The 72,089-nt window shown below is 36.7% G+C and overlaps 3 protein-coding genes and 3 non-coding genes across 6 annotated transcripts in view; 4 read left to right on the top strand and 2 right to left on the bottom strand.

The window, feature by feature from the left end:
* The first annotated feature begins 5,373 nt into the window (after positions 1 to 5,373).
* TRNAK-CUU (transfer RNA lysine (anticodon CUU)) lies at positions 5,374 to 5,446 on the top strand. Its single transcript has one exon. It is a non-coding gene; the product is annotated as a tRNA-Lys (tRNA).
* An 8,496-nt stretch (positions 5,447 to 13,942) lies between these two features.
* TRNAF-GAA (transfer RNA phenylalanine (anticodon GAA)) lies at positions 13,943 to 14,015 on the top strand. The gene has a single exon. It is a non-coding gene; the product is annotated as a tRNA-Phe (tRNA).
* Positions 14,016 to 15,416: 1,401 nt separating this feature from the next.
* TRNAG-GCC (transfer RNA glycine (anticodon GCC)) lies at positions 15,417 to 15,487 on the bottom strand. Its single transcript has one exon. It is a non-coding gene; the product is annotated as a tRNA-Gly (tRNA).
* An 11,328-nt stretch (positions 15,488 to 26,815) lies between these two features.
* On the top strand, positions 26,816 to 55,512 carry LOC141437513 (beta-glucuronidase). Its single transcript, XM_074100945.1, has 13 exons — positions 26,816 to 27,147; positions 43,029 to 43,295; positions 43,527 to 43,709; positions 46,455 to 46,621; positions 46,761 to 46,903; positions 47,815 to 48,008; positions 48,088 to 48,234; positions 48,645 to 48,817; positions 49,565 to 49,708; positions 51,388 to 51,472; positions 51,747 to 51,923; positions 52,272 to 52,410; positions 53,204 to 55,512. The coding sequence occupies exons 2-13, from the start codon at positions 43,032 to 43,034 to the stop codon at positions 53,365 to 53,367; spliced, it is 1,980 nt and encodes a 659-aa protein (XP_073957046.1). The 5' UTR covers positions 26,816 to 27,147; positions 43,029 to 43,031; the 3' UTR covers positions 53,368 to 55,512.
* A 5,394-nt stretch (positions 55,513 to 60,906) lies between these two features.
* LOC141436793 (zinc finger HIT domain-containing protein 3) lies at positions 60,907 to 62,701 on the top strand. The gene is made up of 3 exons (XM_074099845.1): positions 60,907 to 61,186; positions 61,478 to 61,623; positions 62,456 to 62,701. Exons 1-3 carry the CDS (start codon positions 61,125 to 61,127, stop codon positions 62,638 to 62,640), a joined length of 393 nt encoding a protein of 130 aa, XP_073955946.1. The 5' UTR covers positions 60,907 to 61,124; the 3' UTR covers positions 62,641 to 62,701.
* A 642-nt stretch (positions 62,702 to 63,343) lies between these two features.
* Positions 63,344 to 72,089, bottom strand: part of xmas (RRM_XMAS2 and SAC3_GANP domain-containing protein xmas) — an 8,869-nt gene continuing 123 nt past the window's right edge. Inside the window, exons 1-10 of the mRNA XM_074099844.1 lie at positions 71,892 to 72,089; positions 71,107 to 71,316; positions 70,311 to 70,420; positions 69,937 to 70,042; positions 69,529 to 69,678; positions 69,152 to 69,269; positions 68,459 to 68,641; positions 68,140 to 68,227; positions 67,664 to 67,899; positions 63,344 to 67,189 (exon numbers count right to left, since the gene is read on the bottom strand). The exon at positions 71,892 to 72,089 is cut by the window's right edge and continues 123 nt beyond it. Coding sequence (XP_073955945.1) covers positions 63,431 to 67,189; positions 67,664 to 67,899; positions 68,140 to 68,227; positions 68,459 to 68,641; positions 69,152 to 69,269; positions 69,529 to 69,678; positions 69,937 to 70,042; positions 70,311 to 70,420; positions 71,107 to 71,316; positions 71,892 to 71,962 — 5,031 coding nt within the window. The 5' untranslated portion in view covers positions 71,963 to 72,089 and the 3' untranslated portion in view covers positions 63,344 to 63,430. The remainder of the gene's footprint in view (positions 67,190 to 67,663; positions 67,900 to 68,139; positions 68,228 to 68,458; positions 68,642 to 69,151; positions 69,270 to 69,528; positions 69,679 to 69,936; positions 70,043 to 70,310; positions 70,421 to 71,106; positions 71,317 to 71,891) is intronic.

Raw genomic sequence — 72,089 nt, forward strand, 5'->3', positions numbered from 1 at the left:
GGTTATCGCCCGAGTACAATACCCTCTATGAGAAATGTTTAAATTAGTCTGAATTATTTTATGAAGCAGTTCATTAAACTTATCTCTGTTGAAAACTACGAGAAAATACAGCATAAATAAAGAAATAAGTAGGTAAGTTCATCATTGTTTTTGTTTTAATTTCATCGTTGCTAGTTTTCACTCTTTAGAATTCGCAATGCGAAGAGATGTAGGTAGTTAAAATTAAAGGACGATACTGAGATCCAGTTATCTGAGCATAGTACAAAAACATCATGTATCGTTGGTATTTTCAGAGTTTATTTCTTTAGTATTATTGCTATGATAATAACCAAGTATAATGCAAACAATATTTTTGAAAACACCTCTTATTACAATGCTGTAGAAGTTTTCGCACGGAGTGAATATTTTTGTAAGGCAACTCGGAAAGTGAGAGCAGCGTCAGTTACTTTATCTACGTATGTCTTCCGATGCAAGAATTCGCTCTTTAGTGTTCACGTGCTTTGTCATACTTATCATCACTTACGTCACGTAAACATTTAGGGAATCCGGTGGGAATCTGCTTGTTACGGCGGCACGCCCGTCTCCTTCTAGTCTTTTCGTGACCAACAGGCTGTTGCACTCAGTAGCGTGCAGTGAGGGTAAGCAGCGCCAGTACTTAGCTGCACCCACATGCGCCCACCAGCACCAGCAACAGATATGGCGTTCATTGAGTACGCAGGGTTATAGTGTTGTGTTGCCGATCGATAATCCACTATCGAAAGTGTTTCGATAGACTATCGATAGTTTGAGCAAAAGCGATAGTAATCGATAGTACCTATAGATATTTTTGATGTCTGATAATGCAAAACTATCGATACTACCGATACTTCAATAGAACAGATAATTACGAAATACTATCGATACTATCGATAGCAGGTATCGATACTATCGATAGTTTTAAACAATCGATTGTTACCGTTATTTCAATAGTATCGGTTGCATCTACACGGAGAGGTTGGCAGAACAGAAGTTGCAGCAACTGAATCTTCTAAGTCCTAAGAGTAAGTTGGTTCAGTTTGGTAGATTATTAGCAAAATCACCGCGCACCACCAAGCAACATTAAACCCTAGCGCTGCGCGCGAAGGTCGTTATTATTCAGCACCAACGTTTTGGTTTAGGATAGGGTTGTAAATCAATAAAAAATATTACTCACATATAACTTAAGAGTAAATTCGGTAAAAATACTTAGTTTTCTAGCATTTTTAAATTGACGCGCCTACGATCTCCGACGGTCACAAAATTGATAATTGCACAAGGTCGCGTGCCTGTGAGCGTCCATGCCGGGCCGGCGTGGGGTGTTTTGATACTTACAGAATCGCACCTAAGTATATCGCGGAGTGCGCCGCGCCTGCTATAGTATCGATGGTATCGACACTATCGTTTTCGTAATTTTCTGTTCAGTACTATCGATAGTATCGATAGTTTTGTATTATTAGACAGCAATAATATCGATACTATCGATAGTATTGCACGAAAAGAGATATCAATACTATCGATACTATCAATAGGCCTATCGATTAAAACTATCGATTGCAAACTATCGATTGTTCGGCAACACTACAGGGTAAGCACTTAAGCAGCGCTAGTGCTGGTGGCGCTCTGCTGCGGCGCAAGCTAGCAACTGCCTACCCTGGAATCGACCCAATGCACGCCAATGCAACAGGGTAGGCATAGCAACATTGGCATAAGGGTAGGCAGCGCGTGTTGCTGGTACTGGCGGATGCGTGCGGCTGCAGCTGTGAGACCTACACATATCACACTTTAGATAGATCAAAGCGTATCAACCGACGTAAAATTTTTGGGGGATCTAAATTGCAATGGTGAATTATTTTGAGTTCATACGGTTCGACCTTTCGGCGTAGGAGTGCAAAAGTTTCTTATTAGCAGAAGAATAATGAGTGTTAGGTGATAAGCTTAAGCAGTGTTGTGGCTTGTGGGGCCGGAGTAACTGTCGCGCGGCCGCTTCCTGCGCGCGCCGCCCGCTGCATACTGATCGCGGCCAGCGGCGCCTGCGTCTGTGAAGTAAACCATGTTCCCGCGGTTCTTTACTTTATTTAGTGTATTCTACTAACATAATATGGGTTCTGTTTCAGTCTGAAATAAATGCATTATCATCTCTCATTCTGTCATTTAGCTATCAAAAAAAAAACAAATAAACGTTTTTATCTCAATATCTATCTATCATAAGTACTGAGAAAGCGAGGCAAATCATAGTTAGTTATTCTGTTTTTATTACTAAGTTATTGTCATATTATAAATACAATTTTGGATGTCTGTTAAATTTTGTTATTAAATTATTTGAGTTTTCTCTGCACTTGAAAAAAGAAGTTACTTACTTAGTAAAAAATGCTCGTTAAATGACAAGGGTTATACGTACACGCACACACAGCCTATACTGACAGAATACAGGCTAATTCTTTGGTACAATATATTAAAACTATACTTACTTTTTGGGGTTCCGTAGTCAAAATGACAAAAACGGAACCCTTATAGTTTCGTCCCGTTCGTCTGTCCGTCCAACCGCATGTTAAAGGCATTTTACTCAGAAATTACTAGACGCAGATTGATGAAATTATTTTCCTTGTAGTCAAAATGTAAAGCAGAGTGCTTACCTCGGGTAAAACATCTATTTCACACCCGAATTTTACATTGGCACCCTCGCAATGCTCGGGTAGGTACCAAAATATCTCATGTGGCATTTTTTTACCCACTTTGATATTGGGTTTTGACTTATTCGACACTATGACCGATACGAAGTCCCTAAGTTAAGTGGTATAAAGCCCAACACACACTGACGACGGGTGCGGGTTGTGTGCCGGCCCGAGAAAGGGCGTATTTAGTTAGATGGCGGTATATGAATGAACGCCATCACACCGACGGCGGGCGCGGGTCGGGCGTTCATATACCCCCATCTAAAACGCCCGTCGCGGGCCCGCGCACGACCCGCACCCGTGGTCTGTGTGTTTTCGGCTTAACTGGCAAGTGCGGTGTAGTACTTAGTAACTATAGTGAGTGACAAATACCACAATGCTTCAGTGAAAAATGGTTGACGAGGAAATGCATATTAATCTGTTAAATATGTTATAACAAAAGTAGCTGCTATCCGCGAATTAGTTTGCAAAACATTATAGCACATAGAATTTTAGAACCATACAATTTTCAGGGATAAAACTACCATAATGCCCTTCTCAGGGTCTCAAACTATCTCCATTGGTACCAAATTTCATTTATATGGGTGAAGCGGTATACAGTAGAGCACCCACGTCCCCCAATTAGTTCGGATAATCGGTATTTTCGGATAATCGAACTACCTATATGTATACAGCGTGTATTTTTGATACTACCTCAAACTTTAAGGGTAGTTACTGAAGGCCCTAATAATCACATTTTATCATGTTTTAGTAAAAAAATACTACTTACTAAAAAAATACTAGACTTATTATTTTCCTTATAAAATTAATTAGCACGCAATGTATCACTGCGTGATACTTCTTTGTTTTTATTCAAAACGTCGCACTTGTTGACGTGACAGTTGTCACAGTGCCTCTAGTGTGCCGTTTTCACAAAACATTCGTTAACTATTCGAAGACGTAAATCGAGCGTTCGATCGTCGATACGTAGCCGCCACATGTCCACGGTGCGGCGTCGTCACCCGTTTTCGTTACGATACGCGGACGAAATAGTTTACGTAGCAAACCTACACTCACAAAAGTTGTTGTGCAAACTTTCCGCTAGAGGCGCTGTCCGTGTTTCCATAAAAATTGAGATTTTAACTCGAACGCGATCGAGACGTAGTTTGTGAACGGGAAAATACACTAAGCGTACTGAACGCTTCTCTCTCGTATCAAATTATTGTACGCATTACATTGCTGCTTGAAAATATTTAAAAAAATAATTACGCTCTAATAGTTAATTTTAAATTATCAATTTGTTTTGGTATCGGTTCACAGCACTTAAATCTTCGTCTGGTTACAGTTTGAGGTAGTATCAAAAATACATGCTGTATTGTGTATTTGATTCTGCCATCCATATTTACGTATAGGTAAATGAAAACCACATTAGTTTATCGACTAGCGGTTACTTGGAAGTGACATACGACTACAATTAACAAGTCGCGAAATGCGCGAGCATTGTAGCGCGGGAGGCGGGAGGCGGGAGGCGGGAGAGGCACGGGCGGGTCGAGCGAGCGGGCGTAGTAGTTCGGATAAGCGGTCGTTCGGTTGAGCTGAGCGACGTTCGGATAATCGACGCTCCACTGTATAATATGCGTGAAATAGTTCTAGACAGGAAGAAGAGCAACTTGCGTAGGTATTTTTAATATCTATTAAGTAAGTACTGATTCGCATTATTAGATAGATATACCTTATGATTGTTACAATGCCCTTATGGCTTTTTACCAGTATAATTATTATGATTGTTGTTTAATATTGTATAACTAAGTACACTCTGTATAATTATAATACAAAAACCATCATCAGGTAGGTACTTACACTTACATACCATAATGTAGGTACCTATTTAGCTATTTTCTAACATATTGTCACGTAAAATAAAACCATTTTTCAGCCAGCACATGCGAACACAACATTTCGGTCGTATCGTATTGCGGTATTGTTACAACCGTGGTACGACTAGACCACAGAAGGCCGTTGCACTACGAATCTACGATCCCCAAAGTTTCGTCGATCCTACCCGAACGCTTGTAGGTAGGTAGGTAAAGTAACTATTACTTATTTTATGCCGAAGTATTGTCTATACCTACGACCAAAGTGGTATTATTTTATGTAGAACATCCAAAATAATCTGAGCCCAATAACACTAAATTTTGTTACGACAAAAATTTAAACAACTGCATGCAGGGTTACTACGAAACTCGAAACTCTAATTTCGTGTCGTACCTCTGACACTTACACTATTTAATACGAAAGCGAGAGGGACGGTACGATACGAACTTCGAGTTTCGAGTTTCGTAGTAGCCCTACTGCTACTGTTTCAACAGTTGTTTTACACCATGTCATGTCATTTCTTACTAAAAGAAACTGTAATTTTAGGGGCTGTTTCACCGTCCATTGATTAGTGTTAACTGACGGTTAAATGTGATGCCGTCTTTATTTGATTTGTTCGAAATAGTTCGAATAGACGGAGACGGCATCACATTTAACCGTCAGTTAACACTAATCAATGGATGGTGAAACAGCCCCTTATTATACATATTATAGGATTTTTTTGTGCACAAGAATCTCATTGAGAATCAGATGACAGATGAATCTATTATAGGAAATTCGTTGACGTAACGTCAACACGAAATCCCTAATTTTGCACTTTCAGGCACAAGCCCGGCTAGCTCAGTCGGTAGAGCATGAGACTCTTAATCTCAGGGTCGTGGGTTCGAGCCCCACGTTGGGCGAAATCTTTTGTTATTTTTTATGGCATTTTTTTGTAGAGGAATATACTTCTGAATTTTCTGCATCTTAAACATCGCAAATAAAATAAAAAGCCCATTTAATCAATCATAATAACAGTTTTCGAACGAACGTCCTTAGTTATTTTTTGTACCTAGACAAATCGACTTTAAATTAGTTTTTTAGCCACTTTTTTATCCCACTCGGCAAAGGCCTCCCTCTTGTCCTCCACTCCACAACTCCTGTCTTCCTTCTCTTTCTTGGTCTGCCTCGTCGAAGCTGGCCGTTTTCCGGCACCCACCAAAACTATGAGACTCCGCCTTTGTGGGTGCATGTGTCAGACGTGTCCAGCCCAATCGCATTTTAGCTCACCAGTCTTTTTCCCAAGATCGACAATGCGTATTTTTGAGAGCAGCGTGTTCCGGACCGGAATCTTTCTAACCCTAATATTCTGCGTTGCTCCTTAGCAAACCGCTTGGTGAGATTTTTGAGTAGGCATAGATAGTCAAAATGTTCATCTTATTTTATTACTTACAATGCAATTTCAATCAAAGTCAAAGTCAAAGTCAAAGTCAAAATATCTTTATTCAATTTAGGCTACAACAAGCACTTATGAATGTCAAAAAAAATCTACCACCGGTTCGAAAAACTCTGCTGAGAAGAATCCGGCAAGAAACTCAACGAGGTATATATATATTTTTTAAACAGATTTACAATATTATTAAATGACATGTATACATCACAAGTATTTAACACAACTTTATTTTTAACACAGCTTTATTTTTAACACAGTAGGTTCGCTATTTGAAGGGATCGCTAATGCGGATCGGAATTATTTCCAATCATCGGAGAAAGCCAAAAAAGTAGGTACCTATATCGCAAATTTAATTTAAGCACAAACTGACTGATTTGTCATCATTGCAGCCTCGTGGAATCAATGTTCCCTTTTATGTTGATTTGAGTTATTGTAACAATCAATAAATTACTATTGCATGTGTCACAGAGCTGAGTCAGACGCTACGTCCGTCTGCCGCTTTCGTATCTGCAGGCGATATGGACTACTATCAGACCATGTTAGTAATTAGTGTTCTACCCTTAAGTTAGCTAGGTATTAGGTTGTCTAGAGCTAGCAGACATTATTATTTAATTTGCGCGTAGCCCCAGGTTGTACGAAATCATAAAAGTAAACTGTGAGTAGACAAAACTTTTTGCAGCAGGTGATTTTTAAATGTCTATTATTATAATATATTTCAAGTTTTGGTACGGGTTCCGCAGCTCAAAAAGAGAAACAGAACTTTCTACTCGTATGCGTGCGAACGTTAGTTTGTTTGACACTACACTTTTTTGAAATTATTTTTAAAATAACGAAGTTTCTAAATGTAGGTAATTAGGTATGTACCCATCGAAACCTATACCTAGTGTAATACTCGTACCTACTTCTTGATGACAGCAATTATTAAAAAACTACCCTCCTTCGGGTTGTCCAGTAAAAAGGCAACAAGACGTGAGCTGAGATCTTACGCATCGCAAGTAAAAGAGAAATCTAAAAATTTGTTTTGTAATTCAAATAAAAATAGGGGAAGATAATACGAGATGTTATCCCCTTATCTGTAAAATGAGTATTATTCAAGGTAAACCTAAAATAACTGCAATTACTACTAGTATAATTATTTAACTTGCCACCGTTATAAATTGATTGAGGCGGGTAGGTGTCCGGAGCTATGTATTGTATTACCAGTGAAATTGACCAGATGGCGTTGGTGATTTCGGCACAATCGCAAATCATCATCATCATCTTAACCCAAGGGATCAACTCGTACTACTTTCCCATGTACCTACTTTTTGTGTCAATTATTTACCATTTTTTTTTCTAAGCAATGTAGAATTGCTTAGAATCCATAGTACAAGCTTTGCTTAGTTTGGGACTAGGTCAATTGATGTCAAGTGTCCCATGATGTTTAATTTTTATAACAACGATTTGTTTTAGCCTTTGGCTGAAACTTAACTTATTATAAATTTACACGAAAACCTCAATGCGCGGCTCCGACTGTCCGGCTGGTCCGGCTGCTTTTCAACCGACTTCAAAAAAGGAGGAGGTTATCAATTCATTTGTGTTTTTTTATGTTTGTTACCTCAGAACTCCGTCATTTATGAACCAATATGAAAAAAAAAATATGCGTTCGTCTAGGAATGTTTTCAATTAGGTCCCATAAGCACCAAATCAGGATCTGATCATTGGATCTTAAGGAAATCGAGGGAACCCTTCAAATGTTGTAGGGACACCTATAGTAAATTCTATATATTTAGTAGTAACTCGTGCTTTGCTCTTGAAAATCATCATTTGGTGAAGTGGAACTGATGATGAAGACCACAGTTGACCATTGGACTTACTACTCAATTACAAGTATTTCACGGCTTGAATTTTAATTACTTTGACACAGTTGCTAAGCAACTTATGCTCCTCGTAATGCATATGGTAAAACGGGTAGTGAAGCACCAGGACTCCTCAATATGAACATCTCAGCATCGGAAAAAGCGATCTTTCATAGAAGGTGACGAGCAGTTGATATTGAACTATTGTATCTTACATTATTTACACAAAAAAGCGTGGGAAAAAATTTTTGTAACAAAAAATTGAACCGACTACAAAAAACCATGAAAATAATTTTCTACCAGTCTGAAGTCGGTGCCTCAGCACGAGCCAGCAGGAGTGATTGAAGCTCAATATATAGTATGTAGAAGAGGCACTTTAGGTCCACTCGTGCTGGCTCTTGCTGAGGCACCGACTTCAGACTGGTAGAAAATTATTTTCATGGTTTTTTGTAGTCTGTTCAATTTTTTGTTATAATTTTTTTTTTACCCTGTCTTACAATACATGAACCGTGACAGGCTCACATACCGAAATTAAACGTGATGATAAGCGTATAGATTGATTGTAATAAAGTGATGCAATGAAAATGATCATGTCATTTCCGAATTAACACATCTATTACTGTGCAAATAAGGGAGTGGCCGCAGCTATTCACAAATCCTGAAAATAGCTCGCCCAAATTATTTTATTAATTTAAAATGTTAGAAATGCTCCGTTTTACTACTGTTATAGTAATTATCTATAGGTAAAACTGGTAAAACCTAAATACTGTTTGCCGAAAATAAAATTCTTGGCCTCAAAACAGAATACATTATTAGGTAATGAAGAGGAAGAGCAACTTGTGAAGTGCTACTTTAACTCAAAGCAAGCGTGGTCCTTTATGAGTAAATGGTGTAGGTATCGGTTATTTTTCTACATAAAATTTCCTTGGAGATTTGCATAATTAAGAAGATCTACAGTGAAGGCATACAATGAACAATCCAAAACCCCACAGTCATATTACGTAGGTAACATAATGAGGAATATTCAGTTCCATGCACTCACCAACAAACTCCCAATCCCGTTGCAATAATCGTGTAAGCACGTTATTTAAATCGCGACGTACACGTCCCTTTATTAAAACAACAAACGGTCCTTTTGTTGGGCAATCATCCCGTAATCCACACCCACGGGCTGCCCTCTCATTTCGGGAATCCGATTTGTCAGTAAGCCCGACTGTTGCATACAATCGGATTTAAAGCTTTTACACACACGCCAAAGGCAGGTTGGAGGCTCTAATGAGTCCCATTTCCCATTACGTAACAGAAACACTGTAGGTACAGTCATACCATTTGTTTTCTGACCCACCTTAAAACGTAGGTACTCACGCCTTAGCGTACCTACGCTTACGTTATAATGATTTTCTTTATCAGGTAATGCGATGTCACTGACAGTTTCCGTGAAAAGGTGATGATGATTCCGTTTTTGGTTCGATGGTAAGTACCTAAATCATATCGTGCCGAAAATATTAACAAGCCACACGAAAACGAAACATGCAGCCTCATATCGAATTATTCCCAAAAAAATTTCATCTCTCTCAGGCTAGCAGTATACTACTAAAGAAATAGGTCTAAATATGCAAAAGTTTTGAATAAACCCACTTCCGTTTTTATTATTAACGAGGGTTTAGTTACTTAAAATGCTGAGATGCATATCGATGGTGGAAGTCTCAATTGGCGTAAGGGACAAAATACCGAAAATCACTTTTAAACATAGAAAATTAGAGTTTTTTTTTCTCTGTCGATTGGTAGTATTCAAGTTACGATACGCCCCTTACTTTTGCTGTTATCAGCATTTATTATTTTAAAATAAAATAGCTTAAGGGACATGAGATAAAATATTTGAGCTGAAAAATGGCGTAAATGTATTATTTTTTTAATATTTGGGTCGTAAGGGGCTGTGGCAGTCTCATATGTCCTTTACGACTCGGCTCATGTCGTTAAAAAAAAAACAACAAATATAATAAAAGGGCGTATGGGTCAATTATTGTTTCATTGCCCTTTACACCCCAACATTTTATAACGAATAAGATAAAAAAGCAAGAAGTTGTTGGCCGTAACCTTACCGCCTGTACCTATTTCTTGTACCTAACATCAAAATACTAACGCGTCTACCTACCTTCCACGCGCCGAGCGTTTGCGCATTGCACATTCGGTCAGTCGTGTCAGACACGTCAAACACGGAGGACGTATTTGATTGCCTACGTTTGTTTTTTGTCAACACGCGTATTTTTTATAAGATGCCAAAGCAAAACAAAAAAAGAAGATTAAGTTGATGGATCCCTAATGGCTTGACGTCGAGCTAACATTTCCGTAATGGAATTTCAGTCAAGGATGTTGAGGTAAATTTCTCTTAGCTACTTTGTTTATTTTAAGCTGTCCTGACAGATCCTAATAAAGGAAGCCTGTGCCCAGCAGTGGGACGTATATAGGCCGAGATGATGATGCATACGTAATAATAATTGGCCTGTATAATTAATTATGTATGGTGAGGGTTAAAAATTTTATAATCGGAACGTCGTAAGGGACATTAAAAAACAGCAATTTATAAAATAATAAATACTTTTATGGGCGTAAGGGGTATAAAAAGCAAGAGCTAGAGTAAATTGTCGGTCGTAAGGGGCAGTAGCAAACAGACATTTAAAAAAAAGGTGTAATTGGTACGTCGTAATGGGCATTAAACAACAGCAACTTATAAAATAAGGAATACTCTTATGGGCGTAAGGGACATCAAAAGCTAAAACTAGAGTAAATTGTTGGTCGTAAGGGACAGTAACAAACAGACATTTTAAAAATTGAGGTTACTTTATGGGTGTAACTTAAATTAAAATACCTAGCTTGCTTCTTTTAGTTCATTAAAATACCTTGTTAATGTTAGGTCGTAGGAGGCATCAAAACAGATGGTTTTTAGAACTTGTAGTGATTGTAACAACAACTCAAGCAAGCATACTCCCAAATGTGCAAGAAATAGTGCAAGCAAGCGTGCAAGAAAGCATGCAAGCAAGCATGCAAGCAAGCAAGCAAGCAAGCAAGCATGTAAGCAACCACCTAAGCAGGCTTGCAAGTGAGCATGTAATTTTGTCAATCAAATCAACAAACATGCAATTTTATCGGCCTGGGTTAGATGAACATCGCGGGTTACCCCGATCCCGCGATGACAGGTCTATGGTATCACCTCCAGCGCTCATGAAGCGGGCTGGCGTCCCACTCCCTCACAGCTGCAATCAGTGTGTTAGAGGAAGCATAAATAGTGCAAGCATGCATGCAAGCAAACGTGAAGCCAGAAGGCAAGCATGCATGCAAACAACAAATCAAGCAAGAATACTCCCAAATGTGCAAGAAATAGTGCAAGCAAGCATGCAATCAAACATGCAAGCAAGCATGCAAGCAAGCAAGCAAGCATGTAAGCAATAATGCAAGCAAGCAGAGTTAGTACGCCAGTGGTGGTAGTGAAAACCATTTCATCATCATCGTCATCAACAACATCATCAGTTCGTTTATCGCTACCCCCCGGAACTATGCTATTTTCCGGGATAAAAACTTATTTACTTGGCGATTTTTAACAGCTGCAATATCTTCCTTGACCCTCTCAGCTATAAACAAACAAGTCAGCCATAGCCGAGCATTCGTTGGAGTCGGGACCAAACCACTGGATTGAGCTTCACAATCCCAAAATTCTGTCCACGGAACGTCATTTCTACTCAAGAATGGTACGTGAAGCAGTTGAAATAAAAAAGCATAAAAATGTCAACCGGGACGATGGACATAAGCTTTCATCTTCGTGGAATCCTGTTATTAATAAGTGTCGACGTCGGGATGAGTGTTGTGAGTCGGTGTGATGAGGTGACAAATAAAAATCACCAATTGCGGGTAGTTCGTGATACGAGTGCTGGTACTATTAATGATCAAGTGCGGGTAGTTCGAAGGACTCGCGCTGCTAGGCAGACTTGACACCCCACACTTCAGTCCACTCGTGACCACGGCCACTGCAATGTTGCCGAAACGTCGAGGTAAATATTACTCGTGTGTGTTAGCGTGATAAGTCCCGTTGGTGGTATTTTGATTATGAGTGAGAATCACGAAAGTTTAAAACGTTATAAAATTTATTTGAGTTTTATTTAACTTTTAACTTATAATGTCCATTTAAAGAAAATGTTACAAATTACATATTTTTTAAGGGGACGTACAAAATTATGGCTTTTGCGCGTTATTTTAAATAATTAAAGTGGTTCTTTGAGTTAATTCACCATTTTTTTTTAAATTTCTACAGGAACTTACGTCCAAATATGTAGCAAATAAAATATAAAATGTCCTATAAGACCAAAAATCGGTTACTACATTATTTATTTATTTAAGGTTTATGGGTGTAAGGGGCTATGACACCCGTATGTCACGGGCGTAAGGGACAGCTATTTTTCTTATTAAGCTTTTTACGAAAATATCTATAGTTTCACGTTGAAAAGCAAGAAAATTCAAGATTTAACGTAATTATAACGTCCTGCTAAGTTAAACATTAACAATGCTGTGAGGGTTTGAAAATTACCAAAAACTTCTTTTCGCTCTCCTGAAAAGTAGCATTTTGTCCCTTACGTCAATTGAGACTTCCACCATCGATATGTAATTTGAAGATATAAATAATCGTTTATAATACCTGGAAGAACAGCGACGTCGTTTAGGATAACGTCTCTAAGATAATTATGTAATTAAATAGCAGCAAATAAATGTACGAACTCGTAAATAGATAAATATCTATGATAATAATAATATCATGGGACACTTGACACCAATTGACCTAGTCCTAAACTAAGCAAAGCTTGTACTATGGATACTAGGCAACGGATAAACATACTTATATAGATAAATACATACTTAAAATACATATTAAACGTCGGAGACCCGAGAACAAACATTCGTATTATTCATACAAATATCTGCCCCGGCCGGGAATCGAACCCGGGACCTCAAGCTTCGTAGTCAGGTTCTCTAACCACTTGGCCGGAAACTGTCTATGTTTGATTAATTTTAATTTGCTGAAATTATACATTCGTAATACCTACGTCCGACGTAAAGCTGATGTTTGTTCCACGGATCCTCAAACACCAACAACAACCAACGTGCCTGCATCCTGCTACAGGGGATTATCCCACCGTGTTTACAATGACGTTTCTATGGGTCATACTAGGTAGGTAACTAAGAATTAATTTCACATGATATTCCTCCATAGGCTCCATATTAGGGTAAATCTATTTCACAAGTTTTTTTACCTATACCTACCTACACTTGAAAGAATTATAAATCTCCCTTAAATTTATTTAAAGAACAAAATTACGAAGCCTCGTAGAATTTATTCATAAAATGCAAATATAAAATGACGAGTTCATTATGAGGATTTTAGCGCTGGCTGGCGCTTAATTATTGGCGCTAGTAGGTACCTACCTATCATGAGGTCCGGTCCGTTTAGAAAGAAAGAAAGATTTATTTTGGCTCCATTTCTAGTTTGAAATTTGTGTCGCGTTTGGAATTGGATTATAACTGAATGAACTGATCTCAAGCAAAGTTGGAATAAAAAGTAGTCTATATGTCATTTCAGACGTCCTGCGATCTATCTTCATACTTACCTAATTTCATCCAAATCGATCTATCTAGCTGTTTAGGTCTAGCGTGAAGGAGTAACAAACACACGCGTACGTATACTCACAAACTGAAACTTTCGCATTTATATTTTATTATGTATTTATTGGTGTTTGTGAACAAAATATAAGTATGGTAATTATTTATTAAGTAGACTTGTGACATACGACTAATGTGCTATCTAGCGGCGAGTAGCGAAACTTTTAAACAAAAGAACTGAATAAAAAGGTTCCTGACTTGATAACGACGTAGTTAACCACATAAACACTAGATGGCAGCATCAAGTTACATGACTACTTACAAACTTGAGAAATATTGCTAAATTGTGGTTACGTGTTTTAAAATTGAAACAAGTAATGAACAATACTTTTGATGAATTGAATACAATATTATTTTATCAACAATTTCATTGAAACTAATACTTTCTAATGTAAACAAGTATTTTACTATCATCAATATCGGCCGAAATAGCTCAGTTGGGAGAGCGTTAGACTGAAGATCTAAAGGTCCCTGGTTCAATCCCTGGTTTCGGCAGTACTTTTTGTAAGCATCAGGTATCAAATAATCCGATTATATTTAGTTTTTGCATACTTGCAGAAGCGACGTCTGGACTAATCAAGATGAAATTTGGTAAGTATGGAGTCCCGCGGAAGTACATAAAAATAGCTTTATTCTACAAAAATTGACTAATATGCTGCTGACATGCCTTTTTACCCGACTGCGACGACAGAGGGTTATTAAATGTGTTTGACCCGTATGTATATAAGTATGTCTATTCCTATAAGTCCTCTCGTAACTAGTCAACGGCTGAACCGATTTTGATAAATTATACGTTATTGGATTCGTCTTAACTTAATGACGCGAGTGACACTGGGTACATGAAATTCTTAAACAATCAAAAGGACTTTCGATCCATTGAACATTGAAAAATTGGCAAGTTCTCTTAAGATTGGTTTTTTGGAATCTTTTTGTATTTTTTATTTCAATTCCAAATTTTTACTTTTACGGTCATCCCGTAAAACCTAAATTGAAAATACAAACTGAAATATAGATGCACAGAAAAACCAGAAAAATAAGACCATCACTTGGAATCGAACCCAGGTCCGATCTGACCTGAGGACCTGGGTTCGATTCCCAGTGATGGTCTTATTTTTCTGGTTTTTCTGTGCATCTATATTTCAGTTTGTATTTTCAATTTAGGTTTTACGGGATGACCGTAAAAGTAAAAATTTGGAATTGAAATAAAAAATACAAAAAGATTCCAAAAAACCAATCTTAATTTGATTGCTTAGTAACGATATCTCTTGTCCGGGTGAGCGGTTAGTTCCAATGGAGTGCCGAAAAAAAAAAAAAAAAAGTTTCTCGATGAGGGCTACGGCATAGATGTCGCTAGCGTCACTGCTTAAGTGGCTATATAAGAAACAAACAAGCTGAGATATGAGGTGCATAGGGGAAATTCGTGTCGGTACCGTTGACCATCAGTGGTGTAGCGGTATAGCACGCGGTACGGAATACCGAGGTTCGATTCCCAGTGATGGTCTTATTTTTCTGGTTTTTCTGTGCATCTATATTTCAGTTTGTATTTTCAATTTAGGCAAGTTCTCTATCCCTTGGTCCTGCGAGTGATCGTCAAAGAATAGGTGCGTCAAAACGTCAAGGAGCTGTTTCACCACCCATTGACTAACTTTAACTGACGGATAAATGTGATGCCGTCTTCGTCTATTCGAACAAAACAAACAGATACGGCATCACATTTATCCGTCATGTAAATTAAATCAATAAGTGAAACAGGGGGGGCAAGTCTCGAATTGCAGTGCCTTACTATACTTCAATAAAATTAGACACAACTTATATTTCCGTTACTAAAATTGTGAATTGTATTAAAATAAATAAATCAAACTGATATCTATAACAAAATAACTAACAAAAAGTTACTGCATCGGCCGGGAATCGAACCCGGGCCGCCCGCGTGGCAGGCGAGCATTCTACCACTGAACCACCGATGCTTATACTACTATTTGTGAAATTTAGTTACAGGTTTGTAAAAACTAAAGCGATGCGCAAAAGATTCCATTCAATTCAAATTTAGGAGAAAGTGGCTCCATTAATTTTTTAATGATTCTGCCAGTGTCGAGGTTGACTGAGACACGGCGAGTAGGTGTCTTGTTCGAGAATCTGCCAGTTTTCGGTGGGATACCAGTTACAATGCTCCAAAGAAGAGTTATTAATTGACCAGAGGCCGTATTGCGTAACGTTTCTGACGCTCGCGATCGCAATCAAATGTCAGTTTTTGTATGCGAAATCTGTCATTTAATGAGGGCTATCGTTTTTTGTCTCACTAGATGGCGCACTGTTGCGTGAGGTTTTTAAGTATGGCTTTCAAAGTCTGTTATTACGGGCGTGAAAACAAAGTTTAGATTAAAATCATATTTAATACACCTTAAAACCGTACCATATAAATATCGAGCATGCCACAGTGTTCCATAGTCCCCGTTTTGTTCGGAAAAAAGGGAGGACAAAGGTTTCCGAAAGACAAAACTGTCTGGAAACACCGACATTCATTGCCCCGGAATGCATAATTGCCATAATTAATTTCAGATATTGTAAAATATTCACAAAATTATTCTAATTATAAATAATCCCGCGTAGCTCACCCAAAAACTATGAGATTTGACATTTCGGAGACCTCACGCTACACTAGCGCCTCTAGTGGTGAATTCATACGCGATAGCCCTCATTGCGATCGCTAGCGTCAGAAACGTTAGGCAATACAGCGGATTACGGCCTCAGTCAAAGTACCTATTTATTAGTAGGTAAGTATTTATAATTTGTTTAGCAGACGCTATTGCAAAAGATAGGTAATGTTAGGTACTTTTGATAACAAAGTTATACATTCTGTTTGATTTAGATAGGCACCATCGAGTCTGTAAATGAAATGAATTGCTAAATAAGTAGGTTTGTCGAACATTACTTACTTGATAACCCATTAGTCGCCCGACACAAACAAACCCTTTGATGCTCAGCATATGTTTTTTTACATTTTACCAGTTTTAGTTAAAAATTAGGTTAATTTAGGATATAAAAGGCTTAAAAACATGCAAAAAATGCATTATTTATGAAAATAAACATTTACTTAACAACATTTGTTCATAAAGATAAAAAAGAAACAAAAAAAAAATAGTATACCACGCGAAAATTATCTTTAGCTGATAAATTGATCAATACGGCAATGTTTGCATAAAAAATAATCGCTAGAGTAGGGTAAACCCTCCAGTGAATGAACCCCCCCCCCCCCATTGAATGAACAAAATCACGTTTTTTGCCTAAAATAAGCAATATAGCCATTTCCACCAACTGTCGTATTTTTTTTCTTACCGGCAACTCGATTTCCTATGCAATGGCAACAATCGGTAAATTTATTTTCGACCAATTTCAACATGGCAGGCGTTTGAAGTTCACGTATTTCTGCTTTTGAAGTTTTGTATGGAAAAATTAGATCCCAAGTAAGAACAGTGCATGTTTGGAGTAACATTTGAACTGCTTACTTCATGTATACCACTATAAAGTTTAGCTATTGGTTAGATTAAGAGTTAAATCTTCTATAATTGTACTCTTTAGTGGCTTATTTTGCGGTTAAGTTGATATTTTTAGGTGTTCCATTACTGGCTTATCAAATGTTCTAAAACCAGTAAATGAACAGTCTGTTCATTTACTGGTGTCGGCTCAATATAGTTTTTTTCCTAAAATTAAATGTTAACGTAATCGTATTAAGGTTGTGTTTTCAGATTCTGCATAGAAAACGATTCTGTTTCTTTGAACTAGTATTGGGACACTACGTGTTCATTCATAGGAATGAAAAATCTAGTAAATGGACTATAGAAATTTGGCTTTGTTCATTTACTAGATACCTACTAATCTTATGTATGAACAACGTAGGTAACGATGGACGTGATCGAAATGCACAATAGTTTTACTTCCTAAATTGGACTTGTTAATAATATTAGATTGTACAACAAGAGCATAAAACAAGCCATTTTACCCAAGACGTTCATATAGTCACCCGAGCCGGTACAACGAGGGTGGATAGGTAGACACGTCGAGGAGAAAATTGGGATTGCGAGGAAAGGAAATAGGAACAGTCAAAACAATTGTTCAGTTAATGTGTACCTTTTATTTGTCATGAATTACTATATAATTATATATATTTTTTGTTTTATTGGTCGATTTTTATTTTTATATAAATTAAAAATGATTAAAAAATATTGTTATTAGCCATAATCTATAATTAAAAATTGGGTTGTTAAGATTTTTTTGTCCCAAATGATGATACTTTTAACTAATTAGAGACTGATTACAGACTGATTAGAATACGAGTATCAATAGAGTTTAATGTTTGTTATTTTTTAAGTTTTATTATAAAGCTCGGATTATCGTCACTGAAAAAATCTCGTACTTATCTAAAATCAATATGTCAACAAAATTGAACCTTGATATAACGTCTATAAAGTTCACTCGGAAAAATTATCTATTTTGAGCTACGTTTTTTAAAAAAAAAGTAAATTAATCAAGATATTAAGGTGCTTAATTTGTACCTACTTTAATAGAATTATATATGTATTTTTGTAATACAGAAACATAATTGGAATACTGAAGGTGCTGTACCTACCTCAAGATTTTATATAATAATAACTGAAGAAGAAGACTTCGTTTTATGTTAAAAATGCTTTTCTAAATGTTGATTAAAACTATCTAAATAATGTTCATTCACTGGGTTTTACTCTGTTCATTCATTAACTTTTTCGTTCATTTACTAGGTTTTTGGGTACTTTTTTATAAATTCTTCCATAACTCAAAAACTATACACGTAATAAAAAATCGCAGAAATTAAATTCTTGTTTATTAAATAACGATTGATTAAATTACATAAAACCATTACAATTATTAATAAGTACAGAGTAGTGATTTTTCAAAGTAGAAAAGTTTCTTAAGTGTTCATTCACTGGAGGTTTTACCCTATTTTAAGGCTGTATTAGATGGTTTAGAATGTGAAAAGGCTTCTACTTCAGCACGGTGTTGGAATTTTGTATGTTTCTAGCTGAAACTGTAGTTCTGAAATATACTTCGTTTACCTTTCATTTTGAATGTAAGCTATGGTAGCTCTGCGTTTGAGTCTAGTTTGCTGCAATGAAGAGACAATACTGTAACAGTATCAAAGACAAAGAATGACGTTGAGGTAAAAGGGTTAAAGGGTTTGAATCTTAAAGCAGTTACGTGATGAGGGGGGTCACAAGAATGCACTGGGTATTCGAAATGTTGCAGCTTAATGTTGTGGCTGTTCATGCTCCTCATCTTAATGTTGCAGCTTAATGTTGTGGCTGTTCATGCTCCTCATCTTAATGTTGCAGCTTAATGTTGTGGCTGTTCATGCTCCTCATCTTAATGTTGCAGCTTAATGTTGTAGCTGTTCATGCTCCTCATCTTAATGTTGCAGCTTAATGTTGTGGCTGTTCATGCTCCTCACCTTAATGTTGCAGCTTAATGTTGTGGCTGTTCATGCTCCTCATCTTAATGTTGCAGCTTAATGTTGTGGCTGTTCATGCTCCTCACCTTAATGTTGCAGCTTAATGTTGTGGCTGTTCATGCTCCTCATCTTAATGTTGCAGCTTAATGTTGTGGCTGTTCATGCTCCTCATCTTAATGTTGCAGCTTAATGTTGTGGCTGTTCATGCTCCTTACCTTAATGTTGCAGCTTAATGTTGTGGCTGTTCATGCTCCTCATCTTAATGTTGCAGCTTAATGTTGTGGCTGTTCATGCTCCTCATCTTAATGTTGCAGCTTAATGTTGTGGCTGTTCATGCTCCTCACCTTAATGTTGCAGCTTAATGTTGTGGCTGTTCATGCTCCTCATCTTAATGTTGCAGCTTAATGTTGTGGCTGTTCATGCTCCTCACCTTAATGTTGCAGCTTAATGTTGTGGCTGTTCATGCTCCTCATCTTAATGTTTCAGCTTAATGTTGTGGCTGTTCATGCTCCTCATCTTAATGTTGCAGCTTAATGTTGTGGCTGTTCATGCTCCTCACCTTAATGTTGCAGCTTAATGTTGTGGCTGTTCATGCTCCTCATCTTAATGTTGCAGCTTAATGTTGTGGCTGTTCATGCTCCTCAGCTTAATGTTGTGGCTGTTCATGCTCCTCATCTTAATGTTGCAGCTTAATGTTGTGGCTGTTCATGCTCCTCATCTTAATGTTGCAGCTTAATGTTGTGGATAATTTGGTGAAGTGGAACTGATGATGAAGAATACCACATTTGACCAACGGAGTGACTACTCAATAACAAGTACTTCACGGGTTGGAACCGACTACAAAAAACCATGACAATAATTTTCTACCAGTCTGAAGTCGGTGCCTCAGCACGAGCCAGCAGGAGTGATTGAAGTTTAAATAGTACCTATGGACCTTTGGTAGACGACTATAGGTCCACTCCTGCTGGCTCGTGCACTGTGCACGAAAATATTCTCATGGTATCTTTATAGGGGTTTTCATTCTAATTTAGCCAAACACTGGGGGAATTATTCTGGATGTAGGTACTTATATTAAAATACTTTGTCCACAAGGCTTTACCATCCTAATTTATAAATAAAATAAGTTATAATTAAAAGAATTCAGTTTTTTTTTTTGAGATAAAAATCGCCAAAAAAATATTTGTTGAATAAGGCGATACTTTGCGGAGGTCCATGTCAACGAACTATAAACAAATACTTTGCTCACCCACGACCTTACGATAGAAACGTCTATGCAACAAATGTGTGTTCATACAACTCCTCCACCTTCACACTGTAAGAACAAACATGACACAAACCAAACTATCACCACCACTGTCCACTACACTACGCTGACACGTCTGAAACCAGACCAAAGATCATCATGAGAGCAACACAACCGTTCACCATGCTGATACTTTTTAATCAGTGTAAACAAACACTAAATTAATTTAAGCAATCTTACAATACAATGACTCCTTATTGTACACCAGAAATAGTAGATAAGTAGTAGTAGTAAGTAGTATGTTTGGATTTCTTAACGTTTAATTAAACGTTAAAATTGCTGCTGTATTCATGTTTGTACTGAAGTGGATGGCAAACGTCAAAATACTCACTTGTAATTAATCCCACTTACTTAAGTCAAAATTTAAGGAAAACATCAGAAGGAGCAGTCACGAAATAATCCAACCTTGTGGTTATTCACTCGCAGAGAGGTCAGTAACCTATTCAATAAATAAATAGGAGGTTCATTTTTATCGTCTTGAGTAATTAGAAATGTTAGCAGATTTTGTTTTTTGCGATATCACGTTTAAATAATTATCACGTCATGGAGTATACGACCACGACTTTGAACTGTGTATTATATTATATAGGACCATGTATAAAGTAGGTGTACAGTGCAATGTTTACTTAATTGATGATATTTTCAATCTCTTGAGAGTAAGTTAGTATAAATTATATTAATAAACAATATCTTTGAAAGATCTCTCTATCATCAGATGTTATTATAAAATGGGACCACGTAAAAAAGTCTATTTTGTTTAACCTAACTTGTATTTTTTGGAACATCATGTAAATATTTAATGTTATCGTCGACTTTTCCAGCTATCGATATGTTTAATCTCCTTCTTCTTTTTTCTTGGTGTTGTTCTTTCTTTTTAAAGAATTATATGTCAGTTTCCTCGCACAACGTTTCAGCAAAGCTATACAGCGAAGAAATAAATGCTGCCAGCATCTTTGGATCCATTGCGCGGGGGGTTCCATTTACCAATTTTTTTCTAGGTTATAGTTTAGTTAATAGTTACTTTTATTTTACTTTTAGTTATAATTTTAACTTAGTTTAGTATATATAGAAGTAGAATTATAGAAAAAGTCAAAAAATGAAAGAACATGTAAATTATAATTATTAACTTCACAACGTCGATACAATTATCATCACCTTTAAAAGTATAAATCATAACTGCATTGCTAAATTTAGATATATTAATAACTTATTAACTAGGTAAAACAGGAAAGTCATTTCATTAACTTATGTAGTTAGTCGTTCGCGGTAATTAAAAGGTTCTGTGAATATTTTTTTAAATAATAATATTTATTTCAAAACTCAAACCATCATATTAACAAAATAACAATATTTTAAATTATATAATCACAATCGAAATCAAAATAAAGTAATTACATGTCAAAGTTAGTAGAATTACTTTCCTCGAAAATATACCATTCAATAATAGTAAAATCTGCTGCTAAACTATATAGGTAGGTAGGTACTGCTAAAATTATTTGAGACTAGAGTTGTCAATTTTTTTTATTTCTCAAAACACCAACAATTTCATATTTACATGGAAAAGAAAAGAGTAGGTGATTCGAATATGTAACTAAGACTTCTTTGAAAATAGTAAAGGAAGGTACTTACGTAACTGATTTCAGTGGAATACGTGAAGATGTTGAAACAATTTTTGGCACCCTATTGCATGAATTTGAAGGACACAATAGCAGGACAGGACATTGCAACAAGATGAAACAACATGCCATACGTGGAACATAAGTTTACCGGTAATCAAAGATATGTTTCCAAACAAATTGGTTTCTCGCAGAGGTGACATCTCATGGCTTGCAAGGAGCCACAAGACCTTACAATAGGACCATACAATTTGTGTTTTTTTCCTGTGGGGATATGTAAAGAGTCGAGTTTGCCTTAATAAAGCGACGACAATAGCCCAAATAAAATAAACATTCACGATGACATAGCCGCCATCCCCCGCAGCATGTGCCAGTGAATTTACATACTTACAATATAGTCTATCGCAAGATAGATAGAACGATTAAATGGAGGCCGTCTAGTCTAGATGATACATTTTTTTTTAAATAAATTGTATGATTTCGTTGTTATATTGAATTAATGAAATATAAAATAACGTGAGTAGTTTTATTTCTATCAGTGTTACTAATGTGCAAATTTGAGATTCTCACAACAAGTTCTTTTTAGGGTTCCGTAGCCAAAATGGCAAAAACGGAACCCTAAGTTTCGCCATGTCCGTCCGCGGCTTTGCTCAGGGACTATCAATGCTAGAAAGCTGTAATTTTGCACGAATATATAATATGTAAACTAAGCCAACAAAATGGTACAATAAAAATTTTTTTAAAAAATTTTTAGAATAGCTCCCATAGGCGTAAAGTGGGGGTGATTTTTTTTTCTCATCCAATCTTGTAGTGTGGGGTATCGTTGGATAGGTCTTTTAAAACCATTAAGTATAGGGGGTTGCTAAAACGATTTTTCGATTCAGTAATTTGTTTGCAAAATATTCAACTTTAAAGTGCAAATTTTCATTAAAATCGAGCGTCCCCCCCCTCTTTAAAATCTAAACCGGTGGGTAGAAAAATTTGAAAAAATTCTGGATGATAGTAAGTATATCAAACTTACAAGTAAAACTATAACGGTTAAGTTTTATTGAGAATTATTAGTAGTTTAAGAGTAAATAGCAGCCTAAGGTATTAAATATACCTAAACTTGGAATATTCCGTACAAAATACGAAATCCTTAGAAAAATATTACTTAATCTTTTCGTTATGGCTACGGAACCCTATTTCGGGCGTGTCCGACACGTTCTTAGCCGGTTTTTTTATACATATAATTATTTATTAAAAAAATCACAATAATTTGACACACGCACAATATAGTTTCCTTTTTTTCTAATTTGTCCTCCAGAAGTGACTCGCATGTTTAAAATTTGGTTATTTACGTTACAATCCTGTTTTTGGGTCACCGTTGTCACCGAGTTACACATGTGTACCAATATTTAACTCAATCGGTTCACTAGTTTCGGAGAAAATGGCCTGTGTCAGACGCACAGACAAATATACAGACACGGGAGTGACCATAGGCCATCCGTTTTGTCCTTTTCAGATGCGGAACCCTAAAAATCGGTCCCCAGATCTGTTATTGTTAGGAGTTAGATCTGTTCTTATCGGGGAGAGTTCGATGACTTGTTGCAGTCAGTTCTGAAGGTTATTGATTAGTTCTGAAATATTCCATACGTTTAAAATATATAATAATATGTGTTTAGTATATATAGTATTGCTAAAGATTATAAAAATATTCCTAGCGTACCTACTTCCTACAGAATCCTTAGTATTGCGATAGTGTTGGTGAAGGATCTGCGCGAATTCAGTACAAATTTCAAATATCGGAACTCATGCGGGTGGAAGACTTAATTATATTTATCAAGCCCTAGTTGATGGCTGTAATTTTGACTGCATCCTGCGGGAACTACATTTTCCCTAGATAAAAAGTAGCACGTGTTACTTTATTTACGGATAGAAGGAAGGACGTACTAAGTTAGGGATAATAGGAATTCATCTGCGAATAATTCGTTAATGACCATCCAGTAGAACTGTTTCTAATTTTGCGGGGTCAAAAGTATCCTTCATCTATTTTCAGAATATATACTATTTAAACAAGACAACAGGTTGTTAGACAACAAGATGAGGTAACAAACAAACGGACTTACAAACTTTCCTAAGTATTTATAATATTAGTGGGATATTACAAATAAGGATATGATAGGATGGGATATGTGTGTAGCAAAATTTCTAAGGGACATGGGGACACGACCAAGTCACACAGGATGTTAAAATGACGAACCATTTTATCATTTTCATAGAAAAAAAATCAATCCCTGAATCTGTTTAGTGAAATGACGAAATCAACCAAAATAGGCAACTCGTTTTATCATTTTACCAGGTTTTTATCGTGGTTTGATAAAATCCCTGTAACACAGTGAATCAAACTCATTTAAGATGTCTTGCGCTACATATGTTTTTTTTTTTATTTAGACTACTACAGTCTCGAGCGATGTGGTCGTGACTTTTGAGCTGAGAGTATACAGCAAGGCTATTATGCTGGCGTGTCCGAGGTCGCGCCCATCCTTCCCGATTGTCCTACAGACCTGAATGCCACGGGTTATCCGACGGCCCTCGTACGAACAAGTGGGTTCTACTTTTGATCAGAGAATAGTTAATCAAGGACATTGATATAATCTGAGGCGTTGCCGATGTCTTAAATTACCTAGAATGTTGCGTCTGCAAGATTAATACCAGTTTTTCAAGGCAGATAACTTTTTTATCGATATTATGTAATTTTCTATAGGAATTATTCACGGTTTGGTGTCGCATCCGCACATCTGTGTTGACAAATGTTCATTGTAAGCCTAGATAGTTACTAAGAATAAAGATTTTTCAAATAAATTATTTAAGTAAGTATATCGCAATATACTAAACAATATCCGATTACCATGAAGAAGACGATGCATGAGAGAGGTGTCATGTCATGAATGAGATATGCGAACCTTACCTATTTTATTAAAGTATTCATGGAGTACTGATCAATGATCACAAATGTCACGATGTTATTAGGAATATGTATGATTTAATGATAAAATTTACTGAGTGGTAGGTAGGTAGACACAATATGAACCAACTTTAAGTACTTAGGTATGTAAACTCTTTATTGCACATAAAAATAAAATAAAAAAATAAAAACACAGAAAGGAAAGCAAAGGTGAGCTTACCCCTAAAAAGGGAGCAGGCTCTGTTGATGCTGCTCTTGCACAGAAGCTATTGTTAGTTGATTCATGATAGAACTGCATCATAATGTACTATGGACTTTCCCCGTGGCTCCGCTCGCGTTAAACATTACATCTGGCGGTTGAATTTAAATTTCGAGATTTTGCTGAATTCTCTAGCTAGCGAATTCCAAAAATCACATCGTGGTTTTCATTTGAGTTGTATGACGAATACCTGTTCAAAATATCTTCTAGACTTAGCAGTTATTCTGATATTCGGAAAGGAGGCAAATACAACAAATTAAAATCATAAAAATCAGTCCAGCCGTTCTCGAGTTATAAGTGTTCAAACAAACCCGACTTTGTTTTATACACGTGGGCCTGAGTGACCCGAAAGATTTTGACCATCGATTTTGCTGACTAATTGGAGTAAAAAAGTTGTATAACGTATAGCCCAAAATTGCTTACTTTTCGAGATATTAAAAAGTACTTCAATTAAGTTCGTGCAATTCACAAACAGAAGCATCACTTTTTACAAGTTTTTGTTTAGTTTCCCCTGTCCCGTTGGCTGTCTGTGTGTCTTTAATCAAATCTTGCAAGTTGAATTCGACCAACTTTCAGTAGTTGGATTGACTTGAAATTTGGTATACTTATGTAACTTGCGTGACAATATAATAATCTGGTAGTGACATCCTGGTAGTCCGGCCAGGATCGTCTCCGCAGAACGGAACTCTTCAACGGTTAATGGCATCGACTTGAAATTTGGTATGCAAATGTAGTTTGGGGGACAATACAAGTACAGTCAACAAAAAGTACAGTCAGCAAAAAAGCTTCTATTAAAAATGTAAGTTTTAACAAAAACTTATTCATCTGAAATGTTCACGTAGAGAATAATTGATTACGAATAGGTACCTATTAAAAAAAGTGACTCAACTATTACTTTTCCATTTTCTTATGTTTTTGCTGTAATAACGTGAAAATTGTGTTTCACTCGGCGTTTTGTGCCTTCAAATCCTCACTTCGTTCAGAAATATTCTTGTCAATCGACTTGCTTCGTTCGTGTACTAAGTTCCTACCTTCTTTTTTGTTTCCTCGGTTTTCAATACGAGCACTTGCGCCGAACCTCTGCTTTTCAGCCTTGCATTAAAAAATAGGTATTCCCTCCCACTCACAAATGTGACATTGATTTCTCTCCTCGACCCTTATGCTTAACCGGGATTTCAAAACACTAACTTATTAATTCTATAAAATTTTACAGATCTTTTTTAGGGTAACTGCGGAATTGAGGCACCCTTATAATTACGTCATATCTGCGGCTTAGCTTAAAAGACTGTTAATGCTAGAAAGCGGTACCTACCTAATTTTTTATGAGTTAATCACGCCGAAAAAGTGGATAATTCAAATAATATAATGAATTTAAAAGAAAAACTACTTATTACAACGAGTAGGTAATTGTCGATCGAAACTTGATATTGAATATTTGTCATATATTCGTACGAAACCCTACACTGCGTGTGGCCCGACAAGAACTTGGCCAGTTTTTTATCATACATTTCATGCGGGGTCTTTTTGAAAAACAAAGGAAGTGGGCTCTAACATTCTGGGCTCTGGAGCGGTATTGCAGTCACGCCTTTTGGCTAGAAAGTGAAATACTTAATAACCGTACTGTTAGTTGAAGTCGTATCACTGTTACAGATATCGCTAAAAAGAGGTGTTTATTCCATTCGGTTGGATAAAGCCGGTGCATTCCGACGGCGGATTTACGTCCAACCAGCCAGTCTGCCGACTCACGTGAGGCGGCAAACACGGTCGCGTGTTAGAAATACGAAAAGCGCGCTAGAATTAAAACAATTGACAAAATCCGTTGGTTATGAATAAAACTGTTAACTGCAAACGTAGAAATAACAACGTAATTATGTGAATAAAATCAAAGTGCTACGTACTTATTAGTTGATAAATTAATAGAGATTTTTAATTACTTACCTCAAGACTTTTACCGCATTTTCGCGGGTGAATCAATCATACGTATTTTTTGCACCCGAAGAAAGTTTTTTGTGCATTCAATGTAAGTAATTTGTTTCTTCTGCAGTCATGCTCAATTTGACTGATAATAATTTTACTAAACTTTGTGTTATCAGTTAGTTAAGCAGGACAGCAAACATTTCAAAATAGTTTACACAGTAATTCTCGAACTATTTAACTAATCTTAATACAGTTATGTAAACTTAACCGATATATCTTTACACATATTATCCTTTAACTACATAAACAGCACACAAAGTGCAAATTTACCGGATATTTTTGCTGTGCCTTTTCTAACAAAAGAATTAGGAGTATTCAAAAACTACCGTCTATGCCATGCCGTGTTTTAAGTTGCCACAGCATTGCTTCATAACTTACTGCGACAAAGAAATGTTTCCTGTCGAGATTTCACATCCTTAATTTCGCATACGTGTAGGTAGGTATATAGCAAATATATTGAATAGGTACGCCTTAAAATTTATAACAAAACATCTTATCTATGCCGTTGTCGCATATGCTTGTTAGTGTCTCCTTTTTTTGTCTAATTAGAAACGACTGCTAACCATATCAAATATTGAGTTAACAATTCATATTTACGTTGTTCTAGGTCATTGAGTATTTATAACAGGAAAATATGACCATACTAATTATAGAAGTCATCAGAATGCGAATGTTCTAATTTGTTAAATATCACGGCGTCAAAAACTATCATGCAGTAAAAATATCGGGAATATTCAGGACTAATATTCGGAAAAAGAAAGATCATTTAACTTTTAGATATAAATACTTGCACGTAAATTTAAAATGTTATCATTTTTTTTAACTTTCAATAAAGTTAATATGTTCAAGCAATTCGTAAGTAAAAATTCGCATGTGTGGGATGATAACGGAATTTCTTATATACTCGTATTTTATTTCTTATCAATCATTTGGTCAGGTCAAGTGATAGTCATTATAGGTTTTTCTGTGTTTTATTGAATGCGATGTTGTTTTCTTTTCAACAAAATCATATCATATAAATCGAGCCTGTAACCTGTCTATTGCATAGGTATACGCATAAATTAGAATATTTGTTTTGTTTAAAAGTGTAAACAGGTGTAGGAAAACCACTGAAATTTTGTCTTTAGACGCAAAATTTAGCACACAGTTCAGATTTTGAGACTTTACGTGCTTAAATCCTGATACTTCCTACATACCAAATTTTATCTAATTCCACCAAGCCGTTTCGACGTGAAAGAGTATCAACACACACACACACACACACACACACACACACACACACACACACACACACACACACGCACGTACCTACACACGAACATACCTACATACTCATAAAACTTTCGCATTTATAATATTAGTAGGTAGGATGATAAGAAAATGACATCAGCTGTTTATTGGTGATGTTTTGGAAGTGATACTTTCGTTTTAAAACATCTCTCCGGTAATTCAACCAACAACCGGCAACCTGTTAATCAATAAATTACAAAATCCATCATAAGTTGTGCTATTAAAATGTAGTAAATTAAAGGTACGAGTAGGTATGTCTTTAAACAAATGTGTTTTAGAACAAGTATACATTACGAGTACTGCACTAATAATTAGTTTTTATTACTTCAAAAGGAAGAAAAAAAGAAATCTTATATGAACACTTTCATATCCGCCTATCTGTTTGTCAATCTGTCAAGATCCTTTTTCTCAGGAACACGTAGAGGTATCAAGCTGAAATTTATATCAAATAGTTACTCGGTTCTGCGACCCTTGGAAGCAGTCTGTAGTTGTTATTGATACCATTTTCCGCTTTAATTAAATCATAAATTTTCGAGAAAGTGAATTTACTTGCATATGAAAAGTAAAATGAAGGACTTCTTGAAATAAAAGGAGGAGCTCTTAGTTTGAATAATTTCGAAAATAAGTTTATCCGAGTCTCGCCATTCCAAACTATACTTTCATATTATCACGCATAAGTATCACGAATAACTAAATAGCTTGGTTTTTATGAAAAAATAACCCTCTTTCGGGCAGTCGGGTAAAAAAGAACTGTCAGATACAGTACCTACTGGACTAAAAATGTACTGTCAATTTAAACAACCTTCCTTATATTAATTAGTATGTCTTATTCGCTCGACCCGAACAGTATAGTTACATAAGTCAAGTCCTCATGTCCTAATTGAAGAGGTCAAAGATGTACAGTCAGCTGGAGAAGTGGATCAGGGTTGTGGTGCTTAAAATGATCTACAAACTCTCTTATTACCTGGGTGGTAGAGTCGTGTGTAGATCATTTTGAGCACTAGATCTGCTTATCAACTTCTGCTGCTAATTGTACCTAAGAACTAAATCAGGACCATCTGCTCCTAAACAATCACGGCCCAATATAAATAAAACGAAATAAATTGATTGAAGAGCCCCAGAAACAATGCCACTAATATTATAAATGCGAAAGTTTCTATAAGTCTGTTTGTTTGTTTTTTGTTACTTCATCAGTCATCACGTCTATTTATTTTATTTTATTAATTTGTGTACAATAACATAATGCATGCTAACGAAATTACAAATAGTGACTTACTTTACGTAATTACAGCGCAATACATCACAATAATGATTGCACACAGCATTTAACACAAGTCTAATAAAGGAAAGGAGAAAAAGATTAAAAACAAAAATCAAAAATCAAAGAGAGAAAAAAACAATCCAAAAAGAAATTATTTGCGGCAATTCAATACAATAAGCACATTGCGTACAACAGGATTACTGGAACACAAGAAACTAAATCATAATACTTGAGCAAAATTCATTTCACAAATATGTTGTTTCAAAAGTGTTTCGATTTAAAACTTATCGTTTGAGAACTAGTCCACAAAAGGTTTCTATGCCAAACTCATTGATTTAAAAAACGACTTAAAAAAAAGGTTACTTAATAATAATTGCTACCATACGCAAACCAAGAAAAAAAAGATACAAAATTTGTATTTATAACGTTATTCATCTACCGTCATATTGCTGGCGTTATTAGTTACTTCTTTTCTGATAGCAACTCGTTTTTGTGTGAGGTCGCAGTTCTAACACAACCTACTTTACTGGTACCAGTTTATTTTTGGTGAGGTCGCAGTTCTAACCTAACCTAACCTTCTAAACTGGTACCAGTTTTTTTCTTAGGTCGCAGTTCTAACCTAACCTACGAGTACTTCACTAGTAACGACGTTACGGCGATTTTATTATAAAGTTTTTTATAAACTGAAACCAATGACAAACAAACTAGTATACCAAACGTTTGTAGGTCGTACGTTATAATATGAATAATAAATAATTTATTTGCCAAAGTATAATATACAATATTAAATGAAATTTTGTTAAGTGATTATTCGGTAAAATAAATTATTTGCAAAATCTGTAGTTGTATAAAGATAAATTTATGAAATGAAGTATTTGTCAAACTTTCGTTGCGAAATGAAAATGAAATGATAGGACACCATGATCTACACTAACAAATAATTTGGAAATCGACAGATATAGACGAAATGAAGTATAGACTTCTTTCATTATAATTCGCAGTCGTATTCACCCGGACCCGAACGCTGCTGTTGAATGGGTCAGAGTTCAGCGAGCAGCGCCTGTGTACACACAACGATAAATTAAATGATATCTGACACTTCAGTGAAGCGCAGCTGCCCTACTGGTGCTGGTGCATCACTATGCAGGGCTATCTCACGTAGTTCACCTACATCTTGCTACGTACTAGTTATCGTTATTAGCTTACATTCTCCTCGTAGCCGTAGCTAATATACGATACGCGTCATTGTATTCATGGTCAATGTCAAGATGACCCGGCGATTAAAGTTATTTCTACTTATAGGTAGGTAGGTTTACTAATGTTTCGGCGAAAATTATTTAGCAAATTATTAATTCCCAAACTATTTATCCACTATTTTTATTTAGGCGAAATATTATTTCCCAACTCAACGTTTCGCACTTATATCATTTCCCAACTAATGAGTTGATAAATTATTATTATGCAAATTATTACCTTTAATTTTTTTAAGATGTCATTTATATTTTCGTCAAATGTATTGATTAGCAAATGTATTGGATTTGACTGGCATACCTTAATTTAGCAACATATTGAATGGCATCCAACCTACTTTCCTAGCGGCAGTTATCCTGGCTGCTATAAGTAAATTACTTTGTAAATTGAAGAAACTAGATTCCGTTTATAACTTTTCAGTTTTATTTTAGTCGATTTAATTTATTAGTTAAAAAAATTGTTTTTTTTTTTGTTTAAGTTTAAGTTTTGTTTAAGTTTTTAATTTTTGTTTTAATTTTTAATAATCAAACAACCGCGGTGACTCTTGCGTTTTTTTCATTCCACGCCATGAACGTTTCAGGCCAATAATTTATAAAAAAATATACTTGAATCCCGAAAGCACAAAAAAATAAATATATCTCTATAGCTTTAAAGATTTCGTAGTAATAAACAAAAATCCGGGAGACGAGCTGTCGGTAGGCCTCCAACAAGATGGAGCGACGACTTGGTTACGCGGTGGATGCGGAAAGCACAAAACCGGTCTGAATGGAGAGCCTTGGGGGAGGCCTATGTCCAGCAGTGGACGTCTTTCGGCTGACATGATGATGATGAAACAAAAATCACTTAAAAATATATTATTACGTTTTAAAACTAAAAAGATAAATTTTAATCTCGTCAACTTTCATCGCGTAAAACGGAACTCCTATATCAATAGAGCTTGACTTTGTTTATCGATCGAATCGATTCCACAATCTTGTATAATCATTTGACTCGCATCATCTGTCAATTAGTACGAGAGCGAAGGTCCTTAAATGCGTCTTTGTATCGAGTGTTTCGTATCGTTTGATGTTTTGAACTGTTAGTTTGTTATTCAATTTTGTTATTACGGTTTTTGTTATTTTTTTTCCCGTTATTAGTTTTGATATATTGTCAAAGAAGACCGCATGGTTTGTGAGATCCCGATAGACAAGCAAAATCACTTGCTACGCGGGTGAAGCCGCAGGCAAAAACTAGTTAAAAATATAAACTATCACTAATAAAATCGATTAAACACCCTTAGCATATTTAATCGAGAATCGCAATAAATCGATTCGAATTTACATTGTCACAACCCTTTAATTGCTTAATGACATGTGTCACCGTACCCATCCTATCCGAAAATTACCTACTATAGGCACTACTATAGGTAACTTTAAAGAATTGGGACTTTAGTAAAATTCCGTAAAACCAATACACGAGCAAAGCCGCAAGTAAAAGCTTTATACAGGGTGGAACCAAATGATGATACTTTACTTAAACAGGTGATAGAGTTGCTTAAACTAAACAACTTTCTCCAAGGAACATAGGTCGAAAAAGAAAAAAAAACAGATTTCCATACAAAATGTATATATTAGCTGACCGACTTTGACTATGGATAGGCGTAAAATAAATTCGTTTTTTGACCTATGTCATGGAACAGAAAGTTATTCAGTTTAAGCAACTCTATCACCTGTTTAATTAAAGTATCATCATTAGGTTCCACCCAGTATATCAATATAAGTATTTATTTGTTGTACTTTACGCACAACTTTTACTATATTTATTAAAACGGTAATGTCTGTTTCTATCGTGTACGTGGCAAAATATCATTTTCCTCTCATAATGAAGCAGGACGTATACCTACCGGCAATTAACACGTTCCTGCCCCGAATACACAAGCCAAGCCTCACACTTGAGCCGGTCAGTTTCGTAAATCAGCTCATTTAGGTTAAGCCTACAGGCTACATGGTGGAAATATCCTGCCACTGTAATTGGGTCACACCATTTCCTTGTGGCAGAAAGCGCGTGAAAGGCCAAAGTTTAAAACAGTAATGCGTAAACACGCGTGGCAATGGCGAGCGTAAATAAACACGGCCAGGGAAAACAAAACACTAGCAAACATAGCGTATATCAAGGACTCCTTGATGGTTTCGTGTGTTTTGTTACTTAATTAGTACCAGTCATAATACTATTTCAAACTTAAGCATAGAATAGAATAGAATTGAATTGAATTTACTTGCAAATAATAGGTAGTTACATAAAATATCATTAGGTGGTGTTGAGACAATAGACAGCTTATTCTGCTATTTCTAATTTATACACACAAACATCACGCCTGTATTCCCAAATGGGTTAGGCTGAGCACACGAAATGTTACCGCTTCCGAGCCACTTTTAGCAATTTTAGGTTTTAAGCTTGACAAAAACGGTACAATAGTGACAGCATGGGCAATGGAGGGGGGGCAAGGGGGCTGCTGCACAGACGCACAGACAAAACACGGGTGATCTGACCTAAAAATCTGCAGGGCTATTACGAAATTCGAAAATCGAAGATCGTATCGTACCGTCCCGCCGACGCTTATATTATTTAATACGAGAGTGAGAGGGACGGTACGATACGACCTTCGATTTTCGAAATTTCGTAGTAGCCCTACTGACTTGCATCCCCCTAGGCCAGAAGCTGGGTACGCCCATGAGTGACAGGTTGCTAGCCTGTTACCTACGGTATACCTTAACCTATATCCTCAGTCGCCTCTTACGACTTCCACAAAAAAAATGGAGAGGTAGGATAGGTAATCATTTAATATAGCATGCAAATATATATCTTTCATATTTTGCAGCTTTGGTTTGTAATATGAAAAATGAAGCAACTATTTTAAGTACATATTAATTACCAATACAAACTCATTATATATGACCGCCTTGATATAGCACTTAGCAACGAGGTTGGTTGGTTATCTCGTTAAAACATCGTTAAATCAGGCTCGACCTATCTATAACATCTCACATTAGCAACATTTTTTCATTTAAAAATCTATTATTCTTCGTACAACAGGTGAGCTAACGGAATCATTAGGCGTAAGTAATTAAGCTCCTTGCCTTAATGAGACAATTTGAACTGGGTCACCGCAGCCGGGTCACTAAATAGATACTCTGTAGGTACCACGTAAGAGAAACTTTGCTCTAAGAAGGCTACCAATGGATTTTGACTAATTACAGTAGCCTTTAGCCGTGACTTAGCAACAATACTAAGCGCCACTTAAATAATGTTTCAATAGAGATTATTGTGCAGTTGCAAATGAACGGTGACGGTATTTGGCTTTAAGCCGATATTGTACGTACAGTCACCAGCATTAATATCTGCCACGGTGGAGCGTGCAAAAATATCTGACACGTCCTTCCGGCCATAGAAATAGAGTCGTATCACGCACGCACGCTTGTTGTATCATATATTGGCGCTGGTGACTGTACCTAAAACGTAACCAAACTTATAGGCAAGTCCACATTTTTTTATATTATCGTTTATACCGAATTACAATACCGAATTTGGTCGGTTCCTAATTAAATATCAACGCTCTCATTCAATCGAGGGTTGACTCATAGTGATCCCATAAAGTAGTTTAATGTTTGACAGTTGTGTTTGTTACTTTATTTCTTTAGATTCTAAAGTTTAGAATAAAGTGTTTGAATTTATAATATTATACTTACTTACATGCGATGTATGCAGTCAGAAAACTTGTGGTACTGCTAGTACTCTATATTTACTGTCATTAGATAAAATGTATATACCCTGGGCTAAGGCCGAGTGGTAATTCGGACTCATAATCCGGTCTACCAGGCTTATAATTTTAGCTCAGCTTACCTACAAAGAATGCCTTGGAATTTTCAGAATGAAAGTGACTAAGTAAGTGACTCAATTATATATTTTTATTCTCATTTTAAAACTTAACCCGTTTTAAAAAAAATGAATTAATCAATAAGAACTTTTTTATTCTCATTTTAAAACTTTAACCCGTTTTTTAAAATTATTTCGAATTAATCAATTAGGGAACTCTAAAGGTGATTTCACTATGGAGCTAGAGGTTTGCATTCATAGTTTGATCAATTATACCCAACTGTACTAAAACAAGCGAGGATCGGAATGCTGCAAGAGTACAATTCCCATGAAGGCATTTCTCAGAATAAGTGTAACTACCCACATTGAGTGCACTGCACACCAGATTAATTTCCAGCAAGCAGACAATTCGTCAGTTACCAGCTAAGATCCGCGATAAGCCGCTTCAAGATGCAGCGGACACTCGCCGACATTATTATTTCATTTAGCGACAATTTAACCGGGGTACGTGGAGCCATAAGTATGAGAAACCCTGGATTATAACATACGTAATTAAAAATGAGAAACTGGTCTATTTAACTAGTATTAAAAAAACCGGCCAAGATCGTGTCGGACACGCCCGAAATAGGGTTCCGTAGCCATTACGAAAAAATTAAGTAATATTTTTCTAAGGATTTTGTATTTTGTACGGGATATTCCAAGTTTAGGTAGATTTTATACCTTAGGCTGCTATTTACTCTTAAACTACTAATAATTACCAAAAAACCTTAACCGTAACAGTTTTTCTTGTAAGTTTCAGATACTTACAATTTTTAAAAAATTTCCACACACCTGTTTAGATTTTAGAGAGGGGAGGGGGGTATGTCTGTCTGTCTGTCTTTCCGTCCGTCCGCGGCTTTGCTCAGGGACTATCAATGCTAGAAAGCTGTAATTTTGTACGAATACGTATGTAAACTATGTCGACACAATGGTACAATAATTACAAAAAAAAAATTATCGTACCTCCTATAGACGTAAAGTGGGGGTGTTTTTTTTTTCTCATCCACCCTTGTAGTGTGGGGTATCGTTGGATAGGTCTTTTAAAATCATTAGGAAATTGCCAAACGATTTTTCGATTCAGTCATTTGTTTGCAAAATATTCAACTTTAAAGTGCAAATTTTCATTAAAATCGAGCGTCCCGTTCGTAAAATACGAAATCCTTAGAAAAAAAATTAGGTACATATTTTTTCGTAATGGCTACGGAACCCTATTTTGGACGTGTCCGACACGCTCTTGGCCGGTTTTTAATAATTGATTTAAATTGAAAATAACATTCCTGTACGCTTATCCCTGGTTAACCGAAACTAACCGTTTTGTTGGCGAGCGCACTCAATAGAGATTCTTGATAAAGCATTCCTGAGGGCACAATGCATCTATTCAGCTTGCTGAATATAAGGGTGGAGAATTTTAATAGGCGTGGTAAAATGTTCACAAATGATCCCCACCGTTAGATATCTTAACATCTTATCGTACTATAGAAAAGACGATGGAAACGCAAATTTAGTGAACACCATTCAAAAATAGTAGGTAGGTACTAATTTATCATCATAAATTTTAATAAGAAATTTGATGCAGTTTCTCCTATTAGTTATCCAATAAATAGTTAATTTTGCGGATGACCACGATCCTTTGCGCAACGGTGCCAAGTTAGCAGCAGTTTAATTTAAGGTTACGTCATTTAGAGGCGATGGCCTTTAAATGGCAAATCCAATTTTTTCTGTCGCTCAGCTATCTTTTAACGAATGTATGGTATCGTGTGTTTGCCTGCGGCCTGAACAGGGCGGCGATGTATCAACATTTTTTGCACGTACCTATGGCAGTAAATAAAAGCCATGACGAATCCGTATAGCATAGGGCCACCGAACGGCACGCCTGCTTAAAAAAATAGCAACGAGGTCATTGTCCCCCTCAAATAATAATTAAATAATGCGTACTTATTTTTTATAATTAACTAATTCCGTGATTTCCGTGCTAAATTTTTAAAGTGAATTGTACCGTCTTTATTGAAATAATCCTATCCGAAAGTGAAAACTATAAATTTGCAATACATCACGACAAAAAATATTATAAAAGGACGCAACTTAACTAGCACACTATAACACAATTCTTATGTTTGTAAACATAGGAAATGCACCCGTAATCGCGTGCTCTACATACAAACGCAAACACAATGATTTCTGTTTCTTGAGATTAGTATAGCGGTCAGTGATTATGAATGTGAAGCCAATATTGTAACCGGTGTAATTTATTATTTTGTTATAAAGATATATTATTCAATTTCATATGGTCATACCTAAATATCTACGAGTTACGTGGGTCTCGTGTGTACTATTGTTTAACTGCGAAGGTATAGCAGGTTGGTAAATAAATACACACACATTTAATGAATTTGTCGGGAATGTGTTGAGTTTATAATATAATTTGAATGTAATAAATTGCTAGGTGTTATATTTATATGCATCGGAAGATACTTACATAATTATATCTAACTAACACTTCTCTTATTCGTCCTTTCTGTACTATATTAAGGTATCTTTTTTGCTCCAAGCTGTCTAATGAAATGAAAATTTGACGCCACGCCACGGTGCTCACTTACATCTGTTAGAAATAGAAATAAATAGAAATCTATTTCTATTTTTCTATATCTATTTCTACATCTATTTTACTGTCTATCCCGTTATCGTTATCACATCGTGCCAAGCGGACTCCACCTTGCGTGCAAAAGTAAAGGTATTGTCACACATGCTAGATACTAGCATGAGAGCATGCTACTATTGAGCAAATGCTACCTACTAGCATGTGTGTATAGGACACGTGCTACTATTAAGCATGCTTATTTAGTGGCATACTGATACTTCAGATACTAGCATGCTTATAAGCATGCTTATTAGCATACAGTAGGTAATGAGCATGTGTAAGGCGGCCTGTACTTCAGGTACTAGCATGCTTGCATTGCATGCTTATATTTATTAGCATGCTAGTAATGAGCATGTGTAAGGCGGCCTTAATAATGACCTACATTCTACCTAGCCGCTACAGTGATTTGATTCTATTATTAATAGTACATTATGTCTTAAGGGTGGTAAATAAGGAATTACGAACGAGAGTCTATTAGAAGCCCGAAGTCAAAATCGTTTTCATCATACATCACACTTGCTCGTAAACAGTGTCTTAACATGCAGGCTACCTTGGTTGCAACCCCCCAAATAAAACCCTCGACCTTAATGTGGTTGTCATGAAGCCCGTGGTCGGTAAATGGGTCATTACCCGTACTAATTTTCTTGTCATGAAGCCCAAGGTCGGTAAATGAGTCATCGCCCGTACCTACTGATACTGCAGCACGCGCTCCTGGTGCAGGAGCGCGGCGCGCGCACTTCGGGCACATGCTGCGGAGAGGAAGGGCGGCGTGGAGCTGGCACTGCCAAGAGTGGTCAGCGGTATAGGCAATTTTTGAAAAAATATTGGTTTTTCTTTTACAAATATACAATTTTACTCGCAAATGTGTTGAAAAACAGTGTATGTCGCACGGACGGTACAAATATTACGAACATCGACTCCGGGCTTCGACTTCGGGCTTCTAATAGACTCTCGTTCGTACTTTACTTTAATTGAAAATACAAACTGAAATATGGATGCACAGAAAAACCAGAAAAATAAGACCAGCACTGGGAATTGGACAACAAGTTGTCAAGCAGTGGTGTAGCGGTATAGCACACGGCACGGAATGCCGAGGACCTGGGTTCGATTTCCAGTGCTGGTCTTATTTTTCTAGTTTTTCTGTGCATCTATATTTCAGTTTGTATTTTGAATTTAGGTTTTACGGGATGACCGTAAAAGTAAAAAATTGGAATTGAAATAAAAAATACAAAAAGATTCCAAAAAACCAATCTTAACTTTACTTTAATGTTTGTACAATCTATTTTAATTTTTAATGCACTTTTTTTTACATAACAGCATTATAAAAAGAAATAACATACATAGTTTTTATGCTTATATATCTACTTAAATTTTTTACAGACGCAGTTATCAGTCATATAATAAGTAAAATAATATCAGAACATTATTTAAAGTAATTTTGTAAAAAAAAATGTATCTACTGTTATTTTGTATTGCAAATTATTGAATAAATTATCTTATATTGTCTATCTTAAAGTCCACTACCGTAAGGTTAGTTTACTTTGGCCACTGGGATTAGTTAACTCTGTCCTAGTTTTAAAGTTTTATTGAAATTATGGCATTATGGTTGGGTTAAGCTGAACTGCCCGTTTTTGCGTTTTTTTCATAAACCCTTTCCATAATGCTGCTTTTCACATGCTTTTCGTATGGATCAAAGTACCCCGACCTTTCGGCATCATTATTGTTTAAAAAGTATATAAGCTACAAAAACACATCTATCTGCCATCTTCCATGACACACAACTATCTGCTATATCTGCCAAGACGAAACAAGAATGTTTTTAGGGTTTTGGAGCCAAAATGGCAAAAACGGAACCCATATAGTTTCGCCATGTCTGTTTGTCTGTCCGTCCGCGGCTTTGCTCAGGGACTATCAATGCAAGAAAGCTGTAATTTTGCACGGATATATAAATAAACTATGCCGACAAAATGGTACAATAAAAAAAAATCAAAAAAAATTTTTTTAGGGTACCTCCCATAGACATAAAGTGGGGGTGATTTTTTTTTCTCATCCAACCCTATAGTGTGGGGTATCGTTGGATAGGTCTTTTAATAGGAGGTTGCAAAAACGATTTTTTCGATTCAGTGATTTGTTTGCGAAATATTCAACTTTAAAGTACAAATTTTCATTAAAATCGAGCGTCCCCCCCTCTAAAATCTAAACCGGTTGGTGGAAAAATTTGAAAAAATTCAGGATGGTAGTAAGTATATCAAACTTTCAAGGAAAACTATAACGGCTAAGTTTGCTAGAGAATTATTAGTAGTTTATGAGTAAATAGCAGCCTAAAGTATAAAATATACCTAAACTTGGAAGTTTCGTATGAAATACGAAATCCTTAGAAAAATATTACTTAATTTTTTCGTAATGGCTACGGAACCCTATTTTGGGCGTGTCCGACAACCTCTTGGCCGGTTTTTTAATATGTTGTAGTACGAGTAGGTAAGTTAATTAACCACAGATCATCGCCCGTTTATAAGTCATGACGCCTATCGTCATTCTCAATTAACTTGGTAAAAGCGGAGCTCATTGCATCTTAAATGAGAACTAATTGCAGCAGCTGCGTGACAGTTGAGTCCAGACGGAGAGGCATACTAAATCAGATAGGTATAAACATGGTCAGTAGAGAGTAGCATCCGAATAATGAAAGAAAATGTAAAATTTAAAAATCAGCGTAGCAATGGCCTTTAAGCAGCTTTTATTTTCGATGGCTGCAAACTGAGTGGTTAAACTTCATATCTAAGAACGCCTGGAAAAAAAATCTAAGGGTAAGTTAGCTTTACGATATAATCCTGTTGTCAAAATCAAACCGGTTGAAACGCCGCTTAGGTAAGGTTAACGAGTATTATTTTCTCTCTTGTGGACGTGGAGGAACTCAATGATAAAATTTTGCGGGTACTCATACTAGCCGTCAACACTGTAACTATTAGATGTCGAGAGTAATGGTTAGTTCCGTGCAGCTTCCTAACATTAGTTCGCAAATAAGTCCATGTGTAAATAATACCTATAGCATCAGTATAGTGCCTGATACATAATTGATGAACTGTTATTTTATGCAAGTAAAGAGGCGTTAAATGTTTAACATTACCCGACTTTTATCTAAACCGCATACCGTGACGACAATGGTGGTACACGGCATCCGCAGAATTTTGATCAACTCACATTGTTTATGCATATGCACTAGAAAGTCAGTCACTGGTTTCGTAATGGCATTTACATTACTGCATTATTTGTAATTTTAACATAACATTATCTACGTACATGTGCAGTATTACTTACACTTTTTGTCCATTTTGTCATATAATTAGCTGACGAGTTAACATGTGCTAAGGAACTAACATTTACTTTCTTATTTAATTAAAGAGTTATCCATTATAGCCTCGACCGTTATAGAGGATTGAGTTGAGAATCCTAATACAACGTGTTGGGATACTTTACTTAAGTAAATGTCTACAAATAATAAACATCCGCGTGAATATACTTCTCAGTACCGCTGTTAAATAAGTATCTAGTAAATTTTTAATAAGCAGGGAAGCATATTAAATATAATGACCCGGATAACTCACGTCTTAAATCGAGTTTAGCTCGACATGTTTCGGGCTAATCCGTAGCCCTTCGTCTTCGGAGCAACGCGCCTCAGCAGCTGCTGCAACACGCGCACTGCGCGCCGCCGCTCTGCTCGCGCTACTACCCGACGAAACTGACACCGGCACACAACTACCCGCGTTTACATCATCATTACAACTGTCAAATGTAGGGTAGCACACAACACTAACAACATCGCTCTGTAAAGGTACGTTCACACACACCGATGACGCAGCACGAGTATTTAACACCGTTTTCCAACTCGGAGGTACCGTCCAACCACTATCCCGGTTGAAATTCGGCCGACGACTAATCTCGATGGCTTCACGCACTTTCCGCGGAATGAAAAATTTCTCTCTCGTAAGTACAGATACCTTATCAAATCTGATATAGTGCGTCGAAACCGAGTCCATTGAGTGCTCGGCCACAGCAGACCCCTTGTCGTCCTGTTTCCTCATACTGCGTATGTGCTCCGATACCGTTGTGGAAACGTTTCGTCCAGTCTCTCCAATATAGCTCTTGCCACATGCACAGGGAAACATATATACCCCGGGACCACTCAGGGGCTCCTTATCCTTCGGCGAACGTACCAACTGTCTGAGCTGTTGTATTTAAGACGTGAGTTATCCGGGTCATTATATTTAATATGAGTGAGTCTCACGGTAGTTTCATGTTCAAAAGCAGGGAAACCCTTGTAATTAAAAATGCATTTACTACTTACTTATTAGCTCTTTTGAGCTATGTATATTTGGTTACACTAGTATGAACAAATTGTTTTTATTCATCTCACGTCATTGCTTGGCAGCCTGGGCCGCCGCCCAGTCCGTCTCAGCCTCAGCACGCGTTAAACTCTTACGTGAATGCGGAGTTAATCAATTCAAGGTTAATAAACGTTACCTGTATTAAATAACATCAATTATACTGCAATCATTTTTTTTGTCTCCCCTCGTTTCTCGTTTTATTAGAACTATACTAGTGTTGGTTTATTTTTGCTCATTATATTAATATGCTTCGGAACAACCAATTAACTATTTTCGACAGTTATTATTTGAGGATTTTATAAGGCAGTTGAATACAAAACTTCAAATAGATAAAAAGAAAAACATTATAGTTTCCGTTTTTCGAGACTTCGTCTGTGATGAATCAATGAAATTTTCTGTGGTTGACACATTTATATTTAATGCCTGGGCCACTTTCGGTGAAATAATAACTTGACCCAGCATATACAAATACAATGTTTTAATAAATATTAACACTAAAAAAAAAACCATTTTATGATAACTACTAATGGCTAGGAAGCATACATGCTGTCGCGAGTTTCCAGAGATCCAGTATAATAAACAGCGTCTCATTTCTTATCAACAGGTAATGAAATGAGACGCTGCTAGGGTTTCGTAGCCATTACGAAAAAATTAAGTAATATTTTCTAAGGATTTCGTATTTTGTACGGAATATTCCAAGTTTAGCTATAATACCTTAGGCTGCTATTTACTCTTAAACTACTAATAATTCTCAAGAAAACTTAACCGTTATAGTTTTCCTTGTAAGTTTGATATACTTACTATCATACTGATTCTTTTCAAATTTTTCCACCATTTTTATGAAAATTTTCACTTTACAGTTGAATATTCTACGTTTTATAGATCTACTCCGATATTTTTGCAAATAATCAAAAAAATTAACGACAAGAAACAAGAAGAGATAAAACAAAATTCGTAAAACACTTGTCGCAATAATGCATAACTATAAAGATTATCCTATTCTCACTATATGGTTATAGATACATATGCTTCATCTATTCTTTTAGGTAGTCTGATACTATAACGTAAAGACAATGATAGTTTATAAATCTAAAGAAGGGTTTTACTTTACGTAGATCCATTACAAAAAACAGGACAAAAGTTAGTGTTAATGCCATTTTTCTGACCTATGAAAAGATGATGATTTTGCACGTGTATTTTATTTGTTACAGATAATGTGGGTGAAAAAATCAAGGTTACTGTGCGTTCTCATATCGGCGGTGGTTTCTGCCAACGCCATCGTGCCGGGTTCTGCGAGTGCCAATGAAATCAATCAATTACAAAGAAAACCGGACTTTAGAGTGGGAGGATCATTGTACCCGCAAGCGACTGAAACTAGGGATTTGAGGACACTCGATGGGATCTGGAACTTCAGAAAGTCCCCCATCGACCCGGAATATGGGTACCGGAATGAGTGGTTTAAGCAGGATCTTCAAAAGGTAAATAAATCTATATGTACCAATTAATGATGTTGACCATGTTGATATTTTTTCTCCCCACCCTTTTACTTATAAATATGTGCTGAATGTGACATACAATAACGTCTACACTATAAAGACCAATCTTACCTATACACATGACATAGATTATTCCTCATCAAATATGAGATAAACCCAACTAAAACTGTAAATTTGAATCTTAAAAGTTTATTAAAATGTATTGTCATGTAGACGGGTCCAGTGATCCCCATGCCTGTCCCTTCGTCATACAACGACGTGGGTGAAGATGTGTCTCTGCGCGACCACGTGGGACTGGTGTGGTATGATCGCCGTTTCTACGTGCCGTCGTGGTGGGCGCGGGCCGAGCAACGCGTCTGGCTAAGGTTTAGCAGCGTACACTATGCTGCGCAAGTGGTAAGCAATTCATAATATCGGATCTTGTGTACTGGATAATGGGTCAAGTGATCCCCAAGCTGGTTCCTTTTCCGAGACGTAGGATAATTCAAAATACTGCCTATAGAATGAGTTTGATGTTCAATAGCATACAGTCCTTATACACAATAATTTCTTATAAGTAGTGTAATGTTACGCCTGTTGCTGCTTAAAACTATAAATACTTACCCAAGCACTCTATTCTACACTACACTCTCCCAGCAGTGATAGTAAACACAATCACGTCTCGTAATGTGGCTTATTGTTAAGCTACATTTGCTTCACATAACTATTGCGTTTTGACTATAAATAAATGCATTACCTAAGCCATTAATGCACTATACGGGTGTGACGTGAACATAAGATGGTGTGAACGCTCGGGTTTTGTTTTCTTTTGCCACAATGTAATCGTCTCTCCCGGCCATTATGATTCTATACGATATTCGCTGGGATCTCGTAATATTGCGTGAAGAAATTTACAAAGCAATAAACATTTCGTCTTTGTATGTACTCGTATATGTTGCGAAAAGCACAAAAAAATAATCGGTGATTCTGTATGGACATTTAATTTATAATTGTATTTAATTACTTTACACAAAACACTTTGGTTACATGGGTTTTAACGTATCTCCCATCATCAGTTCCGGGACCGTTAATTTAAAACAACCTTGACTTTTCCCTTTTGTTCTGAGTAGGTTCAGTACTTTTGACTTTAATTCATGTGATTTAGGGGAACAATCAGAATACCTAAACATGAGAATAATGCCAGCAAGGTGGAACATGGTGGAACCTTGATTACATGATTATCATATAAATGTGTTTGTGGTTACATCACCTCTTGATATCCGTTTACTGCACAATATTCTTGATAAAATATTCGTACGAAAAAGTTCCGGACTTCTTCAAAGCTTTTATGGCTCTTGAGCTTTTTCTAAAACAATTATTTTTCTGATCAATGCCATTGATGATGCTAACAAACAAAAATCTCAACATGAACAACCAAAACCGGACGGAGGTGGCAACAGAAAGGGCGTCAATCCAGCTCTGGCTAGACTTCCATTCAGCTGTCACATCGGTCGCTAGGCAATTGCTTGATTGTAATTGGGCAATTGTGCGGCGACACCGGTCGGGCAATACACACCCAGTGACCTAACTGAGATTTAAGATGGGCTCGCTAATCTATCTAGGTAGGTACATAATTAAACAAAAGCGCCTCTAGTCGTGTAAGACGAAAAGTATTCTCTTACACATATTTACTTTGACTTTCTGCTAAACAAACTTTGACAGGTGAATTAATACTAAGCGGTCATTTGTTTGGCATATTAATTTTCATTGTTAAACATTAAAAACCTAATCTAATCGTATCCATCTATGTATTACGTAAAGTATCTTAACCTCATCAGAGGGAAGACGTCCACTGCTGAACAAAGGCCTTCCCCTTAAAACGCATTAATATCGACACCTCGCCACTTGCATCCACTATTTGCCCGCAACTCTCACGATGTCGTCAATCCACCGAGTAGTAGGGCTCCCAACGCTGGTAAATTTCAATTAAATATCGTTAAAAAAATAAACGTAACTTTGTTAGAAAAACGCGGAACCCACAGTCACACACATTCCTATGACTGGCTAAAGTCGGGTGTCATTTGTAAGACAAATTGCTCTAGAGGGCAAGAAGCACTGACCTCGCTTAACCGACAACTTACTCAATCAACTTCCTACAGACGCGCCTAACGCGGCTTTCGGCGTACGAAATGTAGTACCCACACCTCAACAAATCACGTCGATTCAATCTACGGGACCGATCTAGTCAATATTGGCGACAGTTTTATTAGGTGACCTCGTTAAACTTCTGCGGTAAACATTTTATGTCCCATTAGATTAACTGAGACCTAAATTGCGTCATACCTACCTACTTACAAAGAGATAAGTACGTAAATGTGAAAGCCTTGCGCACTAGATTAGTAATTTATAGCAACAGCAGTGTCTGTTCATATGTATACATTACACTACGATATGGGATACCACCGCGTGTATCCAATTACGCCCCTCTGATGATCATTTGGGATTCCTTACAAAGTAATGGATATAACACAATACACCAAAGACGCTGCACTATTTTAATCATTGACTATTTTAATAACGATATAATATGTAACTTACGACTGGCAAAACCAAGTGGCAACACTGTTGTAGTGCAATCAAGTTAATAATTCAAAATGTTCCATATTTTTGCTCAAAGAACTTACGACTACTGGGACATATTTTCTATAATTTACTTTGCCTTGATGACTTCTACTAATGAGTAGGTACGCCATGTGTAGATGCTATAAATCATCCATGCAAAATATTTGGAGATAAACTTTTATGAATACGAAACCGACGACTTGAAAGCGAGAGGGCTTAATCTTAATAAATCAAATGAAAATACTTCAAACGTCAAAGGAACCTCAGTGTGGATTATTTTGACAGTCTTAAGACTTTCCCTGAAATATAAATAAGCAACAACATATTCACTCATAAATAACTCACAAAGTGAACTTATAATAAACAAATACTAATGAGATAATTTAATTATTACGTAATTGTAAGTTTACCCACGCGGATAACTCATTGTTAAGTATTTACATAAAATACCTAAGCCTGAATAATACATATTCGTACAATTCAAGTATTTGATAGTTAGAGAACCAACTACATAGCAGTAATATAGGATTGCTTTTTCAGTGGGTCAACGGCATATCAGTGACTTATCACGAAATGGGGCATCTGCCGTTTGAAGTGGAAATAAGTGAATTCGTGCACTACAACGGCAGCAACCTACTGACCGTTGTGGTTGACAACACACTCCTAAACGATACCGTCCCGCAGGGCACCATTACCGAAGTGTACACGTAAGTTTCCACAAGAAGTGTTATTTATTAATAGAATTGTCACTTATTTTCATCCATCAGTCATGTTGGATAAAGATTTATACTTTCTCAAAAAACGTCAAAATTGTGAAAAAGTAAATTTAGGGTTTTTCCGTAACAGAAACAAAACGTTCCGCCTCAAGCAAACATACACGTTTGACTTCTTCAACTACGCCGGTATCCACCGCACAGTATTCCTGTACAGCACGCCTCGCATCTACATCGACGATGTCATAGTCAACACTGACATACAAGGACTCACTGGTAAGTATTAAGCAAAAAAGGCCTTCACATCTTTCGAACGCCATTCAGCAGAACGCCATACACGCGTCATACAATAAGAAATTTAGAAACTAGAAACTATTTGTTCATACTTCACTGTATAAGGTGATCTTAAATCCATACTAATATAATATTAATATTTATAATAATTATTATAAATGCGAAAGTGTGTGTGTGTTTGTATGTTTGTCCGATTTTCACGTCGAAACGGAGCGACGGATGGACGTGATTTTTTTCATTAAGATAGTTTATGGGCCAGAGAGTGACATAGGCTACTTTTTATCCCGAAAAATGCACAGTTCCCGAGGGAACAGCGCGCGATAACTAAATTCCACGTGGACGAAGCCACGAGCAAAAGCTAGTTGATTATATTTTAAACTTATTCAAATTACCAATCTAGACGATAGTAAAATGAAGTATAATAACACATACCTCTACATTAACACGAAATTTTTGATGCATATATTATTATATCTAGTTAAACCTGTCAAGAATAGCATTCAACGACCATAAAGTCACGTGCGTTAATTTGGGAGCCACTTAAGATTCGAATATCTGTGTATAACAATTCAAAGGATTTTCTGACGAAATTGATCTCAAATTAACGCTCGTGACCGTACATATCTTTCATTTTAATAGTCCCTTGATTACTCATTAAAAGGATAGGATTTAATGACATGGCCCATCCTTCTTTCAAGAGTTATCCTTTGTTCAAACCACTTTGGGCTTATTTCAACGAGTGGGCGAACCAGACCATGCTCTCGACACGTTTCATTTAAGTATGTTAAGATGCAACAACATTGTTCTGGTTTGTACAGGATGCGCTCATAAAAATTCTTTAGAGTTCCATTTTAATTTCTTCTCGTCTCTAGTACTCTTTTTTAAATTCACAGGTTTCATTGTTTACAATGTAACGTACTATGGTTCCGATTCGAAAAACATCATATGCTTAGTGCAACTATTTGACAAGAATGATACACAAGTTGTCGCAGCGCAAGAGTGTGCAGGATTACTAGAGATTGGCAATGCTAATTTCTGGTGGCCATATTTGATGCATCCTGATCCAGGATATTTATACACCATGAAGGTAATAAAATAAATATTAATTACCCTTTTTATACTGTCTTAAAATAACAATGTGTTTAAATTCATACCTTCGGTTTCAGGCTTCTCTTATTGGGCCTCGTGGTGAACTCATAGACACCTATTACCAAAAGATTGGTATCCGTACCGTCACGTGGACCAACACCAGCGTCTTCCTTAACGACAAGCCGTTATATCTTCGTGGTTTCGGAATGCACGAAGATTCTGACGTAAGTTTCATGACCAAGAACTGGCCACCCATGTCATGCACCACTTATTTTATACGCAGCTGACTGTATGATAAAACGAAAACTTACTTGCACAAAAAAATCAGCCGCCATATTTAGTTCAGTATTTGCCAAAAGGCTTGTACATTTTCTTCCCTGATAGTTTCTAGATTTCATTGCTTACTCAAGGTTTCTTTCCACGCCAAAAACAGGCAATCACTCCTGTCCGATATGAACCGCTACACTTAAATAATACAGTTCCATCTATTATTCTATATATTGTCATAATCTGCTCTTGCTATATCTGTCGCGTCATTTGATTCCAAATTTCGGTAACACGGATCGTTATCCTATATGATAGAGAAACATACAGTCTCACGCTCTCCATTCATTTTAACTATTTTTTCTTATAGTTGCGTGGTAAAGGCTGGGATCCTGTGTTGTGGGTGAAGAACTTCAACCTGCTCCGGTGGACGGGCGCCAACGCGTTCCGCACCTCGCACTACCCTTACGCAGAGGAGATCTACCAGCTCGCCGACGAACAGGGCATTATGATCATTGACGAATGTCCCAGCGTCGATACCGAGTAAGCTTACTTCAAAATCTTAAAATATACCGTTTTTTTTTAAAATGGGAAACAGAAAAGTTGTACCTGGTTCGAATCCACGTGGCTGCAGTATTTCTCCATATGATTGTTATGTACGGAGATTATAAATGTGTGCGCGTGTGTTTGTTACTCTTTCACACTAAAATGGCTAGACTGATTTGGTTTAAATTTGATAAAAATGCTATTCTAGTGTTCAAAGTGATCTATTTTTTCACAGTTACCATATTTCGGGGAGAGAGGCGGTTATTGTTTAAAATAATTAAGAAATTAAATAACTCGAAAACCATTCAACTTACACCCCTAATATTGGATTAAGTGGACCAAAATAATTGCAAATTAGCTCTAGGTCGAATTACAAATCATTCTGTATAGGTGAGCCCTGTTTCCACGGGATCAAGATAAAATGCCAAAATTTTAACCGCTAGGGTTAGTGACAGCAAGTGTTAGCGGGTGTTTTTTCACAGTATATCCCTAGCTTTTTGAAAATTTTCAGCACCGTAAGCGCACGTTCACGAAACGCGTATCGTCTGTGTGCATGGGCCCTTAGTTTCGATAATAAAGTACCAAGATGGAATTTCAGTGATAAGATCAACTTTTCTAAGAAAATTATCACAGATTGATCCCTATAATATTGCTGAAAAGTTGAAAACATATGAACTGCCAGGCTCTTTAGCTGAAAAGACAGACAGATAAATGATTTATTATTTTATTGTTTACTATTTGCAGTATTTTCACGGACTCTTTGCTAAAGAAACACAAACAGTCACTACAGGAGTTGATCCACCGCGACAAGAACCATCCCAGCGTCATCATGTGGTCGATTTCCAACGAGCCTCGGTCGCAGCTGAAGCGCGCCGACGCCTATTTTGGGTAAACATAATGATTTAACACATTGTACTCGTACTACAAAACTAGTTCGCTAATGTCATTCAGAACTCGAAACTAAAGATCTGTTTTCTGTTTTGAATCTTCATGAAGACGAAGAAAATCGACGAGTTCCGAGTGACTTTTTTTTTACATGTAACTGACCGTGATTGACCCCTATCTTACCTGATGTTAAGTGCAGATGAGCAACATTCTAGTTGCACTTACTTTACATTTATTTTACTATGAATTCATTTGGGTCATTTGCAGAAAATATGTACCTTTCCTTTTTTTTCAGAAAATTGTTTTTAGGCTTATCTTACTCAGAATTGTTTCTACATTCGAACCTCATACAAGAAAAAATATGTCCCAAATGTTCCATCTCAGCTCGTTACATTTTTGTATGAATGTTTTTTTTTATTTCTATGATCATAACGCACCTGAGAAATAATTTTCCATATAAAAGTTTGGGACCCACTTGAAAGGTGCTATTTTCTGCAAATGCCCCATTTACATATACCTACCGGCAGTAATAAGAAACAGTAGTTTTGCTACTGTGTTTCGTACGGTGAGTGGGAAATCCGGAAGCCCAGCTCCTCCCCCTCCCCCCCTTTTAGGCCGACAACGCACCCACAATCCTAATAATGCTGTAGGTGATGTAATGTCCATGGGTGGCAGTGATCACTTACCATCAGGTGACCCGAATGCTTGTTTTCCAGCTATTTGATAAAAAAAATACAAGTAATAACAAAGATTCATGAATACAGTTCAAGTGAATTAATAGTACATTGTTGTGGAGGCTGGAAAGTAAGCAATAGACGGGCGAGTTAGTTTGAACGCCGACCCGAAGGTACACGTACAGTGTACACGAATAATCGGTTCAGTATTTCCATGTCGGTATTGTCCGGGCCGGTAAAGAGTGTCACCTAAAAACGTATAGTGATTACTTGCTCAGTGATGTCACCCATCCCGCCGATTTTAGTTTTTCTTTTGTGACGTAATTTTTTTTAAAACGAGTCCGTTCTTAGTGGCCAGTACCCAATACCACATATCTGCAAGGCTACCACGAAACTCGAAGTTCGTGTCGTGCTGTCCCTCTGACACTTATACTGTTTAATAAGAGAGCGAGAGGGACGGTACGATATGAACTTCGAGTTTCGCGTTTCGTAGTAGCTCTGCTGGCTGCGGCAGCACGACGCACATGGCGAGGATGAATACTTACGAGCATTTTGTGCATATTGTGCGTTTAAGAAAAAAATAGTTTTTTGTTAAAATTTCATTTTTATTACAAGCTTTTTTGCTGACTGTACAAAATTCTGAAATATATTCTAAAAACTCGTACGTACTATGAAAATACATATGTATAGAGATACGACCTGTTACCGTAATGTTGTTGTGACATTGTTGTAGTGTTTCATTCAGCTGTTAAAAGTACATATATAAGCAGTATTGTGTACTGGATTTAGGTTATCTATGGCCACATTTTCGAGCAGTATCGTGAAAAAGCTTATTTGCAGCTTTGGTACCTCCTCTACCAGCGTTTCGGAAATTTCAGCGTTACACAAAGGCAGCAACACAAAAAGGCTCACCAATTGTTGAATGTTTCAATTTTAAGCTGACTTAGTTTAGGTAAAGCACATTTTATCAATTTACTTAGTTGTTCACAATAACTTTATTTCTTTCAGCGAAGTGGTAAGACATGTGAAGTCGATGGATCTATCCCGGCCAGTTACTATTGCTATCGCTCAGAATTATCAGTACGACAAGTCTGTAAGTATCGACAACTTGCTCCATTACTGTCGGCAATTACACTGAGTCGTTCGCCGCATGCTGCACTCACTTTACGTGTAGGGATTTTTTCGTACTCTATTTTTTATAATTTTATTTTACCACTTTGTCCCCATTTTCTAAAACATTTGCAATTTTTTCAATACGGGGCTAGGAAAACAAATATTTTAAAAAATACTTACGAACCTTGACTGTGGTTTCGATAAACGTTTTCCGACTGTTATTCTGATACATTGCAAACTCTCCGCCTCTTCAGGCCCAGCATCTGGACGTGATTAGTTTCAACCGCTACAACGGCTGGTACGAGGACACAGGCTCGGTGGCCAACGTGGTGCGGAAAGTGGTCGACGAGGCCAGCGCCTGGCACCGCAAGCACAACAAGCCCGTGCTCATGTCCGAGTACGGGGCCGACACCATCGCTGGACTGCACTTCGTGAGTACCTACAGGGCCCACAGGCTAATGGGGCTAGAGCCTAGTGCGCAAGGACCAAGGGGCGGCTGGCGCGAAGCTGAGCTGAGATGGTGTTATAGGTGGATTGATTAAGAAAAAGAGAGAGAGAGAGAGAGAGAGAGATTCGATACACAGATAAAACACGTTAGGAAGAAATAATAATAAAAAAATCGAATAGTACTAATACTAATACGGCGTAAAACAGAAATAGTAATTAATTACAAAAGTAATTAGAGCATTTATCAAGTTCTTCAAGAGGCAAACGGCTCTTTCACTGCCAAGGGCGTTAATTTGATTTCCTCATCATTTAAATTTCACTTTTAATTTCAGTACCCTGAGTACGTATGGTCGGAAGAGTACCAGGTGGCAATAATGTCGGAGCACTTCAAGGCATTCGATATGCTGCGACAGGCAGGCTTCTTCGTTGGGGAGTTTATATGGAACTTTGCCGACTTCAAGACTGCGCAAAGTTAGTATCTTATACTTTGATTTCAAATTCTTATGATATTGCTCGTCAGGGTATCTAAGACGATTAAATTAATACGAATTCCGGTAACGTTAAATAGAGCGTAAGGTAAACGTACGAATGCTCGTCACTGTCCCAATAGTTGAAATCTTAAATCTTATGTCATTGGCAATAGAGATGACAGCAGGGTATCGTCTATGGGCATTAGCGTGTCGAACACTCGGACGTTTACCTTACCTACTCTACAGAATTAGCGCTATTGGCTAAGTTTTAAATAAACGAAGTCAAGTTCTCATAAATACGGATTCATCGCAATAAAATTTTGAAAGACTCAAATAAGGGGTTTTTCGACAGACGAAATATCGCTAGATGGCGTTAGTATCGTGAGGTCCGTTTGACATTTGCGTCGCGCTCGTGATTGGTTAAATAACTAAATGATTCGAGCCAATCGCATGCAGAATGAAACCTCAAACGGACTCACGATACTAACGACACCTAGCGATATTTCGCTTGTCGAAAAACCCTCATTTAAACTTGACAAATCGATAACACTAGTTATGTTTCGCTCGCTGTGATAAAGTTGTTGAATGGTCAGTTACACTTGTCCGCCTTGTCCATAAAGCGCGCTCATGCAAATATCATCAACTATAGGTAGAGTCATTCACGATGACGCGTGCAGTCTTATTACTATTTCATTAATGTCTTATTTTGACAAAATCACGCGTCTTCGTGGATGGCACTAGGTATCGCTACGTGTATTGGTATTGGGTCTTACTTTGCACTGTTTCTGTTCCAGCGATAACTCGCGTCGGCGGCAACCGCAAGGGCGTGTTCACGCGGTCCCGCCAGCCCAAGGCGTCGGCGCACCACCTGCGCGCGCGCTACCGGGCGCTCGCCGCCGCCGCCGCCGGCGCGCCCGCACCTGCGCCGCCCTACTACATCCACGCCGCCCCGAAATAAACCGCCAAGGACAACCTTTGGTGCAACGAAGGGCAAAGGACACAGGGCCATTCTGAAAAAACCACAAGACTAATTGTTGACGCAGACGTAATTTACGATAGTACGATATTTAAAGTAGAATTTACGAAATTAGTCATTTTACGATGATCCCCGGGACAATACGTACCTAAGGCACTTGTCTCACCATCGGCGAGGAAGCGATTAGCTATGACTATTTTCTCGCGCAATACGAACAATAGATACTTACACATAGTAATAGTTCATCGACAGTGGCGAGGGTAGGTTGGCACCCCGTCGGTTTTGTATGTAAATAGCTAGGCTAGGTACGCAAGAGTATATTGTACATACCTACATAGGTAGTAATTTATTGACATGTTTTTAAAGAGTGAGATTTTGTGCACCTTCTTTGGATGCACGAGTGAGTTGTCGTTGACACCCCTTGGTGCTTGGCATCAAGAGCGGAAACCCCCCCCCCCCCCCTTTACGCCACCACTGTTCGTTGCTTGCTGTTTACACTGCCGGCGAAAACTCTTTCTGCACTAGTTTGTCGCTGGGACAAGAGCTATCAAAAATAAAACTCACTCAGCGAAGCCAAAACCCATGCCGAGAGGACAAACAAACAGCCATCATTTTACTCTACATTGCGAGTAATTGCCGGTCACACACTCTCTAGGCCGTGCACTCTCTAGGCCTGCAGCTGCTAAAGCGCTTCTCGCTGTTCGTCAAATCGTTCCTAGCTCTACTCGCTTCTCGTTCAGCGACGGCGGTGCAACAAGTGCCTAAAGCTTCATAAAAGTACATTCGAATTTCTGAGATAACTCTATGGGAGCTGTGCAAGCGTCACGGGGCCATTGTAAAATGACTCTACCAAAAAGCTAGTTATATTTTACCTGTGTGTATGAATTTACCCTGCAAAGATTAGGCTCAGTAAAATAAATGTTGGGTGATAGAAACTACTGCATTTTGGATAGCTTTATTCATTCTACTCTATAGAATAGAAGCAGGATTATTTGGTTAAGTTCATTGATACAGACCTCTCCGCAAATTATTTTCCCTTTTTCAATAAATTAGCACTACGTTAGTTCTTTGATATAAGTTTAAGCCATTCGCGCATTATTTGAAAAATTAATATAAGCAGCTATATCTAAAAGAAACATAATTTTATGAACATTATTCTTTTAAGAGAAATATTAAATAGGTACAGGTGTCAAAGCGGAGGGGGGTTAGTTTTACTATTCTGCCATTTATCTTACCAAAATAATTGTACTTTTATAAGACTTTTATGCATACTTGGGTTTTTTAGATAGATGTAATACTGGCACATTTGATACTTTTAAATAAATGTGTTCACCTACCAGCTACCAGTAAAAAAAAACAAACGTGTTTTGATCTTAAATATTGAAAAGGTAATACTTTTTGTGTGTATTGAATGAGCCTGTAACGAAATGAAAAAGCAACTATACCTACAAAATATGATTTATCCTATGGAATATTAATGTTAAACTATCAGTTCTAGAGTCATAATAACCTAGAGTCACGATTATTTACCTCAACCCTAGCCCTGGTTCACAGAAATAACAATAAATTTCTACATAAAATCAAAATATACATGAAATATCTTCACAAATCTTTTATTAGGTACATACAATATGTCGTTTATTTAACCAATAGTCGGTAAATTAAATTAAAGGAAGTACCTATATTATTATTAGGTACGTTTCAATATTTTTGGCTTGTCGGACTTTGTAATATGGTTTGAACGGATTGCATTTACTTACCTTATAATTAGTAAATTGTTTTAATGCCTACTAAATACCTATACCTATAAGTGTTGGTGTAGTCACGTGGTAACGTGACTATCCGTGACGTATACAGATTAAAAAAAAGCTGAATAAAGTGAGTTCCACGAATTTATATTTTACCTCACTATAGTAACGAATATTTTAGGTAGGTACGTAAAAGTATTACATATTTGATTAATTCTTCTTAATGGATTTAAATTAGAATATGAAATTTTAGAGAAATCACGGTTTTTATACATGCAAGTAGCGTCACATTTTAAGTAGTGCGAATTAAGTTAAGCTATTATTGCCGGTAAAATTGTAATGATTTTTATTGTGATTGAATAAAGTACAAAAATACGTATACTTTGTTATTTATTACCTACTAGCTTTTGCCCGCGGCTTCGCTCGCGTTAAATGTGGAGTAACACAGATTTACTTTCTACGATCTTTATTTTCGTGTTTTAATTGATTTTTCGTAGAATTCTATTTGCAAATTTTTGAATTTAAAAATCAACCTAGATAGTCATAATTCGTACAAACTTTGAACCCCTATTTCACATCTTTAGGTCAGGGTTGTAATTTTAGGAAACCCACGTGTTTCATTTGCCCGCGACTTCGTACCTTACGCGGCATAGATTGTTCCCGCGGGATAGGAATAAGTAAATTCAATAGAAACCACACTGTCCGCGATTGAATTGAAACAGGTTTCCATTATTTCAGGTATCGATTTTTAAAAAGCTTTCACTAATAGATTTTTTTAAATCAGCTCAGTTTTTCCAGAGATTCCCCCAAACCAAACAAACAAAGAAGCAGACAAAGTTAAATATTTCCTTATCCCATGGGAATTTCGAAAAATCCTTACTTAGTGCACTTCTATGATACTTTATCTGCATGTGTGCCAAATTCAGGTCTGTAAAATCTGTATTTTAACTACGCGTCGTCTGTCAGTCAGTCAGCCTGTCACAGTATACTGTTTTATAGGTATGGATAAATTTTGTTACGTAATGAGTTGATTGGTTTGGTGTAGGTACTTAATGTGTCCTCCTAACCGTTAAGGAGTTATACCTTCTATCATCAGCTCACCTGAATAAACAGAAATAATACAACTAAAGGTGTACCTATACATGCATATGATATTTAAAGAAACTTCCTCTAACTCCTAACCGTTAAGGAGATTAACCTTCCATCATCAGCTCACCTAGATAACATGAAAGAAAACAACTATCAGTCTACACGTAAATATAATATTTAAAAAAATATCCTCTACTCCTGACCGTTAAGGAGTTTTACCTTCCATCATCAGCTCATCAACATGAGAAGATGTCTACCAGACGGAAATACTTAAATAACTCGAGAAAGTATTATATAAAACGTAATGCGTGCCTACAAAATTTGAGGGTTGCCCTTGATTTCCCTGAGATCCCGTCATCAGATTCTGATTTGGTGACAATGGGACTACCTCGGGAGTAGATATTCCTTCGAATAAAAAAAAACATTTTAAAAATTGGTACACAATTGAGTGAGAAATCAGTGAACATACATAAATAAATATATATAGCGGAACGCATAACCTCCTCCTTTTTTGAAGTCGGTTAAAGGGCTTTTTGCAGCGTACGTGCAGTATAAACTTTTGAATTTTGAAATTTCAGCTTTCTACAACCAGTAAAACGCAAAATCCTGTTTTTTCCCGTTCCCATAAGAATTTTGGGAAATGCTCTCTCAATGCTCCCCTACACTCCCCAAGGAACCCACTTGCCAAGTTTCAGCTTTCTACGACCAGTAAAACGAAAAATCCCGTTTTTCCCCGTTCTCGTGTGAATTTTGGAAAGTCCTCTCTCAATGCTCCTCTACATTTCCCAAGCAACCTACATGCCGAATTCAGCTTTCTATCAGTAAAAGAAAAGTCCCGTTTTTTCCCTTTAACGTGTTTTCCCGTTGACGTCAGAATTTCGGTAAATCCTTTTGTAGTACTATCCTACACTCCCCAAGGAACCTAAATTCCAAATTTCAGTTATTCAGATGTTTTTCCGTTCCCGTGGGAATTTTGGAAAGCCCTCTCTTAACGCTCCTCTACACTCCCCATACAATCTACATGCCGAATTTCAGCTTTCTAGGACCAGTAAAACGAAAAATCCCGTTTTTTCCCCTTTCTTGTGGGAATTTCGGGAAAATATTTCTTAATGGTTCTCTTCACTCTTTAAGCAACCTACATGCCAAATTGCAGTCTTCTACGACCAGTAAAACGAAAAATCCCATATTTTCCCCTTCCCGTCAGAATTTCGGGAAATTCTTTTGTAGTGTTCCCCTACACTTCTCAAGGAACCTCAATGCCAAATATCAGTTTTCTAGGACCAGTAAAACGAAAAATGGATTCCGTTAAACTGAATATAAATCCCGTTTATTCCTTATCCCGTGGGAATTTCCCAAAATACTTAAGACTGTTTTTTTATTATTATAATCACCTACTTCTATGCCAAATTTGAAGTCTAGTACTAATTATAGTTCATAAGATTCCATGAAACTGAATATATAAATTCCATTTTTTCCTTATCCCGTAGGAATTTCCAAAAATCCTGAAATCGATTTTTTGATTAATGTAATACCTACTTGTGAATCAAATTTGAAGAGTCTAGTTATTATAGTTAACTGAGATAGGGTCACTCGGAATCGAATATATAAATCCCGTTTTTTCCCGTTTCCGTAGAAATTTCCAAAAATCTCCAAATTATTGGATGCTTACATTGTATAAGGTATCTATGTGCAAAATTTTAAGTCTCTAGGTCCAGTGGTTTCGGCTGTGCGTTGATATATTAACGATTGGTTTTTGATTGACTTTGTCACCACATTACCCCCTTTTAGGGGTTGAATTCTCAAAAAATGTAGTGCCGTTTATAGCAACTGAGCATTTCTATTAGATACATATATTATGACATTTAAGCAGCAGCCGCTCAAACACCTTGCATATTATGGTAGAGTTCCCAGCATTAATATCTCCTACAGTGGAGCGAGAAAAAATATCTGACCTAAATATCGAAAAAGAGTCATTTCAGATATTTATGCACGCTTTGATGTGTCAAATGTTGGTGCTGGTGACTGTACCAAATAAATTAGGGCGATAACTGCTTGAGGGTGACAAATCACCAACAAACTAAAACACGAAAATAGTCATCTTTCTGTATAATTGAGTTGTGTTAGTTCAAATAGCCATGTTTTATGTTTAGCATAACATAATTGCTATGATATGACTCTCCTAATGAAAAGTATAATAGTATTCACTTTATTACACTCGTATACCGTGTACATGTGAGCTGTTTAATAAATACTTCATCATGATAGAGCATGTACGTCTTTGCCTAAGCGCACATTAATTCGAACGTTTAAAAGTATCTATGTAGGAATTAAGAATAAGAATATTTTTTATTTAGCAATAAAGTTACATAGTGCACAAAAAATTACAGAAATACACATTTGAATAAAATACAAATAACATCATCTGACTTTTCGATGGCCTTCGCACTAGACTCTGGGTCTGTATCACGAGTTGATTTGTTTGTTGAAGAATTGATTCCTTTAACCTACATTACATTCGTCCAAACCAACCATTTTTCATAGTATCTGGCCAAAACTGATGACGATACTCTCTACACACCGATTTCAGCTACAAATCATCAATGCTGTTGTGCGTTGTCATTGTGGTGTATGCCAAAATTGTGTCTGTGTTAATAATAATAATCTTTATTTCAAGTAACTGTGACTCATTTTGTTAGTAGACAGGCTTATTTCTAGAGTTAGTAATAGAATATTAAAATGAAAAATACAATTAAAATAACATTTACACGAAAGTGTGGAGTTGCATCCACTTTCTCAACAGCGGCGAGTCCCACCGCTCAGTCATGCGCTTAGGATTCTATTTGTTAATACCGCTTCTGATGATTAATATATTCATTTAACAAAACGAGAGGATAAAGAAATAAGTGTCGCTTGAGTAAAAAATTCTTCTTCCTCTTATATTTTAGAGCAAGGAAAAACGACTTAAACGACGTTTCAAGTCTTTTTTGGAATACAACTAAATTAATGATTTAAGAAACAACGACTAGGAAAATTAGCGCAAGGCTGAATGACTTAAGAGGGTTGTAACTGTAGTTTTCGTGTAAAGCTAAAAGGTTTAACTGCCTTGTTACGAGTGCAATAGATTATGGCTAATAGGTATGCTCAAACTCCCATTCCATTAGTTTTAAAAGCAGGAAAAGTAGCTTATGGAACGATCACTATTTTGGTCGTATTAATTAAAATCCCGGTAATTTAGAATTTTGATAGAGGTTGGTGCTTGAAACCAATTAAAAACTATGAACATTGTAGAAAACAAAAAAGTAAGATAGAGAATAAAATACAGAAAATGACGTGAAAAAAATTTATTTATTGCCTACAATGAAAGTTTACCTTAGTCAGCCAACTATAAAAAAACTTAACAAAAATACAATTAGCAGTATTTAAGAAACTATATTATATTTCCGCGGATTTGGCATGCACGAGGATTCCGACGTAAGATTTAAACATAAGGAATAGTGATAAGGAAGATCCTTAGTTATTCGTCACTTTTGCTTAGCAATGAATGTGAAAGAATACCTAAGTATGTATAAATTCTCTTCTCAGCTGCGAGGTTGAGGCTGGGAACCTGTGTTGTGGGTGAAGAACTTGAACCTGATCCGCTGTACATGCGCCAACGCGTTTCGCACGTCGCACTACCCGTACGCAGAGGAAATCTACCAGCTCGCCGACGAGCAGGGCGTAATGATCATCGACGAATGCCCCAGCGTCAACGCTAATTCGTAATCTTATTAGGTACTGACCAAGCTACTTTCAATGAATAAGATTTTTACTGCATTTTTGGTTAGATACATATCGATATTTTGTTTACCTACCTTTATATTTTAATTATGAAATAAATCAGATGACTCGAAATTATACTTAATTGAGTGTACCTATAGCTCAGAACCCACAAACAATTGTTGACGGAGCTGGTGCGTCGTGACAAGAACCACCCCAGCGTCGTTATGTGGTCGGTGGCCAACGAGCCCGCAACACAAGAGGATCAGTCAGATTGTTACTTCAAGTAAATACACGACACGTAATATAAATAGAAAACGAAATTATTTTCATCACACTTGCCCGTAAGCAGTTGCTATTTCATTTCCTCGCAATCGAAGTGAAAAGCAGTGTAAAACTCGAGCATTAACCGTACCGGCTCGGGTGGCTATATGAACGTCTTGGGTAAAATGGCCCGTTTTATACTCTTGTTGTACAACCTACTATTCGTTATCTGTTCAAAGCATTATTTGTTGATTTTTCTGTTTATCCCTACTGTGGGGCTACCTACAACGAAATTCGAAAATCCAGCCAGGCTCTATTACTACGAAGTGCAAAATTCGAACTTCATATCTTGCCGTCCCGCTGACGCTAGTATAATTGTTTCTTTAAAAAAATATGGCTCTGTCCATTTGAGGCCAATTTTGCCAGTGTCTAGTAGTTTTTGCCGGTGTACGGTAAAAAAATTCTAGAAAACGAAATATATTTATACGAGAGTGATACGACACGGACAGTAGTTGGACAGTAGAGGTACGATATGACAAGCAGGCATGTAAACGTAAACGCTTATGAATGCAGTTATTTAAATGACTTGAACACACTAGACCAGCTGTTTTGACACTACGCAGTGAAGTCAAGTAATGTCAATTGTCAATTCAATTGTCAGTGTCACGGTTGTTTGACTACTTCACTTCACTGCTCAAGACAAGTGACACTGCCTGCTTGGTTTTTTATTATTTTACTTTGCTTCTTTGCTAAACAAGTGGAAAACGAACGTTTCTCTTCATTATATGTTTAAAAATTATCATTTAATCAGTTCAGTAGTTAACAAATAATTAGTTTGTATTATTAATTATTTATTATTACAAATAATATAACACTATAAAAATGACCTGTATTATATGTGGGGAACATTCAAATTACAAATGTCCCACATGTCTACAACCTTAGTAAGTTTCCATCAGATTATATCTCCAATATTTAGACTTGTTTTCCCCGCGTAGAAGAAGTTCAATTGTTTTCCCTGTGAATTGGGATGTTTTTACAGTAGTTTGTAAGCGAATCCAGAACGCTTACTTATTTACTTTTTAAGATTTTTAACCCTCAAAAGTCAGGATTATTTATTCCATGGCTTTAAATATGTAGTATTTTTCTTATTTTATTCAAAAGAACAAAACAGTATAATGAAATTTATCACATTGTATATCCATGTTAGTGATTATTTGCTTAATTTGTTTCAGCTGCTCAGTAGCCTGCTGTAAGCAACACAAAGCGCTTCCGTGCACGGCGCCACCTAAGCCACAACCTACAGAACCACTAGAAACAAAGGATCAGTATGAATTCCCAACTGAAGACACTGTTCCTCTAGAAAAATTAAAATTACTAGGTAACTTTTATATATTTAATATTTAAAAAGATGACCACAGTTATTAGAGAACCTGACTATATTGTATTTCAATCCAATTTAAGAAAAGAAAAGTGTAAACAAAGACACCATTATCCCGACCACAGACATTATAGTGATGTGAAAACCTAGAACCTATTGCAAAACAATTAGTGTTCAGCAAATTAATTAATTTATTAAGTAACTAAAAAGATCAAAGTATTTTTGTCTATTTTATTATTTACAATACTTGATTTAGTTCCAGACTTTATTCAATAATAAAAGCAGTAACTATTTTACAATTTTAAGGTAAGTAAATAAAAATTGCTTTTTCAAATCAAGTGATTAGACATCTAGTTAAAAGACACTATAATTCTATTGATATACCATATACAAAACGCATTTGATTCAGCAGAATAATGCATGAGATTTTTTTAGCAAGCGATCTTGACATGTCTTTTTATTGAAAAACAATTTTGAATCATATGTCACAGCAAATATGTAACAAATAGCAAGGACATTATGATCATTACATTCTTTTGGTATCATAAGCAATAGTCATTGTTTTTTGAAAACGTTTTTCAATAAAAAGACTCATCAAGATTGTTTACCCTTTTTCTAATGCCAAAAAAAACGAAGTATAGTCTGGGGTGTTTCATACTATATATTTAAGTATATTTATCCATTGCCTAGTACTGATAACACAAGCTATGCTTAATTTGGGCCAGACTAAGTTAATTGGTTTGAATTGTCTGATGTTATTTATTATTTACTTATTGTAAGATCTCTATTAATCCATCAACAATGTTATTTTTTAATAATCTTTTTGTTTCAGAGAAATCTGAAGAATTAAAGCAGTGTTTAGCTAATCCTCATGTGAGAGAAATACTTAAGGTTTTGGACAGTGCTCTGCGTCCAGACTCATTGATCCAAGAATACATGCAAGAGCCAATCTTCACAGAGTTTGTAGATGCCTGTTTAAAAGTTGTTCAGCCTCCAGGAGAGGCTGAAGTTAGATAACTTTTTATTTTTCTTAATAAGCCTATACTATAGAGAATAAAGTATATTTGACCCATTTGAAGCAGGCTGTTTCATATGCCATCCTTAGGATTAAACGTTCTTTTAGTTCATTGATTTAATGTTGGTTAAATAGAAAAAGTTGTCAAATGCTTTAAGTCAGGATGTAGGCAGAAAGAGGTTTTGAATGCAATCACGAGCACCCATGTTGCATCAAGTAACAAGCCTCTGGCACAGAATAGATAATAGTACAACCTCTGGGTTTATTTTGATCACTTTGGATGAGACAGTATTAATGAACATTTTGGATGTTACGATATATTTTGGACATATTATCACTATCAGTATGACTAATGTCATGCAATCAAATTAGGTACCTACTTATCCGTGGGAATCGATCGATTGTTACGGCAACATGCAGTGGCGTAGCTACCGGAAGGCTAGACGGGGCAGTGCCCCGGGGCCCCCTTGGACACTGACTTACAAACTATCCCTAAATGAGAAATCTGGAGTATGTTGAATTCGGAAAACAACGAATACGGACAAACTACTTTAAATAGTTTAGTTGGGGCCCTAGTTTATTTTTTGCTCCAGGGCTTTTGGTTATCTAGCTACGCCACTGGCAACATGCCACTGGTAAGCACTAAAATATATATTTTTTGCATGCACCTTTAATATCTTTTAATAAATAAAACATGCCAAAAACTTAGGAAAAATTGATTTTATTTCTTAAAACAAAATATTTATTACTATTTCCTTAATCTGTATACAATGCCAGGTCATACCAAAAGTATTATGCATCCAAAAGAGCAGCTTGTAACCTTCTTTCTAGTTCCATAGACTTTTTACTTTCCTCCTCTAATTGACTTTCTAGTTTATAAACAGCTTCCATGCAATCTGTGTACTTCATAATCTTAGACTCAGCATCTTTGATACTCTCTTCTACTAAAGTACAATCTTTATCGTCAAGTGTTAAATATTCCAGCGACTCTAAGGCAATTTTTTGGCGTTTCGCATGTATAAACTCATCTAATGTATCCTCATATTCTAAAGCCTTGTGTTTTAAATTGTATATCATATCCACTTCATACAGCCAAAATGCATTTCGATATTCTTCCAGATCTGTTTTCTTATATACAGCATATCTATTTTCAAGATCTCTCAGACTGTTAATTTTTTCATAAACTATTAAGTTTAGGAAACATCCAAAATCAAAATTTTCAAAGTATGTTTTAAAATTTTCATGTGGCATCCTCAATATGTCCGATAATTCGAATAACGTAACTCCAAGAGTGCTCTTTTCTGGATATTGAAACCAACCAATCTGGGTGCAGTAAGCGTATATTTGTTCTTTTATATTATCAACAGTTGCTGGACGACAGTCCGCGACAGGGTTCGGCAGTTTTAAATGTTTCATCAGGTTTTTTATTTCTGATAAATTATCAGAATTTCTTGCACTGCTAGTGATGTATTCATATGGTTTAGGATATACAGGTGAATCATTTAAGTACTCCTTTAGTTCTAAAGGAAACAAGGGATAATTTAGCTGATCTTCATCTGTAATAATTTGAGTCAGCTTGTCAACTCCCATGTTATAGCACTGGACCAGTTTATTTAAGTCCTTCATAACTGTATCCACGCGAGTATCTTTTATACTTCTCAGCTGTAACCAAATTTCGTTCCCAAGATACCTCTCGCAAATCGATTTCAAATAATCTATTTCGAGCGGAGGAACTCCCGGATAATTTTTTGCCAGCCATTTCAATGCACTTTTGGTACACTTTGTTAAAGAATCCAAAACATTTTTAGCATCTACAATGAAAATTTTAAAAGCGGATATCTTTTTAGTATTGACACAGTTAGTTAGGAAGTGTTCTAAGTTTTCATTACGCATTGCAGGTATAACAATCGCAATAGGAACCGTTTGATATGGATATCTACTCTGTAAGGTTTCTTCAATAGTTTTAATCAAATCATATTCATTATCAGTTGTATAAAATAGCAAAGAATTAGTACCTTCCATAGCTTCACTACAATCTCCTTTACATTTGCTTTTCAAGCTTACAGATATAGCAAAATCCATTAACTGATTCCAAGTTTGTTTGCCTACATATATCAAACTGCTGGAAACTTCATGGTCTTTTTTGTCACTGAAAGAATCTAATAACCATTTATCAATATCAATCTTTCTATACATCCATTGTCCACCAGGTGATATTAGAGTTATTTTCCAGAAAAAACCCTTGTCATACGAGTAATTAATATGTTTCATTCGTTTTATTAGCGAGGATTTGATTATTTCCATTAAGTTTAATGATTCAGGAGCAGGTAATTGCGGCAACTCGCCTGTAAATCTGTATCCTTTATGTATGTTGTTCATATTTTTCAACGAAGCACCTTCCACTAAACGTTTAAGATAGGACGCCTCTTGTGCTGGAGTTTTGTCAGTAATCCAAACTGGTGTGTCTTCCAAAAGGTTTCTTCTTTTCAGGTTTCTTACCAAATGCCTTCGCCAAACATCAAACCACTTTCTCATTAGTTTTTGAGCATATATTTTTTCTGCCAGCATTTCTGCGTAGCAGATTTCGGCACATAACTGTGTGACAATTTCCTCTGTGACAACTCCAGCAAAATCTATTAACTTATTTAGTTTATCTAATTCTTCTTTCATTAGATCTCTTACTGACTCATCTTTAATTTCATCAATTAACTCTTCTGTTACCTCAGACGATTCTTTGTCCACTCTTAACTTAAATAGCCGCTCTATCTCAGCTTTGCGCCTAAGTTCAGCTTTTCTAGCTTCCTCAACTCTTTTCCTTTCTTCTTCTTCTTCCAACAGTCTTTTCAACTCTTCTTGTTTTCTCTGCTCCTCCTTTTTTCTCTCCTCTTCCATACGTTTGAGTTCTAGTTCTTTTCTTTTAAGTTCTTCTTGGCGCTTTTTCTCTTCTTGCAGTTTTAATTCATGCCTTCGCTCTTCTTCCTTTCGAATTTCTTCCATCCTTCGCATTTCCTCCTCTCTTATTTTTTGCTCATGAATTTTTTGTGCCTCTAATTCATTTTGAGCATCATCATTGAAGTCATAGATGTCTCCATTCTTAGGCTCATTGACAGGTGTAAAAATGTTTTGCGCAAGTGCTGGATTTTCAGTTCTTATAGCGCTTTTAAACAGGCTTCCTGGGGATACAGCATTTTGTTCTCCATTAGAAGCGAATATTGATTTAGGCTGCAAGGTTGTGTCGACTTTTTCCAAAATTGGCTTATCCTTGTTGAAAGCTCCAAAAACGCTTGATGGATTTTTTATATCGCCAGTTTGATTTGAGAATTTACCAAATATATTTCCCGTTTGAGAATGATCTGCATCAGATTTACCAAAGATATTATTGTTGGAGTTTGCAAAGATATTTTTACTTCCAAATACAGCTTCATCTTTTTTCGAAAAAATATTACTGCCTGAGTTGCTATCAACCAACTTTTTAAGATCTTGTTTAGTGTCATTTATTGGTTGGCTAAATATAGAACTTTTAGTTTCTGGCCTTTTGAATAGTCTCTCACCAGGTTTAGATTCCCCAAATGTGGTTTGACTCTTAAAAAGATCAGCACTCTTATCTACAGGTTTTCCAAAAACATTTGTAACTCCATTATTATTTGTTGGCATACTGAATAAATTGTCTTTATTTTCTTGCGGTTTCGAAAAGACGAAAAAGCCTTTTCCGGGGCTATCCATCTTCTCTGGTGAATTATTTATGATCTCTATTGGAGCTACTGGGATAGCTGGTTTAAAGGAAAACAATGTTTTGCTCCTTCCACCCGAGTCATCAGTTCGAAGAGCAGCATTAGACCGCCCTGGACTCAGCGATTTTGCTTCAGGTTGACCAAAAACATTTGCCTTCTTCTCTGCTAATCTATCCATCACTGCATATCCTTTACTACCTTGAGCTAGACGCCGAATTTCATCTCTAAGACTTTGCAAGTCTTTGTTGCTGTCATTTGATGTACTGTATCCCTGGTCCAGAGCAGTCAAGGCCTCCTCTTTAAGGGTGCCATCTTTGTTGAAACTGGAATATGGGAGATTCCGTCCGAAATCAACAATGGGTACCTGCCCACCCGCTATGACGGCGCCTACCTTGTGCTGCCGCTTTGATTCAATTAGGTCAGGGGCGCGTGCGACCGGGTACGGGTCACTGTCTTCTATGAACTGATTTCTATCTAGTATGACTGTCAGACCGGATTCATCGGTTTTTGCGAAACGCAAACCATAGTGATTCACAAAAGATTTCATACTGTCAACTGTTTCAAATGCAAGAGCATTCATTAACTCTTCTGCTGGGTACCGAGAGCCACCTCTAGGAGCAAATCCTTTGACGATTCTGGCGAGGGCTCTCGCGCGAACATCATTGAAATATCTCAGCAGAATACACGCTTGCAAATATGTGGCTTTCTCTTTGACTAGACGGAAAAATCGGATGTAGTTGTTATTGTCCAACGCATTGAAAACTTTTATAGCAAACGTAATCGCTTCGGACTTTTGTATGTCTTGCGGCAAATGTTTTATCTGAAAAGGTAAACAGAAGTTTGAAAAACGGTTAATTAAAAAATAAATAGTTATTTAATTTTTCTCAAACATGACATGAAATATTGACGTTGTGTTACAAATAATAAGCCGAGAAGTATCGCGCTGCAGGCGCTGTGGCTCAGCTGCGTGCGCGCGGTCACTAGCGGCCTGCAAAGAGATTTCATGCAACCTTGCAGGCCGCTGGCCGGCAATGCCACCGTCTTTTGTTTCACGGCTCTGCGGTACGCACGCAGCCCACGCCCAGCAACACCACAGCACGCACAGCAGCACCGCCAGCAGCCAGCGCGACACGCGCGTACACAACACCGCGACCAGACTAGCGTCCCGCCAACTTCATTTCTTGTTTTCTTTATTTTATTTCATGTAACGTTTGAGAAAAGCACTATACAAGCCTCGGCCGGCAACCCCCTACTTCCCGGCCTCTACAGTAATGTACTATTGTGATATTCTTACCTCCCACCAGAAGTTAGCATCGCCAAGGTTTAGCAGAGCGATGTATCCCCTGAACTCGGCCTCGCGTGGCTTGTGCTCGGGGGCCACGTCGGAGTACATGTGCTTGAGTGTTTGCAGGCACTTGGTGAGATTGTCGGTGTTCAGTTTCTGGTCGAACTGCGTGTGCTCGAGGTCGGCGAGCCGCGCCGCGCAGTGCGCGTGGAAACGGGCACACATCTCCACCAACCGGATAGACTCTGAAATTAATCGCAATACTTTTATCTACTTGGACTGTGACTGTCTGTCTACTAGTACTAGGAGTACAAATTTGCAACAAATTTTTAGCTGCAGTTGTTTATTACTTTTCTGATAATATAATATTCTGATATCTTTTTAACAGAATCAAGTTTACTACACATACATTGTAATGGTTTAAAAACATTTTTTCTATTATTATGTTCTGGAGACTAGAAAACAAATATGACTGTATTGCGTACCTGCACAACAAAGAGCCTGTTGTGTTATATCCTTCCGTATACCACGGAAACGGTCCCACATGAAATGAAACCAATCGGCAAGGGTAACCTGAAGAAATAATAAAAAATATTAAAGTAAAAGGCCTAATTAGTGCCAATGTGTTCTTATTACCGACATTGAGACGAAAATTCGTACAAAAAATGTACATGTACTTAAACATCAACCCTCAACACACCAAGCAGCAAAACCCTTTTAGAACATTGAGTTTATTATCACCATGACTAATTTAATATCATTGGTAATGCAGCTTCCAGCATGACTGATTTCATGTTTACTTACTTGTCTTGTAGTATCAGCTATCTCGCACAATAGGTAAGCACAGGTCCGTTCCAAGACCACTGCAGGTCGCAGCTCATAGCACATCGGAATCTCCTGATCAGCTGAACTACGGCTGTACTGCTTGACAGCTCGCCATGCTTCCAATTGGTAGTCGCAGTCAGGTACAGTTTCCAGAGACATGACCTGCATGATAAGCGTAATGAGGGCTATCTTTTGCTCACTAGATGGCGCACTGTTGCGTGAGGTTTTTAAGTGTGCTTTCAAAGTCTGTTATTACGGGGTGAAAACAAAGTTAGATTAAAATCATATTTATACACTTACAGAGCATGCCACAGTGTTGCAGTCCCCGTTTTGTTCGGAAAAAAGGGAGGACAAATGTTTCCGAAAGATATGTCTCGCACGACTTTATTGCCCCGGAACGCATATTTGCCATAATTAATTTCATATATTACAAATACAAAATTATCTAATTAGAAATAAACCCGCGTAGCTCACTCAAAAACTATGAGATTGACATTTCGGAGACCTCACGCTACACTAGCGCCTCTAGTGGCGAATTCATTCGCGATAGCCCTCATTGATATACTATTGCTTATATTGACCCTAACATCAATATTTATTGCATAGAAGATCTTCTGGAAGACATGGAGTGCTTTAAATTATAAATTATGTTTATTGCCTTGTATTGCTTACCTGGTGTTCAGCCTGTCTATGGAGTCGTTCTTTTTCGGGGCACATGTCGGGGCAAGTGCCGATGGTGGCGCCACCGATCTTTACACGCGCACCGGCACCACCCCATGCTCTCAAGATTCTAAACAGATACAATTTATCTTTTTATTTATTATACATGGTGTTATAGCTGGAAAAATATGCAAGTTGAAGTGGCAATGGGTGGGGCCTCCCACCAGGTGGACTGACGACATCGATGATAAAATACATGTTTTTTCCAGAGTTTTGCATCACAAAATATAAACCGATTTTTTTTATATGAATGGACCATTACATGAAATCACCAGAATGTGTTCATCCAATCTTAAGACTTGCAGATGAATAAAAAAGTCACATATTACCTGTCACGGGCATCCAATATTCTCCATTGCTCATCAGGAGTTTGTGATATCTTATATCGCAGCTGGTGCAGTTCTGAGGCTGCTTCAGAAGTGCTGAGAGTTGTTTGGGACACAACTATAACTGGTGACTCGATGCTAATTTTGGATTGCCTGTAGTGTTTTTAAAAATTTCATTTTTAATGAAGCTTTTATTGCTGACTGTCATTTTTGACTGTACTTGTATTGTCATCAACTACATATTCATATTGATTCAACCACTGGAAGTGGATCAAAATGAACTTGCAAGATTTGAACCAAACAAATAAAGAACTATGTATATGAGGTTGAACAAAAGCTTGTTAGGTATATAAATACAATAAAAAAATCAACATGATACACCTAAACATTCAGGAAATGTTAAATACTTACAATATAACTGGTTTTTCTCGAACTGGGGCTTTTTTTCTCAAAGGTGACTGGTTAACGACATGTGATCTGGAGACGGATTTGATTTTTTCAGGGCTTGTATCCATGCCTGAAAAAATGTTTTGTCAAAAAATATTAGACTTCCAAAACTATTTCAAAATATATGATCATACACAACATATTGTTTATATAATGTCTTAAACTTTCGGACTTTAGGACTTATCACACTAACACACACAAGTAATATTTACCTCGACATTTCGGCAACATTCCAGTGGCCGTGGTGGTCGTGGTCTTGTGTGTGTCAGCGTGATAAGTTCTGTGCATGGTATTTTGACTATATTGTTTATAGTTGGAGAATGCAATATTGTACTTACGACTTTGCCTTGTTACAATAGATGGACCACCACCCATTGCTGACAATTCTTCTTCCACATCAGAGTCTGGAACCCAGTCAGGGTCATCATCTCTTTTGCTTTTTCTTCTTCTAAAGTATGAAACAACAAGAATATAATTACAATAAAAGTTTCAGGTGTACAGTAATTTGTTCAAAAATTATTCAGAAGACTGAAAATCAATCATCACATCATTTTCCAGCTAAATTTACATGTAAGTCTGTCACCCCATTTAAACATGTTGCCACAAAGCAAAGATAACACATCTCTATTTGAAAAACTTAGGACATTAAAATTTCAAACATAGATTTACAGTACAGATGGGCCGAATATTCGTATTATACCTATTCGGTATTCGGCAGATTTACCGAATCTTCATATTCGGCTAAATCACTAAATGTTCGGCAAAGTGGTACTCAAAATTTTTACCATGCCAGCCCATAAATGTATGAGCTGAGTGTTAAATGTGTTATTTTTATGAGGTATAGTGAGGCTTTATGTTTTTGTTGACACTGTAGCTTTATTTCCAATAACAGCAGATGAAAAAGATGCTTATTAATTAAAATCAAAATATAAGTAAGATCTTTACAATTAAAATAATATGTTAATACAATCAATCAGGTCTTTATTGTGAAAAATTAAGCAAGTATTAATTAAGTAAATATTTGGTTTGGTAACAGTTTTACCAAACATTCGGCTGAATATTCGTATTCGTTGAAACCCATGTTCGGCCCATCTCTAATTTACAGTTAGGTATTCAAGAATATATTATACTTACGTTCGGGGCTTAACTCGAGTTACGTCAAACATGAAGCCATCATAAGCTCCAGCATTTAACACAGCTTGCTCTACAGAAGAGGGCTGCTCATATTCCACAATACATGTCTGCTTCTTGGGCAATAAACGTATACGCTTCACTCGTCCAAATTTGCTAAAATGCTTCTTTGTTGCAGCTGGCTCAAACAGGCTTTCCGGAACATTTGTGCACCTTAAAAGAATACATAAATACATAGTTTATACATGGTTAAATGCAACTAAAACAATGGTTAGCTTAAATATTACTAGGTATAATATAACAGAGGCTGCTATGAGGCCTTTATCTGTACACAGAGTCAGTTGTTTCTTTAAATATAAAAAGAATACTATCATACTTGAAGCTTGAGGTCCCAGGTTCGATTCCCGCGTCGGGGCAGATATTTGTATGAAAAATTCGAATGTTTGTTCTCGGGTCTTGGGTGTTTAATACCTTGGGTATTAAGTATGTATCCATCTATATAATTATATTTATCCGTTGCTTAGAACCCATAACACAAGCTTTGCTAAACTTACTGTGGGACTAGGTCAATTGGTGTGAATTGTCCTGTGATATTTATTTATACTATACTATAATAAATATAATAGGGACCAGGTTACGACTTTGGTCTACTAACATTTGCTAAGCAAATTTTACATATTACAAAAGGATCATTGAGAATAGCAATAACATATTATATCTTCAAAATACAATGAGTTGTGTTGTATGTTCCAATAACCTTCACTGACGAACAATATTTATTTACTTACGTGATAGAAGTTTTCATGTTGAGGTTGACGCCAGGAGGGCTTTTCGTTATGGGACTTTTTATTTTTTCCATTTTATTATTTCGTTGTCTTAGAATAACAAGATCAACTTTGTTTTCATGCTACACAAGTAAAGGTTATTTTCAAAACCACATCACTGATTTGTATTATCTAGCTAGTTACATGATTTGAAATGTTTGT

The sequence above is a fragment of the Choristoneura fumiferana genome, chromosome 17 (assembly GCF_025370935.1).
Source record: "Choristoneura fumiferana chromosome 17, NRCan_CFum_1, whole genome shotgun sequence".
Lineage (NCBI taxonomy): Eukaryota > Metazoa > Arthropoda > Insecta > Lepidoptera > Tortricidae > Choristoneura > Choristoneura fumiferana.

What these genes read in the sequence shown, in the direction of transcription:
- LOC141437513 (XM_074100945.1), top strand. Translation starts at nt 43,032, where the DNA reads ATGTGGGTGAAAAAATCAAGGTTACTGTGCGTTCTCATATCGGCGGTG. An exon ending in GAATGCACGAAGATTCTGAC is followed by an intron (nt 48,235 to 48,644) that starts GTAAGTTTCATG and finishes TTTTTCTTATAG; the next exon opens with TTGCGTGGTAAAGGCTGGGA. An exon ending in ATTATCAGTACGACAAGTCT is followed by an intron (nt 51,473 to 51,746) that starts GTAAGTATCGAC and finishes CCGCCTCTTCAG; the next exon opens with GCCCAGCATCTGGACGTGAT.
- LOC141436793 (XM_074099845.1), top strand. Translation starts at nt 61,125, where the DNA reads ATGACCTGTATTATATGTGGGGAACATTCAAATTACAAATGTCCCACA. An exon ending in CCCACATGTCTACAACCTTA is followed by an intron (nt 61,187 to 61,477) that starts GTAAGTTTCCAT and finishes AATTTGTTTCAG; the next exon opens with CTGCTCAGTAGCCTGCTGTA. An exon ending in AGAAAAATTAAAATTACTAG is followed by an intron (nt 61,624 to 62,455) that starts GTAACTTTTATA and finishes TTTTTGTTTCAG; the next exon opens with AGAAATCTGAAGAATTAAAG.